We start from the raw sequence: 59,546 nt of genomic DNA on the forward strand, positions 1-59,546 counted from the left end.
ACGCGGAAAAAACCAGGGGGGGGGCAGCCCTAACTAAGCTTCGCCAGTGCTTGTGAGTACCTATTCAAGCTCGAGCTCGGCTTGTTTACAATTTATTAAATAATTTTTATATATTTATAATTTGATATGTAACATAATATATATTATTTAGTTATGTTTCTCATAACTTTTACATGTTTATATTAAATAAAAATTATATTAATAATAAGGATCGTTAAGCTTGTGAGCCTGCTCGAGCTCCATAACTTGATAAGTGAAGCTCGGGCTCGTATATTAAACGGGCTTATATTTAGGCCAGGGCTTGTATACAAACCCTAGTTTCATAAACCTAAGGATTTTAGTAAAAATATTGTGACTTTCAACTAGTTAGAATGAAAGATTAAAGTAACAATAATATTAATATTAACATTAATAATATTCTAACCTTGAAAGAAAGCCGGCGGAATGGAATTGAGTTCCCGGTGGTATCTCTTCCGGCTGACAAAAAGATTGTTGGGATTGATGCATTATTTCTCAATATCAATTTCATCCACATCTACTGAAACTTGTATTTATCTATCTTTATTATATGGTCTTTTTGCGGTCAATTATTCATATTTATTTTTGGTGTAAAATATGTCGTTTCGTTAAGTTGATTGGGTATAACAAAACGTCTATTTATTAAAAGTCTAGAGATGGCGATATAAATGGGCTGGGTTGGATTTGGATGATGTGTTAGAATGGGTTTGGGTCAGAATAGATTTTTAAAATATAAGGTTAGGATGGATATTGGTCAACATGGATAAAGTTAATCCATCTTGACCCAAGTAAGGTTAAAATACGAAGGGATTCAAATACCCATCAAAAAATATTAAAAAAATTAATAACTCAAAATATAAATAAAAAACACAAAAGTAAAATAACTAATACGTTTCCCCCGTCGTCCTCGTTCATAAAAAAACCTCGGTTTTGTCTCGGTTTAGATTCAGTTTTCTTTTTTTTTCGTTTCGGTATCTATTCGGTTTTTGTTCGTTTACGATTTCTCGGTTTTGGATGAGTATGAGTCAAGATGGGTAAAGTTAACACATTTTGAACAAGTAAAGGTTAAAATACAAATGGTTTCAAAAATCCCTCAAAAAAAATATTTAAAACATTAATAACTCAATATATAAATCAAAAACACAAAAAGTAAAATAGCAAAAATGTTTCTCTCGCCGTCCTCGTTCATTAAAAAACAAAAAAAAAAATCGGTTTTGCCTCGGTTCAGGTTTGATTTTTTTCGGTTCAGTTTTGTTTTTTTCGTTTCGGTTTCGATGTTTTCGGTTTCGATTTCTCGGTTTCAATTTGGTTTCCTAGGTTTTGTTTGAAATAAAATTGGACGGAGGTTGTTTAATTTAGTCCATTATAACCCATAAATAAACCCATAACCAAAAGTCACTAGCATTTTCCCAGCCCATCTTGACCTTTTTGAAAAATTCTTTTAATCTATCATAGCCCATTTCAATTTTAAAAGTTATCCAAATTGATCCAAAACAACTCATTTGCGTTTGTTTTGCCCCTCCTAATTAAAACCAATGTTTATTTTTCTTCTCCAAACTAGGGGTGCAAACCCAGGTTTTTCAAGCTCGAGCTAACCCCGTTTACTATTTATTATTATAACTTTATATAATATGTACTTTTTCATAACTATATATATTAATCGGAGAAAGTTATCATACAAAGTAAAAAAGTGTACTAAACGTGTGAACTAAACAAAAATTGAAATTTGAGCGGTGGCATAGTCATAAATAATAAGAAATTGATTCTTCACCCTTCACAGATAAAATCGCTCGGCATCTTCATCAAATTTAATAATAACTTCCATCAAATTGTTTCCCAAATTCCATCAAAATCGCTCGGCATCTTCATCAAATTAATTTGATTTTAGAACCGGAATCATCAAATTAATTTGATTTTAGAACCTGAATCATGAGCCGTACACTTCAGTTTGAGTTTTGCGATCGTTCAATTGAACCCACGTAATGCACTAACCAGTCGATTAAAGATGGGTGTTGCAAGGGATCTCCAAGTTTTCAAATTATAATATAAGTAGTATATAACACTATATATAAATTATGAAGTACACATCTTATAAAATTGGAGTGTGCCCTCTAACAAACTAGAAAATGATGGAGTGACTAAGACATTGGATTTTAACGTGGGTGCCTCGTTTTCGATCCTTGTTCTTATAGGTATTGATTATAAACGATTTTTTAGAATAATTTTAGAGAGTAAATATTAAATTAACAACTTTTAAAGCATATGTTATAGGAATGGTAAAAAGGGTGAGGTTTAATGTTCGAGTGACAGGTGAATAAAGTAAAACTAGGGTATGCATTGTTCGATTCGGTTCGGTTACTAGCCTCAAACGAATTAACCAGTCGGATACCGTTTCGGTTCACATAATAATCAAAATCAAACTTGGGCTAAATTGTTGCTTGGAAATAATTATGAATGCATAAATAAATGAAATGAAGATATAAATACATGAAATTGAGGTATAAATACATGAAATTAAAATATAATGAAATCGTGGTAACACAACCTGCTAGGGTGATGAGAAGTTTAAACATTTATAGCACACACATTTTAATAAGGCAACGGTTATTCACACATTTGTTGACTTATTCTAGGGATGGTAATGAGTCGGGTTTAGCCATTCCCAAACCCATACCCGTTTATGAAAACTTGTCCCAAACCCGTCTCAAACCCCGTTGGGTTTTAATCAGGTAATTACCCGTCGGGTTTCCTGTTTTCCCACCGGGTTTTGGGTTTCCAATCGGGTTTTGTCAAAATACCCATTTGGTATATCCGGCCCAAAACCCATCGGGTTTCTATCGAATTTTGACAAAATATAACTAATTGATTACAAATAGGGATGGCAAAATAACCCGAACCCGACGGGTATACCCGAAACCCGAAGCATTCGGGACGGGTATACCCGAAGCCCGTCGGGTATTGGGCCGGGTATGGGATTAGTTTTGAAATTTTTTTGCGGGTACGGGCCGGGCATGGGATTTGGGGATACCCGGCCTGATTACCCGAAAAAGCATACCCGTTTACCCGAACTATATACCCGAAATAAAAACCCGAAACTTTTTTATTATTAATTCCATTTTTTCTTAACATTTTGTATTTAAGATATGCAATTAAAAATATTATTTATATTTTATATGTTATCAAGTTTATATATAAAGTTATACGAAAGTTATAGTATTATTATTTATTTATGATAACGTTTATATAGATGTAATGTGTCATATTTTAGCTTGTAACAGTTCATATATATAAATAAATAAATATACGACAACTATAATGGTAAAAAATCTACTTCAAAATCCTAACGAATTTTTTTTAACAATCTAATGGGTATACTCGATACTCGCGGGTATACCCGATACCCGGCGGGTAATTACCCGACAAATACCCGACGGGTAATGGGCCGGGTATGGGACTGAATTTTATAACTGGGTACGGGTATGGGATTAACAGTACCCGGCCCGTTGCCATCCCTAATTACAAATAATGATTACCATGAAATAAAATGTCTCAAATAGTTGCTGTAACAAGTTTCAACAAATAGTATATTTAAAAACTTTAGAGTATACTATATATAAATATAGAAAAAGTTGTGTCGGGTACATCGGGTATATAATCGGGTAAATGGGTTAATGTTATCGGGTAATCGGGTCGAGTAATCGGGTAGATTTTAAATCCCAAACCCGTCCCAAACCCACGAAAATTTTCAAAACTAATCCCAAACCCTAATGGGTCAGGTATTACCCGTCCCATTTATGTCGGGTTTCGGGTTTTCCCATCGGGTTCGGGTTTCATTGCAATCCCTAACTTATTCACACACCCAAACCCACTTAAACGAGTCATATGACATGTATATAAGTTGTATAGGTATCTGTACGTCTAGAAAGTACATGCCAGATGTCCTTAACCAAACCTATACGACTCGTATAACACCTATATGAGCCGTAAACATGTATAGGAACAGTATGGGTTTAATATGGCTGGAATTTTATTATATAAGTAGAATATGGTTTGTCAGATTGGATTTTTATTTTTAGCCTTTTCCTTTTTTAACAAAAAGTTTGGTCACTTATACGAGTAGAATATGTTTAATACGATTAAGCTAGTGATATTTTAGTTTTAAAAAAGTGGTCGGTCATACTCGCGGTGTCTCAATGTCGGCTATCTGCGTTATGATGCCGGTTATGCACGTGTCGATACTGGTTACGCATGTACCAATACTGGTTACGCATGTACCGCTCCGTTAAGAAATTTTAAAATACTAAAAAGGATATGGTAAAACTCATTTAAAAATACGGACACCAACCAACCAACCAACAACTTATTCTTTACTCTCGTCTGCTTTTGTTGTCCGCTGGAGTTCAAATTTCGACTTTGAAGGTTAGAATTTATATTTATATCATCGTTTGCTTCTGTTCATTAACGTTTGATACTGTTTGCTAGTAGTAGGTGAGGGTTGGTATATAAAACTAGGGTTTGTTTTTATGTTGAATTATTAGGGGAAATTATATTATGCTAATCAACTCTTCTACGGCGGTTCGGCTCGGCTCGGTTTGATTTGGCTCAGTTTAAAATAATATTAATAAGTTTTAAGCAAATACAAAATAAGTTCATAACGAGTTCGACTGATATAAAATAGTTTAACTGAATACCAAATAAGTGAAAAAATAATGTATAATTGGCTGAAAACCTATAACAAGTTCAAACAGGATCTGATAGTGTAACGTTCTGACCCTTCATACCTTTACAAAGTACTGTTAAGGACTGAAACCATTAAGGTATGGGATTTGTCCCACATCGGTTGTATGGGCAATTGATGTGGGGTTTATAAGCCAAATGGGTTCCCTCACTCATTAAACTAGTTTTTTGGGTTGAGTTCTTCTGTTTGGCTTGTGAGTTGTGACATTGGCATAAAAGTCAACCTTGGAGTGGTGGCCCACGGAGTGGTGGCCTGGAGGAAGCCAGCCGTGACCAACGAGGACTCAGAGTGGTGGCCTGGAGTGAGCCAGCTGTGACCAACGTGGCCGTGACCAACGAGGACTCAGAGTGGTGGCCTGGAGTGAGCCAGCTGTGACCAACGTGGCCGTGACCAACAAGGACGTTGATCCTTAAGAAGGGGGGGGGGGGGTCTATTGTTATGGATTGAAACCATTGCAAGGTATGGGACTTGTCCCATATCGGATGTGGGCTTTATAAGCCAGAAGGGTTCCCTCACTCATCAGACTAGTCTCTTGGGTTGAGTTCTTCTGTTTGGCTTGTAACAAGTACAAACAAGATCTGCGAGGCAATAAACCCGTTGCATTTTAACTAACAAGACGTAACTGCTCACTCGATTTGGCCCTAATATTTTATCGTACATATGTAAAAATAAAATAGTTTAAAAGCAAAATAAATGGAACCATTACGAACCGAGCCAAGCTTAGCTTGCTTTCTAACCAAGTCAAGCCGGCTCGACTCAGTTTCAATCCGAGCCATATCAAGCGAGCATTTTGAACAACCCTGACTAGAGTTTGTAATTAGATCATCTCAACTTGTATGCTTATGACTTTGTAAATTGAAGTTTAAATCTCTTTGTTTTGTGTTTTATGATCCAACAATATGTGTAATTTTTTCTTGTCAGAATAATAATGGAAATGATTCACGGGACACGCAAAGCACCACGAGATTTCATTAGCCGTATGCCCGATAATGTGGTAACTAATATTCTTGATCGGTTGCCATTACAAGATGCAGTCAGGACTTGCACCTTGAAAAGGAAATGGAGGTTTAAGTGGACTTTGCTTAGCCAACTCGTGTTTGATGAGAGGTTCTATTTTTGTTTAATGGAAAGAAATGGCGACAGTAGTAAGTTTGGGAGAGTTATAAACAAGCTTCTTCTTCATATTAAAGGCGCAATAACAAAGTTTTCCCTATGCATATTCCACCAACTGGATGATGCAGATATTGCACATTGGATTCTGTTCTTGTCGGAAAAAGGAGTTAAAGATCTCACCATTTGTAACGAGGGTCCTCACCAACTTAAGATGCCTAGCCATCTTTTCTCTTGTTTAGAGTTGAAGCATTTGAAACTTTATAATTGTTGCCTCAATCATCCACCTACTTTTCAAGGTTTTCCAAACCTATTGAGCTTAGAGCTGCGTCTGGTTCGATTTAAAAGTGACATTGGGGAGTTTATTACTTGCTGTCCCTCACTTGAGATATTGATTTCAACAAGCATATTAAAAGCAGTTTGGATAGCAAAACTTGAAAATATCAGAATATTATCTATATCTTTACCGTTGTGTGATCGTGACACTATGATGAGTTTTCAAAGTTGCAGTACGGTCTTTGAGCTTCTAGATTCTCTTCCAAAACTTCAAGAGCTAGAGTTGGATTTTCAAAACTGCAAGGTAATTCTAAGTTGTGTCTTTCAAGTAGGGTGTAAACGAGACGAGCCTTGTTTTGACTTATGAGGGCTTGAGCTTGAGCTCGAGCTCGGCTGTTTCGAGCTCTTTTTCTAAAACTCGAGCTCAGCTCATGAGTTGTTTGTTCAAGCTCGGGCTCAGCTTGCTTATTATATACATTTTTTAATTATTTTTATACATTTTGAGAAAAAAAACTTAACTAGCCTAAGTTCAGCTCGAGCTCGTTTAGTACCTTAAACAAGCCAAAGCTTGGCTCGAACTCGGCTGTGAAGTGTTAACTTAACACACAAGTGCCCTAAAAGGGTAAACTTAAAAATAAACCAGGTTCATTAAGGCTCGACGAGCCTAAACGAGCTTCCCATACAAGGCTCGAGCTTGGTAATTAAACGAGCTTAGGCCGAGCTCGAAAAAGCTCGGCTCGTTTCGAGATTTTTATCGATCACGAGCAGTTCGGCTTGTTTGCATCCCTACTTCAAGTTTAATTATGTTTCTCATATTTTTTTTATCATAATATGATAAATAATAATACTTTCATAATCTAAATTGCTTTTCTTGTAGTTGATAGAAGATGACGTTAACAAGAGGTTTTCTCCCGCCTTTCCCAGCCTCAAGGCTCTTAAATTATCAAGAGTATGTTTAGAAGATGGTATGAAGTTATCATGTGCCTTTGAATTGATTAGGAGTTTCCCGAATCTGCAGACTCTTGAAATCACAACATCTACACGGGTATGCATAATAATGCTTGCTTTATAATATAATATAATATTATATATAGTTTTGCATTTGAATACTAGTTGGTTATTCTTGCAGCATAACGGTGGGCCTCCACGGGCTGACTACAATAAAACGGGGCTGCTGCAGCTTCGAAGTGTGATATTTGAATATTCGAAAGGCTCAGAGAATGAATTATGTTTCTTAAAGTATTTACTTGTGCGTTCCCCTTTCCTAAAAAAGATTGTTATACGTCCCCACTGTTTCAGTACAATTACTTTGGATGGAAAGTTGGAGTTTGCTAGTAAGTTGCTGAAGGTGCATCGAGCTTCCCCTGTAGTTGATATCGATCTATCCTAAGTCTTGCTGTTTTAAACTTGCCCTTTTAAGATATTTGTATGAATTTATGGCCCCGTTGTGCTTAAATTAAGGGGACATTTTGTTGAACATGAGATTAGTTATGGTTTTAACATTCCACCTAGAAATTGTTTGCCCTCCGCCAACGGTCACAAAACTTGATGAAGTCTGGCCTTTATAGATGCATTTAGGTTATGGTATTGATTTAGGCGAACTTTGTCATGTGCATATTTATGATATATGCTACAGTTGTATCTTTATTTTACTATGACTACTCGTGTTTGAAGTATGTTAAATTTTAGCCTACATGTTTTTAATCATTCTCACTTTAATAAGAAAGTCAGACACGCCGGACTAGCTAGCATTGCCTTAGGCGGCTCTCTGTGACTAAAAATAATGAATGGTCACACGCATTTGGACCAACCGGGAGTTGATATGTGTCATAAGTGGGCTAAATTTAGCCTACAAAACACTTAGTTAGCGGGTCTTCTTATAGGCTAAAAGAAGAGAAGTTGGCTTAGCCGACGTATATACGACCTGGTAATGACTGGAAACTTGCTAGTACTATAACTTTGATAAAAACCACTTTGCTTCACCTGTTCTTGCTTTAGGACTTCAAAACATTCGCTTAGACTCAATTAAAAGTGTTTGGTATGGTAATAGGATGATTTGTGATGAAAATGGTCGAGCTAGAGCTAGAGCTTCTATTTATAGCCTCATATGTGATCATGAGTCATAATAATCGAGCTGACACATTAAGGTCGGCTTTGACACATTTTTGCTAACTCAGACGTTGAGGCTGATGAGACGCTGTCTCATAGGGATGAGCAAAAATCGGTATGGTACCGATTGGTACCGGTACCGAAATCAGTACCAATTTGGTACCGTCGGTACCGAATCAGTACCATGGTTTTGTGTTTACTGTTTTCAGCGTTGATAGATTTTTTTTATTTTGTGTTGGTATTAACGAACATAACCCATACCAACTGAATCCACATAAGTGCACTACCGCAAATGTGACAGGTATATAAATTGATTCGAACTTACCGACGCAACGCGATGGGTAATAAATTAGTTTGTTATAAAGTAAAATTATGTCTCTTCTAATCATCCAAGCCATTTAAATTTTATTTTAATATATTTGTATTTTCAATAGAAAGAGCCAAGAGGGATAACAATATAACATTAATATAGCCTAGATTTCCTTAACTACTACTACTTACTCCTATACATATATACACATATACAATCTAATAATTCAACCAAGTAACACTCAACTCCACTCTCAACTTGATTAGTGAAGAAACCCATAGAAATCTTGGTTCTTAGTAGACATCTTCTTGAGTGACTCATAAGTAGTGATCATTGTAGTTGCCGAAATAGACATTGAAGCCCATCTTGCCCCAAAACCTCGGTAGCAAGCTCTTAATCCACCTTCTTTCACCAAATTCCTAACGGTATGCGCAACGCTTACCGTCACATTACTAGCTTCAGCTTCTAAAACTTGGACTCTTGTCTTGATTGTATCCAATGGCATTGTAACCAGCGCGGAAACCCCGCTGGCTGTCGTGGCACTTAGCCCTTGAACCACCACAACCGCCATCGAATCCTCTTTCTTCAAACCATAAGGACAAACACCACCCCAAATTGATCGATAAGCCATGGAATAAGAAGCCCACCAAACAGCATTGCAAGGAGCATATGTCAAGACTGAAATACCAAACCCTTTGTATAATCCCCTAACACCATCTCTTTGAACAATTCTTTTGAAAGCATCAATCCCTCCATTATAAAAAATATGGCCGTCATGATGGGCACCTGTTTAGACACGATAAGACCTGTTTAGCAAAAAAAGTGCATTATGCAATTTTATACATTTTAAAAAATAATTGAAATTAAGACGCTCGAGTACATTATTTCTCTTTCTTGATACATAAAACCATAACTGTCATGTTGTTAAAAGAGTCATTTTCATGTTTGATACTTGTGTTAATCGCGTCGTCTCTAACATGTTAAACACGTTAAGACACGAACTGACAGCAAAAACCGAACTACCTTTTCCACCTTGGACCATTAATCTCTGACTAACCACATCAACCGGCGTCCACACCAACTGCGAAGCTACGGCTGCACTTAATCCAGCCGCAGCATTCGCGATGGCAGCGGTGGTACAACCAAGATTGCTCTTGGTCATTTCTAGAGCTCCCATGTAAAGAGCTCTAGCCGGAATGGTGCCCATCAAAGAAGTCCCATATCCTCTATATAAACCTTTGAAGCCTTCATGTCTAAGAACCGAAACCGCCATCTTAAAGCACGGTGTATGTGTTACACAGACTTGTTGTCTTGTTTTCAACACGGCCATTGGATATAACATGCTTGAAACACCAGAAAACATAGCAGCACCAAGGAAGAAAAACTTGGATTTATCAAGCATTTCCCAGTGAATGTCATCTGGAAGATGCATGTATTTGGATCTTTGAGTCATCCTCCGCCAGCCCCACACTCATCTGCGGTAGTGATGATTTGGAGTACTGAGAGGTATGCAACTTATAAGTGAGGGGGGGGGGGTGCAGAATAGAAATAGATTTCGCGGCTAAGCGTTAAGTTTTGGCCGTTTGGTTTGGAAGGGGTCAAGTTAACATTTGGAGGGCGTAGGGGTCAATTTGATTCTACTAATTTTCTTTTGATTATTTATGCTTTTTTATGATGGTAATCACATCATATTTATTATTATTTGTGGAGTTTTCTATGAAGATTTTTATAAATGCTTATTTTGTACTCACTTAGGTCTTAAATCTTGTGTGTTTGGTATTAGGTAATGGAATGAACGGATGAGTGAAATTGACAAAGAAATAGAATGGACAAAGGAATGAAATGAATTATTATCATTTCATTGTCTTGTTTGGTTATCACACAGGAATGAAATGAATCATAACTGCAAGTCCAGATTCGGGACTTGCAGTTGTTTTCTACTTGAAGTTGTGTATATACATGTTAGAAAAAAAAAATGTATTCTAGAGTTCATAATGTTAATGATTCTCAATCAAGACGCAAGAAGGTGAACGGGAAGCAGAGTCTAAGATCGAAGAGTAATTACTACTTAATCAGACACTACGGGTCGAGGTCAATTCGGGGTGACTTGGGGAAAGCCAAATACGCTTTGAGAATAGATAGGAGACATCATAATCTCTGAGTTGTTGCCCACTTAAGTTTTGAGCTTCATTGAACCTAACTCGTATCACAGAAACGATGAAAACCATTTTAAGTATATTACCTGCTTACAACCTGTCTCTTTATGTCATAATACAGCTGAACACGGATCTGTGTGACAGTCACGTAATTAGTATGATTCCTGTTCGGATCTTTTCTAAAACATGGTAGTCCCTGTCGAGACTGAAATTTGATCCCGTGTACTTTTATTTTAAAAGTTTTTCTACTTATGTAGTTGTATTAATTTATACGTGGTTACTTGGTCTTGATCGTATCATTTAACGCTTTAAAGGATGTTTTAAAACTTAATTGCAAATTGTTCAAATTATGGGGTTTGTTTTGAAAATTTTCATATATAGGCGAACTTATCCATAACTTCGCCTGCAATAGGCGAAGTTATCCACAACTTCGCCTGTATAATCTGTGACCCTATATAAAGAAGTTGTAAAGGTCAGACTTCATTATTTCTCAAACACAGCGAACTTACTCCCTGTCAACCTAAGCGAACTTATCGTATAACCGATCAATCATCTGTGTTCTTATTTCGATTCAATCCGATTTCAAGGTGTGTAGGGTTCTTTTATCGTATAATCTCTGTCTATTGAGGTTAATCATCGGTCGTTTCGACTCGATTAACGACCTCGATCTTTCGAACCTTAAACACCCGATTTCAAACTTGTTATTACGTGATAGTAATTTACTTGAACGTCTAAAACTTCATAAAATCATGTGTTACGGAGTCCTCGATCTCCAATTTCATCATCTACACGGCGTTCGATAAACCTAACTGTTGCCGATTCGAATTCGGCGAAGTTACAGTTTAGGCGAAGTTATCCGTAACTTCGCCTGAGGTCTAACTTCGCCTGATAATTAATTTTGAAACAGTTTAGGAGGCGATGTTGTGGTTAGGCGAAGTTCTCTTTAACTTCGCCTGGACCATTTTACTTAACGGTTATCAGACGAAGTTCAAGTTGAAGCGAAGTTGTTTCCCAACTTCGCTCCACCATTAACTTCGCCTATTCAGAATAGATCACAACTTCGCTCATGGTAACAGGCGAACTTGTGATTTGTGTTGACGTGTATCTAACTTAGTCTGTTTGATGCAGATATGGCTGCTGTAGGTGGTGCAGGCGGAGATGACGGTGGTGATAACCAGAGACAATTCTTCCCGGGTCACAACATGTATATTACATTAGACCCGGAGGCGAGCGGAGTTGATGATTTCCGCGAAATCATCACATTCTTACTACGCTCGCGTATATTCCACGCGATCACTACAACACTGCCGATATCCTTGCCCAACATTGAGGATTTTTGGCAGACCGTGGAATATGACTGTAGAGTCGAGCCCCCGGTGATGCGCGCAACAGTCAACAATCAGGTTGTTCAGTTCTCTTCTGAACAGATCTGGGCGGCTTTACGGTTTGGAAATGAGACAAGGGATGACCCGACAGAGTTTGTGGCTCCTTTCCGTGATGGAGCGTTTCTGAGGATGGGATACTCTGGTCCCTTGGGGGATACGCAGAGAAGGAAAGGGTTTTTACTTGACCAGTGGCGCTTTCTCATGCATGTCATGATTGTATGCATGTCAGGGAGAAAGGCGGGCACTGATGGTATGGGCGCGACCATGCAGTCAGCAATGACTGCTCTGACTTACAACAAGCGATACAGCTTTAGTCAGATGGTCTTCTATGAGATTGATAGTCAGAGAAGGGCGATGGCGCGTGAGAGATTCATCATGTATCCAAGATTCCTACAGATGATCTTGAATCATGTTGCTCCTACGCTACCTCAGCGCCGTCCAATCAGATATGTAGAGAGTGTGAACAAAAGAATCTTCGCCCAATGCAGATCTTCGAGTGCGAGGAGCAAACCTGAGCTCCGTCCTCGGCATACTCCACTTTTTGGGTACTTGATCAACCTGGAGTATGTGCCTGCTCGTGGGGACGAGTTTAGGGACCCGGCACCACAACAGGCAGGGGCACCTCAAGCTATACCTGCTGCTCCTGTTGTGTCACCGGAGGAGACCGTTGACCTTGACGCAGCGTTTGGCGGTCAAGGATTTTTTGACATGGAAAGGGTTGATCCAGAGGAGAATGTACAGGTCCCGGTTGAACGTGCTTCGGGTGTGAATGTTACTAGGGCAGCTACAACGATGGCTGGCTCAGATTCTGATGATGAAGTGGCCGAAGCGAGACAGATTTTGGTAACACATGAACGGACTCATGGGAAGAGAAAGAGAACTGATGATGACAGCGAGTCAGACTATGAGGAAGAGGTACAACAGTTGATCCGGAGGTCAAGAAGGGAACGGATAGGTGCAGGATCGGGAGCCGGTGAGAGCTCTAGGGTGGTACGTTTCACTCCACCAGCACTATCCGGTATGACAATGGTTCCCTCATCATTACAGGTTACAAGGCCAAGCGCTACGGTTGTTCCCGTGGTGGCTACCTCATCTACATTTGGCCTCCCACCGACTACTTTCCAACTTTCGGCTCCTGAGATCGTTTCGTTGCCGCCTCCGACTGTTACTCCAACGGAGGTTGTGGCACAATTTATCGAGTCGACTGTTGTGGCCACTGCAGGGTTATCGGTGACGATACCACCTGCGGTTACGTCTATTTCTACTTCTGAGGTCCCGGTGACATCGGAAATCCCTCCTCAGTACACTCAAGATATATCACATCTGAGGTTTGTTTTCGATGCAACCTTATCAGACTCAGAACGAATAGCAGTACTTGAACGGGTCGTGGCAGAGCAGTCAAGGATTAATCTTATCCAGACCCAGGCTATTCAACACCTTGTTGCAGAGAATCAGATGCAGTCGTCCCTGCTGGTAGAACATGGTAAAATCATAGATGCTCTGAAGGAGTTCTTGGCATCTCAGGGGGAGACGAGCTGTAAAGGCGATGAGTTGAGGACGAAGAAGCGCAATGATAGAGACGATGATCCCAATGCATCGAAAGATGCAGGTGGTGAGTTGCCAAGAACTGATCAAGCTCTTGGAACTTCCACAACTCAGGGGGAGTCGACAACTGCAGCTGGTGGTGATGATGTGGTGGTAGTGGAGGTTGAGGAGATGGATGATGACTATATTGGTGATGATGATGTATTACCGGTGGATGAGATAGAGAAGATTGGTGAACAGATAGTTATTGATAATGATATTGAAGAGGGAGAGATAGTAGAGGAGAATGTGGAGCATGAGATACCGCAAGTCGAGAACGTAGATATGAGTCAAGAGATTGGGAATGATGAGACTGAATGGGAAGAGCAGCCTAGATGGAAAGAAGGCTATGCTCAGTGGTTCGTCAAAACGAAGAAACCAGCGGTCCCTACAATGTTCAAGAAGAGTTATAACATTAGAGGCTATGCTGAAGCGAAAAAGGGGATTATTTGCTGGATATACGATGAGCAGTTGAGGCTCTTTGTTATTAAGAGGTATGATGGTGTTCAGTACTTCAAAAGACTTTTAAGATCGTTGAATACACTGCCAGAATGTGAAGTGAAAGACTTAGCCAGATTGGGATTGATATACCGAAGTGATGATAATATGGCTAGAGTTATTGGGAAGATTGTTTGGAAGGAAAGTATAAAAGAGAAGAAGTTTGAGTTGTTGAAACCACAAAAGGGAAAACTTATCGAAGACAAAGATCGTGGATTGAGAGCTGATGGTAAACCTTGGATGATTATGAAGTATAAGCCGATCCGGTGCCTTAAAGAAGTGCCGATGAAACAGATGCCCAAGGATGTGCTCAAAGATCTAAAGTGGTGGTATGTTGATTGTGAAACAGCTGAAGCAGTGATGGAAGACGAAGATGAACAAGAGCTGCTAAGAGTTTATGATCCGATGCATCTAGTGAACTTGTCGCAAGCTGATCTGCAGGTGCTGAATGAGAAGAAGATCTTTTATATTCCTGCTTGGAAAGACGAAGCGAAGAAATATCAAAGGATTGTATCGGTTTGTGTACGCGAAGGAGTTCATGCTTGAAGATGAAGATGCAAGGTCGTTGAAGATTACAAGACACGTGCTTGAAGATAAAGAGATGAAGCTACTGCCAAGGGGGAGTCTGTTGGTACATGATATCAGTAGTTCAGTGTCTAGTGTCTGTAATCGAGTCGTTTGGATTTGAGTTTGTATGTAAGCGAAGTTGCTAACAAGTTCGCTGATATAGGCAAACTTGTTAGACAAGCGAAGTTAGTGACAACTTCGCCTAAACATGCCAGGCGAAGTTGTCGTGATTATATAAACTAGGTTACGGCTTAGTTAAAAGAAAATAGTGAATAGAACGAGTTCATTAGTCAGAGAACGAGTCAGAGAGAGTCTGTATTTGGTGATCTTTGTATCACGTGTTTATGGTTGCAATATAACGGGTTTGTGTTTATTGTAACGTGTTTAATCGTTTTGTCTTCTACGCTCGTAACGTCTTACGTAGGGATTCCGCACCTACGTAGAACGCGATATCTCGTGTAGATCCGGCTGGGAACCTACATAAATGCCAGTTTTCCTAAGTAAGCCACTGTAACTGATTGAAGATGCCCATAACGAAAGCAACCAATAATTTAAAAGTTTGTTTCCCACTATCAATTTTCCCAAATAAGTCTTGCTACTAAACGCCCTTTATCGAATTTCTAATAGTAATATGTTATTGATAATTGAATATTACTAATATTAATAATAATCATAAATAACATTAATAATAACAAAAGAAAAGAAAAGAAATAAAAAAAGGAAAAAAAACCAAATAAGACAACAATGGTGGGCTTTTCTAGAAAACTCGCTAACATAAATATAACATAATATAATATAATAATATTATTATATTATATTATACTATACAATACGCTATACAAACGTACCTCCGAAAGTCTTGCGTCGCCGCCTAACCCCGACATCTGACTCTCGGGCGTACATCAGGTACCTAATAATAATAATATTTTAGTACTAATAATAATTCGAAACTAAATGCTTTAATACTAATAATTATATGTTTAGAATAAAAATAATAATAATATAATAATTAATAGCATTTTACTATAATATTTTAATAATAATAAAAATATAATAATTTATATTTAAATAGTATTTAAATATTATTATTTTAATAATAATAATACTATTTTAATAAATACAATAATAGTATTTTATTTTACTAACAATAATATTTTCATAACAACAATATCTTAATAATAATATTAATATTTTAATAGTAATAATATAATAAAAATTTTAGCGCTAACGGTAACAATACGGGAAATCTATTTTAAGTTTAGGAGGCCCGGCGAACTAGGGTTACCGTCAAACGGTCGGTGCCTAGACAAATTTCAAAAGTAAACCATTCACCAAATCTCTGTCTTAACATCTACAACTATGTCCTAACATGTAAAAAATAAAGATAAAACGAAACCTGGTTTAACTCCGACTGACCGTTAGCGCCGTCCGGCATCTCCTCGTCCGACTCCGGAAACATACATGGTTCAACTCCGACTGACCGTTACCTGTCCGGCATCTCCTCGTCCGACTCCGAAAACATATATGGTTGCTGGTGTTGGTTAAATGAAGAGGGTGAGGGTTAAGAAAAAAAAATAAAGGAAAAAAGAAGAAATGGTAGAGAAGGAGGGGAGGGAGCCGGGCTTCAAAAATATACAACACCCTAGGCGCCGCTATAGGGCTATACGCGGCGTATAGCCCGTACGATCCGACAACCCTATGACAGGCTAGGCTAGGACGTCAAATCGTACCCTAAAACGCCGCGTATAGGCCTATACGCGGCGCCTAGGGTGGTGTCCCTAGCAGGACCCATATATATAGGGTAATGTTAAAATGAAAACCCACTTGAGTTGTGAAAACCCGTGAAAACTCTATGTAACATCGTTTTTTTTTTGTTACATGTAATATATGTTGTAACATTTAATACAAAACATCGAAAAATTAAAAAAAAGATGTTTTGCCATTTTTTAATATTTTTTTACTAATTTTTATATATGTTTTCAGGAGAGAGAAAAAGTTATATTTATATTTACATTTTTCATTCACTTTAGTTGTGGACCATAAGATTTAAACATTAATTAAAAACATGCGATTGAGAATGGGTTTCTACAGTTTTCACAACTCAAATGGGTTTTCATTTTATATATATATATATATATATATTACAACAACAGATGAATAAATTATATTATATAGATGATAAGCAACTTATTATTAAACATAATAATAATAATAATAATAATAATAATAAAACAAACCCACACATTCTAACCTTGAAAGAAACCCTCCGATCTCCGGTTGGTGATGATGATGACGATGATGATGAAGAGGATGACGATGATGATGCATTCTCCGATGATGATGATGATCCATTCTCAAAGTGAATATCAAATTAGTTTCACGGACCTACTTCCATCACTTTATCAGTAAAGTTTATAATAATAATAATAATAATAATAATAATAAGAATTCGGTTCCAATTACGCAATTTTAGTATTGTTTTTTAATTTATTGTAAGTGGTAGTACATTTTTCTAACCCCGTTTATTTTTTCCGTCGAGTCAAGGGCAAATTGGTAATTTTGATTATTTTATTTATTTATTTTTTTGAGCTAAGTGTCATTTCCATACCTGTGGTTTGTTCAATTATGCAGCTTTAGTACCTTTTTTTGAATTTATTGTAACTGGATACTTTGATTACTTTTGAATAGATAGATAAACCAAAAGAGACATTACCTATTACATATTATAATTAAAAGGTAACTAAAATACATGATAGAAGATGAAAAACAATCATGAAATATGTAACATATTTTTTAGCTTTTTGTTCTTGATTGCCAGTTTACTTTTAGCACCTCAATATATGAGTTCATCTTAGCCATTTTTATTGCATTTCCTTTATGTACATTGATTTTTTTTTTCAAAAGTTCGAGCATGATAATAGTAGCTCTTTAACACATCGAAGGATCAAGCCAAATAATAAGCACACGCCTTCGCACCTCTTAGTATAACATCAATTAAACTTGTAGATGAACGGCGGTTGACGAATCACATGGGCAAAACACCATATCATAATTTATTGAACAATGGTTAGGGTTTGAAGGATCAATGAGAGAGACCTGGGGGTTGGGGTGGGGTGGGGTGTTGATATGTTCATTAGGGTTAGAGATGATCTTTTAATTGTATATGTAATGTCTTTATTGGTTTGCCTATATATCCAAAACTAATCAAAGTATTCAGCTACAATAAATTTAAAAAAATGTACTAAAGTTGTGTAAATGAACAAACCACATGTATGAAAATGACACGTAGCTCAAAATAGAAAATAAATAAAATAATCAAAATTACCAATTTGCCCCTGACTTAACGGACAAAATAGACGGAGTTAGAAAAAAGTATTAAAATTGCAAGTTTTAGAAAAGTTAGGTAGCCATTTGCAATAAATTCAAAAGTGGTACTAAAGTTGCGTAATTAGACAAACCACGTGTACTAAAATGACACTTAACTCTAATAATAATAATGTATTTGCTGTCATATAAAGAACCTCTTAAAAAAATTAAAAAAAATCATAATTTAATATATAAATAAAAAATGAAAAAATTTTAAAAACCCAAATGTTTCCCCACACAATTTCGAAAATACAACACAATGATAAACAAAAAAAAAACAAAATAGATCGCAAAATATAACATAATGCCAAACAAAGTATGACACAATGTTAAGTAATATAACACAATATCAAGAAAAAAAGATACAAATGTCAAGAAAAAAGACACAATCAGTGACGAAAATAAACAAAAAACACGATGTTAAATAAAAAGACACAAAAAAAATTTTCATTCAACATTGTTTTTTTTTGTTTTTTTTAACGAGAAATACGATAAAAACATTTTTGTGTTTTTATATTTTTTGTTTTTGTATTAAAATTTGAGTTATGATTTTTTTACTAATTTTTATTATTTTAAGGGTTTTTTTGTGGTTACAAATCATTCCCACCCTTCTCGTTTTTATCCCCTTTTAGAATAACTGATCCTTACTTGTTTTTTTATGGGATTTTTTTGTGGTTACAAATCATTTTCAGTTTTTATCCCCTTTTAGAATAACTGAGCCTTACTTATTTTACTTCCTTAGAGCATTGCCAACACCTCCCTTAAAATTATGTGAAAGGGTTTTGCAAATTATAGGGTGGAGTTATGAGTGGTTGTAAGTGCAAATTATATGGTGCAGAGAGAAAAAACAGTCATTGTTTGTATATTTGGGTAAATTTTGATTGCCCCTATTTATTTTTTTTAAATATTTGTTGAATTTATTATGAGTAGAAGAGAGAGAAAACTATAATGAAAAAGATATAAAAAGTATTATTTAATTAAACAGTATGAAGAATTGTAGTGATTTTTAGTGTAATTATAGAGATAGGGATTGAGGACTTGCTGGGAATGCTTTTAGAGTATTTCAGACAGCTTATTTATCTCTATCTTTATAATTACATTAAAAATCACTATATTTTTCTCTCTCATATACAATCAAGTAATACTTTTTTACATCTTTATCATTATTTTTTCTCTCTTCTCAATTCACAATCACTTTCAAATATATTAAAATGTAAATAAATGATAAACGATGTTCCTCCAAATTTACTCAAAATTACTCAGCTTTTTAAAATTTGATTTCTCATTCACTCACAAATATTTACAACCCTCTAAAAAAATTTAGAGATTCCTCTCACATAATTTTAAAGGAGTTGTTGAGAATGATGTTCAGTTCCCCATCCCCAATTCTATAAGTACTTTAAAAAACACTATGTTTCTCTCTCATATTCAATTAAATAATATTTTTTATACATTTATCATTACAGTTTCTATTTCCTCTACTCACAACTAATTTCAACAAATAATAAAAAAATAAGTAGGGGCAGACAAGTTTTTTCCCAAATTCACAACAAACTTTTATCTTTTCTTCATTCGCGACCACCCTTAACCTTATCCTATAATTTACAAAAACCACCCACAAAAATTTAGAGGATCGGTTGAGAATGCTCTTATAACTTTTTCCATAAGTTAATAAGTTACAACTTTGTAACTTATTAACTTATCTCTCACAATAACACACAATACCAAACACCTTTTTAACTTTTTTTAAAAATTAATAAGTCATAAGTTGCTTAAAATAAGCAATCCAAAACACCCCTGAATTGTTTAGTTTCCTATATTTATTTTTGTTGTTTTACTTCTTATATATTAATTTTTGAGTCTAATAATTCAGTAAACTTGTTCGTAAACAGTGAACTTCAATAACCTTTTTCTTTGTTTAAAGGCGTTTGAAACTACCTCAATAACCAAATTAGCTTGTATGAGACGGGATTTTTGACGCTTCAAGCCTAACTCAGTGCATCGTCAAGGAAAAAACTGTGAGAAAACCTCCTTAAGTCAGGTTTCGACTTGAGATAACATCTTGATATTTCAATAACTCACTTAAAATGAAAAAAAAAACAACAAAGTTCAGAAGTTATACAAGCTCAACGAATGGGAAGTAGCGGCACATGGGCTAAGCTTCCGCATTTTGGTTTTTTTTTTAGAACTCAAGAACAACGACTTTCTTATATTTAGGCATATGCGTGTCACACACTCATGCATGACTAACACTTGCCACACATGCATTTATAGCTATGACACAAGTTATTGACACTTGTCATGCATCCATACAACTTGGTGAAGCAAGTTGGTGACACTTGTCGCACATGCATATCACCTCTTAAAGCATGTTGGTGACACTTGTCATACACTTTGATGTCACAAGTCATCGAAACTTGGCATGCATGCAATCTTTGACAACACTTGGCATGCAACACATGCATGCCTCACACATGGCAAAAGACAAAACTATTGAGGCGCCCCTGTTCCCGAGAGTCCGAGACCAAGTTCATGCCCGAGCACGCCGGGTGCTCTACACCCTTGCTAATGCTATTGAATATGTTTTGTCACGCAAGAATATAATCTTATGAGTTCTCTCCCACAAGAATATAATCAATGCCACCCTGTTACCACCTTGGTGTCCTGCCGCCACCTTAGGTGTAAAAAAATGGCTCACTAAATCATGACCTTGTTCAGCTAGTCTACAAACCGAGCCAACTCGGTTCAGTGTGGCTAGAATTCTTTTATTAGAGGGAGACCTTCAAATGTGATCTTGAAATAAGACTTGAAGCCACACTAATAATGTGAACTTGAGACATTTGAATTAACTTGGGATGGTTTTTCCAACCGCACCAAAAGAACTTTCCAAACGTGCAAAGATAATGTTGATGGCCTTATTTTACTTGGTCCTGTCTTACTGAGCTAAACTTGGTTGTATGAAGCTGAGAGGGAAACCTACCACTTGTAATTGTGTTATATAAATAAAAAACTTCTGTTGTTTCCTCTTTAAAAAAACAAAACAAAAACAAAAAATACAAAACCGATTCCAATTTATTTGTCAAACGAACGCATCAAGAATGGAATTGGATCAAATTCCAATTCCTATTGGAATGCTCAGATTCCAAATCCAAAATCCTTCCAATTCCAAATCCTATGCAAATTCCAATTTCAATTCCATTCTATTTTGTGAAACGAACGCGGCCTAAGGGCGAGGCGCGTTCATTTCACATAATGGAATGAAATTGGAATTGTAATTTGCATAGGATTTGAAATTGAAAGGATTTTGGATTTGGAATCCGAGCATTACAATAGGAATTGGAATTTGAAGGAATTGAAATCAAATTCCATTCTTGATGCGTTCGTTTGACAAATGAATTGGAATCGAGTTTTTTTTAACGAGGATAACAACGGAAACATTTTAGTTATTTTAGATTTTTTGTATTTTATTTATATTTTACCTTATAATTTTGGGGGTTGGGGGGGGGGGGGGGGTTCTATTAATATAAAAAACCCCTCAAAAAAACATTCAGAAATAATAATAAAGAATTTATAACTCAAAATATAAATCGAAAACAAAAAAACTAAAACATTTTATTCATTGTTCTCGTTAAAGAAAGAAAAAAAATTCCAACAAATTCACTTGAAATCCTCCACATTTTGGGAGAATTTAGAATCCCTTTATTTAAAGGATTTTAAAGAAATTGAATTCTAATTCCTTGACAACCGAACACACCAAAATGAAATTAAAATTCTAATTCCAACGAAACGAACACATCATGTCATGGGATTTTAATTCCAATTCCTTCGAATTCCCATGAATTCTATGAAACGAACGCACCCTTAAAGTATTGTTATGCAAATAGAAGGAAAAAAATTGAAAATGACATAAAAGAAGGAAAAATTCCCAAAATGTCCCACAAACTACTTATTTTAAGTGCATATGATATAATATACTTGAAACCCGGGGATATACCACTACATACCCAACAGGGTTTAGGCCAGGTATGGAACAAGCTTTCATAATCAGTTATGTGATTGGGATTACCTAATCCATCTCAAACCTGACTTATTGTCATCCCTACACGTAGCTAAGCCCGTAAGCACAGAAATAGGGGTCAATCCAATACAGTAACAGACTAAAAATTGACAAAATAAGGAACAGAAATAAGTCCAACAAAATAAGAAACCAAACATCAGCTTAGTTCATACAAGACTAACAAACACATGTTAATTTCTCCTTACGCAACGAGGTCATAAATTGACACGGGAAATAAAAAAACCTAAAACTAGCACAGATCGATGTCAACATCGGGGGAGGCTGGATGCAGCTTCAACAACTTTGTAGCTAACGCAAACTTCTCATCAGACGCTAGTGATGGGAAGGGGTGAGTAACTAGCTTTTTCAGAAAAGGAGAACACGAAAGTAAATACTTTATCAAGCATACTTCATTATTTGAACCTACCAATTTATTAAACACCACAGTTTGAAGCTGCAATGGGCCCATTTTGTTGCAGTCAGAGCAGCTTGCAGGAGCTGGGTCATCATCCTGCAAGAATAGCTAGTATTCAAACGCAAAATTGCATGTATGAAATTATAAGACGAGCGGTGATACATACCTGATTACGTGCTGTGATTTTAAGGGCCTGCAGATTTGGGAAGCATCTAGTTAATTCAAAAACACATGATAGCATAATACCGTTGCCTAAATCAATTCCGGTTAACTTAAGATCCTTGAGGCGCGAAAAGGTGGTGCGTGACCTCTTACCAGCAACGTCTACTGTGAAAGACTGTCAGAAAGCAATAAGCTTTTAGTACAACTGTTTTAGATTATATTGAGCATTATGGGCTGTCATTATTTTATATATAATAATTTACAAGTTTGGTGCCGCAAAGCCCTTATTGGGCCACTTTGCGGCACCCTATTGGTAGTTTTTTTTTGGTTTGTTTTTTAGTTTTGAGTGTAATGAAAACCTATCGAATGTTAATTTTATTTTTGTGCTTTTTTTATTATTTTGTCTTAGTTACGGTATCGTGCCGAATGCGACGGAAACCGACCGAATTCGCGTAGACTCACCGCGTTTTGTTTTAGTTCCAGTACCGTAACGAAAACTGACCGATGGTTGATTTTTGTTTTTTTCGTTCCGGTACCGTAACGAACATGGAAAAAAAATGACTTAATTTGCATAGACTCAGCCGCTTCAACGCCTGGGATCGATAACAGCCGGGTTTTACCGATGATCGAGTTTTACCGACCGATGCCACGCCATTGGTCCGGTCCTCCCCAATTTTTTATAATTTTTTTGTTTTATTTTTAACTTAGTCCCGATACAATAAAGCGCATAACCGAAACCGACTTAATTCGCGTCGACTTACCGTGTCAACGCTTGGGGTTTACCACCGCCAGGGGTTTACCAACCTGCTCGACACAACGTGCCAGGAAAAATACTAGTTATATTATTAAAAAAAAAAAAAAAAGACCAAGGTTAGCCTTACCTTGCAATATGAAAAATCCAAATGAAGCCCTTGAAGTTTTGGAAGAGAGCCCACAAGCTCAAAGATACCACTCGAACTTGTCATCGCAGTACGCTCAAGATTAAACAAGTTCAATGATAATGATTTGAGATTTTTAAGTTTTGCAATCTCACCTAGTTTCACGCTGCCCACGTGTGACCTTAAATATAAGTCCAAAAACATAAGTGCGGGACACCCAGTAAAAAATTTCCCAATTTTCCCTGTTTTAAACCTTACGCGTAACAACTCTAGCCTCAATAGATTTGGAAAACCATGAAAACCAGAGGAAGGATCGAAACAACAATGTACAAGCTTCAAATGTTTCAACTCCAAACATGAAAAGAGATGGGCAGACAGCTTAAATGTCCGCGTTTTCTTGTTCCAAAGAGTGATATCCTTAACTCCTTTGTTAGACAAGAACAAAATCCAGTCATTAATATCTTCATCGTCCAACTTCCACCTCTCGTCTATGTAAAGCACAAACTTTGTTATGACGCCCTTAATATGCATAAGAACCCTAGTAATAATTATCCCATAATTATTTTCATGGCCTTCTGTTTTTGATAAATATTTAAAGAAGTTCACATCAAATACGAGTTGGCTCAGCATAGTCCAATTAAACCTCCAATTTCTCGCCAAGACACTAGTCCTAACCGCATTTTGTAATGGCAACCGATCCAGAATATTAGTTAGCACGTTATTAGGCATGTTGCTAATGAAATCTTCTGATGCAAGCTTGGGTGCTTTATGCGTCCCGTGCATGTTGGGTATCTTATGTGTCCCATGAATCAGGCTCATTATTCTAACACGAAGAAATATGTTATCATAAACACAAAACCGATGATGTTACGAAACACTTAAACTTCAATTTAAGTACAAAGGAACTACTTCAAGGCTCTAGAATCACTGTCACACAATATATAATTATTGAGCATATAAGTTGAGATCATTGTTAAAGGTTAGAACTGGACTCAATGAATTAAAGTCAATCATAAGTTCAGTTCAGAATTGGGCTCGTTTAACTTACACAGAGCTCAAGCTTGGCTCGTTTCAAGCTATATTTCGAAAGCTCGAGTTCAGCTTGTGAGCAGTGGCGAAGCTTGGACTAAGACACCGGGAGGGGGGGGTCAAAATGTATACAAAAGTTCACAAATGATGGGGGCCGGACTCAAATTTTCGGCTGAAAAAGCCTAAATTTACACTACGCATAAAAAATTTCAGGCGAAAACTGGCAAATTTACACTACCACACGGAAAAAACCAGGGGGGGGCAGCCCTAACTAAGCTTCGCCAGTGCTTGTGAGTACCTATTCAAGCTCGAGCTCGGCTTGTTTACAATTTATTAAATAATTTTTATATATTTATAATTTGATATGTAACATAATATATATTATTTAGTTATGTTTCTCATAACTTTTACATGTTTATATTAAATAAAAATTATATTAATAATAAGGATCGTTAAAGCTTGTGAGCCTGCTCGAGCTCGATAACTTGATAAGTGAAGCTCGGGCTCGTATATTAAACGGGCTTATATTTAGGCCAGGGCTTGTATACAAACCCTAGTTTCATAAACCTAAGGATTTTAGTAAAAATATTGTGACTTTCAACTAGTTAGAATGAAAGATTAAAGTAACAATAATATTAATATTAACATTAATAATATTCTAACCTTGAAAGAAAGCCGGCGGAATGGAATTGAGTTCCCGGTGGTATCTCTTCCGGCTGACAAAAAGATTGTTGGGATTGATGCATTATTTCTCAATATCAATTTCATCCACATCTACTGAAACTTGTATTTATCTATCTTTATTATATGGTCTTTTTGCGGTCAATTATTCATATTTATTTTTGGTGTAAAATATGTCGTTTCGTTAAGTTGATTGGGTATAACAAAACGTCTATTTATTAAAAGTCTAGAGATGGTGATATAAATGGGCTGGGTTGGATTTGAATGATGGGTTAGAATGGGTTTGGGTCAGAATAGATTTTTAAAATATAAGGTTAGGATGGATATTGGTCAACATGGATAAAGTTAATCCATCTTGACCCAAGTAAAGGTTAAAATACGAAGGGATTCAAATACCCATCAAAAAATATTAAAAAAATTAATAACTCAAAATATAAATCAAAAACACAAAAGTAAAATAAATAATATGTTTCCCCCGTTGTCCTCGTTCATAAAAAAACCTCGGTTTTGTCTCGGTTTAGATTCAGTTTTCTTTTTTTTTCGTTTCGGTATCTATTCGGTTTTTGTTCGTTTACGATTTCTCGGTTTTGGATGAGTATGAGTCAAGATGGGTAAAGTTAACACATTTTGAACCAAGTAAAGGTTAAAATACAAATGGTTTCAAAAATCCCTCAAAAAAAATATTTAAAACATTAATAACTCAATATATAAATCAAAAACACAAAAAGTAAAATAGCAAAAATGTTTCTCCCGCCGTTCTCGTTCATTAAAAAACAAAAAAAAATCGGTTTTGCCTCGGTTCAGGTTTGATTTTTTTCGGTTCAGTTTTGTTTTTTTCGTTTTGGTTTCGATGTTTTCGGTTTCGATTTCTCGGTTTCAATTTGGTTTCCTAGGTTTTGTTTGAAATAAAATTGGACGGAGGTTGTTTAATTTAGTCCATTATAACCCATAAATAAACCCATAACCAAAAGTCACTAGCATTTTCCCAGCCCATCTTGACCTTTTTGAAAAATTCTTTTAATCTATCATAGCCCATTTCAATTTTAAAAGTTATCCAAATTGACCCAAAACAACTCATTTGCGTTTGTTTTGCCCCTCCTAATTAAAACCAATGTTTATTTTTCTTCTCCAAACTAGGGGTGCAAACCCAGGTTTTTCAAGCTCGAGCTAACCCCGTTTACTATTTATTATTATAACTTTATATAATATGTATTTTTTCATAACTATATATATTAATCGGAGAAAGTTATCATACAAAGTAAAAAAGTGTACTAAACGTGTGAACTAAACAAAAATTGAAATTTGAGCGGTGGCATAGTCATAAATAATAAGAAATTGATTCTTCACCCTTCACAGATAAAATCGCTCGGCATCTTCATCAAATTTAATAATAACTTCCATCAAATTGTTTCCCAAATTCCATCAAAATCGCTCGGCATCTTCATCAAATTAATTTGATTTTAGAACATGAATCATGAGCCGTACACTTCAGTTTGAGTTTTGCGATCGTTCAATTGAACCCACGTAATGCACTAACAAGTCGATTAAAGATGGGTGTTGCAAGGGATCTCCAAGTTTTCAAATTATAATATAAGTAGTATATAACACTATATATAAATTATGAAGTACACATCTTATAAAATTGGAGTGTGCCCTCTAACAAACTAGAAAATGATGGAGTGACTAAGACATTGGATTTTAACGTGGGTGCCTCGTTTTCGATCCTTGTTCTTATAGGTATTAATTATAAACGATTTTTTAGAATAATTTTAGAGAGTAAATATTAAATTAACAACTTTTAAAGCATATGTTATAGGAATGGTAAAAAGGGTGAGGTTTAATGTTCGAGTGACAGGTGAATAAAGTAAAACTAGGGTATGCATTGTTCGATTCGGTTCGGTTACTAGCCTCAAACGAATTAACCAGTCGGATACCGTTTCGATTCACATAATAATCAAAATCAAACTTGGGCTAAATTGTTGCTTGGAAATAATTATGAATGCATAAATAAATGAAATGAAGATATAAATACATGAAATTGAGGTATAAATACATGAAATTAAAATATAATGAAATCGTGGTAACACAACCTGCTAGGGTGATGAGAAGTTTAAACATTTATAGCACACACATTTTAATAAGGCAACGGTTATTCACACATTTGTTGACTTATTCTAGGGATGGTAATGAGTCGGGTTTAGCCATTCCCAAACCCATACCCGTTTATGAAAACTTGTCCCAAACCCGTCTCAAACCCCGTTGGGTTTTAATCAGTAATTACCCGTCGGGTTTCCTGTTTTCCCACCGGGTTTTGGGTTTCCAATCGGGTTTTGTCAAAATACCCATTTGGTATATCCGGCCCAAAACCCATCGGGTTTCTATCGAATTTTGACAAAATATAACTAATTGATTACAAATAGGGATGGCAAAATAACCCGAACCCGACGGGTATACCCGAAACCCGAAGCATTCGGGACTGGTATACCCGAAGCCCGTCGGGTATTGGGCCGGGTATGGGATTAGTTTTGAAATTTTTTTGCGGGTACGGGCCGGGCATGGGATTTGGTGATACCCGGCCTGATTACCCGAAAAAGCATACCCGTTTACCCGAACTATATACCCGAAATAAAAACCCGAAACTTTTTTATTATTAATTCCATTTTTTCTTAACATTTTGTATTTAAGATATGCAATTAAAAATATTATTTATATTTTATATGTTATCAAGTTTATATATAAAGTTATACGAAAGTTATAGTATTATTATTTATTTATGATAACGTTTATATAGATGTAATGTGTCATATTTTAGCTTGTAACAGTTCATATATATAAATAAATAAATATACGATAACTATAATGGTAAAAAATCTACTTCAAAATCCTAACGATTTTTTTTTAACAATCTAATGGGTATACTCGATACTCGCGGGTATACCCGATACCCGGCGGGTAATTACCCGACAAATACCCGACGGGTAATGGGCCGGGTATGGGACTGAATTTTATAACTGGGTACGGGTATGGGATTAACAGTACCCGGCCCGTTGCCATCCCTAATTACAAATAATGATTACCATGAAATAAAATGTCTCAAATAGTTGCTGTAACAAGTTTCAACAAATAGTATATTTAAAAACTTTAGAGTATACTATATATAAATATAGAAAAAGTTGTGTCGGGTACATCGGGTATATAATCGGGTAAATGGGTTAATGTTATCGGGTAATCGGGTAGATTTTAAATCCCAAACCCGTCCCAAACCCACGAAAATTTTCAAAACTAATCCCAAACCCTAATGGGTCAGGTATTACCCGTCCCATTTATGTCGGGTTTCGGGTTTTCCCATCGGGTTCGGGTTTCATTGCAATCCCTAACTTATTCACACACCCAAACCCACTTAAACGAGTCATATGACATGTATATAAGTTGTATAGGTATCTGTACGTCTAGAAAGTACATGCCAGATGTCCTTAACCAAACCTATACGACTCGTATAACACCTATATGAGCCGTAAACATGTATAGGAACAGTATGGGTTTAATATGGCTGGAATTTTATTATATAAGTAGAATATGGTTTGTCAGATTGGATTTTTTATTTTTAGCCTTTTCCTTTTTTAACAAAAAGTTTGGTCACTTATACGAGTAGAATATGTTTAATACGATTAAGCTAGTGATATTTTAGTTTTAAAAAAGTGGTCGGTCATACTCGCGGTGTCTCAATGTCGGCTATCTGCGTTATGATGCCGGTTACGCACGTGTCGATACTGGTTACGCATGTACCGATACTGGTTACGCATGTACCGCTCCGTTAAGAAATTTTAAAATACTAAAAAGGATATGGTAAAACTCATTTAAAAATACGGACACCAACCAACCAACAACTTATTCTTTACTCTCGTCTGCTTTTGTTGTCCGCTGGAGTTCAAATTTCGACTTTGAAGGTTAGAATTTATATTTATATCATCGTTTGCTTCTGTTCATTAACGTTTGATACTGTTTGCTAGTAGTAGGTGAGGGTTGGTATATAAAACTAGGGTTTGTTTTTATGTTGAATTATTAGGGGAAATTATATTATGCTAATCAACTCTTCTACGGCGGTTCGGCTCGGCTCGGCTCGGTTTGATTTGGCTCAGTTTAAAATAATATTAATAAGTTTTAAGCAAATACAAAATAAGTTCATAACGAGTTCGACTGATATAAAATAGTTTTAACTGAATACCAAATAAATGAAAAAATAATGTATAATTGGCTGAAAACCTATAACAAGTTCAAACAGGATCTGATAGTGTAACGTTCTGACCCTTCATACCTTTACAAAGTATTGTTAAGGACTGAAACCATTAAGGTATGGGATTTGTCCCACATCGGTTGTATGGGCAATTGATGTGGGGTTTATAAGCCAAATGGGTTCCCTCATTCATTAAACTAGTCTTTTGGGTTGAGTTCTTCTGTTTGGCTTGTGAGTTGTGACGTTGGCATAAAAGTCAACCTTGGAGTGGTGGCCCACGGAGTGGTGGCCCACGGAGTGGTGGCCTGGAGGAAGCCAGCCGTGACCAACAAGGACTCAGAGTGGTGGCCTGGAGTGAGCCAGCTGTGACCAACGTGGCCGTGACCAACGAGGACGTTGATCCTTAAGAAGGGGGGGGGTCTATTGTTATGGATTGAAACCATTGCAAGGTATGGGACGTGTCCCATATCGGATGTGGGCTTTATAAGCCAAATGGGTTCCCTCACTCATCAGACTAGTCTCTTGGGTTGAGTTCTTCTGTTTGGCTTGTAACAAGTACAAACAAGATCTGCGAGGCAATAAACCCGTTGCATTTTAACTAACAAGACGTCACTGCTCACTCGATTTGGCCCTAATATTTTATCGTACATATGTAAAAATAAAGTGCCCTGCTTGCGGTGCGCGCATATAATGTATATATGTGTGAACCCTCGGGTGGGCAAACGTAAAATTGCACTAATTTTGACGTTATTTTACTAATTTTGTGAAAATAACGTTAAAAGTGATGGAAGGTTAATCAGGCATCATGTGGTGGCGTTGATAGCCGAAAGACAAGGGTACATGCACCAATCAGCCGGCGTCCCGATGATTGAGTGCTATGTGCCTTATGTAATATGTCCAAGGCTTGATGCAAAACTACTATCGAGCCGGGGGTCTCACCGGAAGCAGCCTCTCTATCCCCATGGGGTAGAGGTAAGGCTGTCTACATCTTACCCTCCTCAGACCCTACCATAGCTTTGCTATTGGTGGGATATACTGAGTACGATGATGATGATGATGATGATGATATGTAAAAATAAAATAGTTTAAAAGCAAAATAAATGGAACCATTACGAACCGAGCCAAGCTTAGCTTGCTTTCTAACCAAGTCAAGCCGGCTCGACTCAGTTTCAATCCGAGCCATATCAAGCGAGCATTTTGAACAACCCTGACTAGAGTTTGTAATTAGATCATCTCAACTTGTATGCTTATGACTTTGTAAATTGAAGTTTAAATCTCTTTGTTTTGTGTTTTATGATCCAACAATATCTGTAATTTTTTCTTGTCAGAATAATAATGGAAGTGATTCACGGGACACGCAAAGCACCACAAGATTTCATTAGCCGTATGCCCGATAATGTGGTAACTAATATTCTTGATCGGTTGCCATTACAAGATGCGGTCAGGACTTGCACCTTGAAAAGGAAATGGAGGTTTAAGTGGACTTTGCTTAGCCAACTCGTGTTTGATGAGAGGTTCTATTTTTGTTTAATGGAAAGAAATGGCGACAGTAGTAAGTTTGGGAGAGTTATAAACAAGCTTCTTCTTCATATTAAAGGCGCAATAACAAAGTTTTCCCTATGCATATTCCACCAACTGGATGATGCAGATATTGCACATTGGATTCTGTTCTTGTCGGAAAAAGGAGTTAAAGATCTCACCATTTGTAACGAGGGTCCTCACCAACTTAAGATGCCTAGCCATCTTTTCTCTTGTTTAGAGTTGAAACATTTGAAACTTTATAATTGTTGCCTCAATCATCCACCTACTTTTCAAGGTTTTCCAAACCTATTGAGCTTAGAGCTGCGTCTGGTTCGATTTAAAAGTGACATTGGGGAGTTTATTACTTGCTGTCCCTCACTTGAGATATTGATTTCAACAAGCATATTAAAAGCAGTTTGGATAGCAAAACTTGAAAATATCAGAATATTATCTATATCTTTACCGTTGTGTGATCGTGACACTATGATGAGTTTTCAAAGTTGCAGTACGGTCTTTGAGCTTCTAGATTCTCTTCCAAAACTTCAAGAGCTAGAGTTGGATTTTCAAAACTGCAAGGTAATTCTAAGTTGTGTCTTTCAAGTAGGGTGTAAACGAGACGAGCCTTGTTTTGACTTATGAGAGCTTGAGCTAGAGCTCGAGCTCGGCTGTTTCGAGCTCTTTTTCTAAAACTCGAGCTCAGCTCATGAGTTGTTTGTTCAAGCTCGGGCTCAGCTTGCTTATTATATACATTTTTTAATTATTTTTATACATTTTGAGAAAAAAAACTTAAACTAGCCTAAGTTCAGCTCGAGCTCGTTTAGTACCTTAAACAAGCCAAAGCTTGGCTCGAACTCGGCTGTGAAGTGCCCTAAAAGGGTAAACTTAAAAATAAACCAGGTTCATTAAGGCTCGACGAGCCTAAACGAGCTTCCCATACAAGGCTCGAGCTTGGTAATTAAACGAGCTTAGGCCGAGCTCGAAAAAGCTCGGCTCGTTTCGAGATTTTTATCGATCACGAGCAGTTCGGCTTGTTTGCATCCCTACTTCAAGTTTAATTATGTTTCTCATATTTTTTTTATCATAATATGATAAATAATAATACTTTCATAATCTAAATTGCTTTTCTTGTAGTTGATAGAAGATGACGTTAACAAGAGGTTTTCTCCCGCCTTTCCCAGCCTCAAGGCTCTTAAATTATCAAGAGTATGTTTAGAAGATGGTATGAAGTTATCATGTGCCTTTGAATTGATTAGGAGTTTCCCGAATCTGCAGACTCTTGAAATCACAACATCTACACGGGTATGCATAATAATGCTTGCTTTATAATATAATATAATATTATATATAGTTTTGCATTTGAATACTAGTTGGTTATTCTTGCAGCATAACGGTGGGCCTCCACGGGCTGACTACAATAAAACGGGGCTGCTGCAGCTTCGAAGTGTGATATTTGAATATTCGAAAGGCTCAGAGAATGAATTATGTTTCTTAAAGTATTTACTTGTGCGTTCCCCTTTCCTAAAAAAGATTGTTATACGTCCCCACTGTTTCAGTACAATTACTTTGGATGGAAAGTTGGAGTTTGCTAGTAAGTTGCTGAAGGTGCATCGAGCTTCCCCTGTAGTTGATATCGATCTATCCTAAGTCTAGCTGTTTTAAACTTGCCCTTTTAAGATATTTGTATGAATTTATGGCCCCGTTGTGCTTAAATTAAGGGGACATTTTGTTGAACATGAGATTAGTTATGGTTTTAACATTCCACCTAGAAATTGTTTGCCCTCCGCCAACGGTCACAAAACTTGATGAAGTCTGGCCTTTATAGATGCATTTAGGTTATGGTATTGATTTAGGCGAACTTTGTCATGTGCATATTTATGATATATGCTACAGTTGTATCTTTATTTTACTATGACTACTCGTGTTTGAAGTATGTTAAATTTTAGCCTACATGTTTTTAATCATTCTCACTTTAATAAGAAAGTCAGACACGCCGGACTAGCTAGCATTGCCTTAGGCGGCTCTCTGTGACTAAAAATAATGAATGGTCACACGCATTTGGACCAACCGGGAGTTGATATGTGTCATAAGTGGGCTAAATTTAGCCTACAAAACACTTAGTTAGCGGGTCTTCTTATAGGCTAAAAGAAGAGAAGTTGGCTTAGCCGACGTATATACGACCTGGTAATGACTGGAAACTTGCTAGTACTATAACTTTGATAAAAACCACTTTGCTTCACCTGTTCTTGATTTAGGACTTCAAAACATTCGCTTAGACTCAATTAAAAGTGTTTGGTATGGTAATAGGATGATTTGTGATGAAAATGGTCGAGTTAGAGCTTCTATTTATAGCCTCATATGTGATCATGAGTCATAATAATCGAGCTGACACATTAAGGTCGGCTTTGACACATTTTTGCTAACTCAGACGCTGAGACTGATGAGACGCTGTCTCATAGGGATGAGCAAAAATCGGTATGGTACCGATTGGTACCGGTACCGAAATCAGTACCAATTTGGTACCGTCGGTACCGAATTGGTACCATGGTTTTGTGTTTACTGTTTTCAGCGTTGATAAATTTTTTTTTTATTTTGTGTTGGTATTAACGAACATAACCCATACCAACTGAATCCACATCAGTGCACTACCGCAAATGTGACAGGTATATAAATTGATTCGAACTTACCAACGCAACGCGCTGGGTAATAAATTAGTTTGTTATAAAGTAAAATTATGTCCTGAAGAGGTAGGTCTCAGCAGAGCCCAGTTGGACCCGCAAGACTCACCTTAAACAGGGACGTCTGCGCAGAGACCAACTGGATCCGCAGGACCAACCATGCTCAGAGAAGTGACGTCCTTACGCGTAGTATGCAAGCTGGTCCCGCAGGAAATGCCTCCCATGGTGAAGGACTCCGCCTGTTCCCGCAGCCTCGGATACAAGCCATGAGGGAAGGCCACCCGCGCAGCATGGCTACACGCACAAGGCATAACTCTCCCCAGTGTCACCTGAAGGAATGAGCAAAGGCGGGAGGGGGAAAACTCCCGCCTAAATGAGCCAGTCCGTATGATGGAGGATCTTTTGTGTGATACCTGACGAGGTACAGACAAAAGATCTGACCAAGAATGCGACAGCTCACTGACAGCAGCATGGCAGACAGCACGCCACAGCACTGTGACCAATAGCCGCCGCCTACCCACCAACTCCTGCCATACCACGTGCCTAGCCTGTAGTTGGCAGAAGAGGAAGAGTGCACGACACGCCTGCTCTGTGTCAGCCACTACCTATCCACCACTCACAGGCAGGGCACGTGCATAGGTTACAGTTGGTAGCGTGTTGGGCCGGCTAAACCCCTTGGAAACCTACCTTCGGCTATAAATACCCCAATGGTATGATCATCTTACAACATCTTATCTTATCATATTATACCTGATATCTGCTCTAGCAATCTCTTAATATACTTTTATATTTAAAGAGCAATCTAGTCTGATTCTCACGCCGGAGGGTGGTCACAAGGAGGAACCCCCCCCTTCTCAGTGACGAGCTCACGGTGTCTGTTTTGCAGGTTATCAGAAGAACCATCTTCCAAGGGTCTAACCCCTCGTGGGAAACAGCTATCCAACCCCCAGGTTACCAGTAATCTGCCCGGGGTCTGGTTAGTGTTTCTTCATTGGCGCCATCCGTGCATAAAGCTAGAACTACAATTTTCTCCAGTTTTTTCAAAACTTTATACAAAAGATGGTTAGAGAAATTCCGGTAACCACAACCCCAGCTATTGGGGGGAATACCGGCAACACAGTTTTTACAAACACTACTCCGGCTACCGAAGCCGGAGCAAGTGAAGTAAATTTTACGAACACTACCCCACTTACTAAAGCAGGGGCAAGTGCAGTAAATGACCGCCTACTGGGATCCACCGATACCCAGTTTGAAAAACGAAGACTCCCCCGCCAGACTCTCGACGAAGTCAAGGCATGGGCGGAGGCACGACAAAAGGAATTCCAGGCTGAGTTAAACGAACGCTTGCGTTCCGTGCAACAGGCCGACGAATTCGAATACTGGGAGGATGACTCGGAGGAATCCGACTCCGACGCGAACCCTCGTCATAAGGCAAAATGGAAGCGTAAAGAAACGGAAACCCAACCGAGAAGGCATTTTGGACAAGCCTTCAAACCAAAAAGCATAGATGGAAGTCCACGAGACTTCTCTAAAACGTTCAGACCAAACGTTACAAATGCAGGAACGTCCAAATTTGCAAGGGACATTGCTGAAGCAATTGCCCCGAAGAGTGCTAAACAAATGCCTAACATAGGCACATATGACGGCCTATCTGATCCAGACGATCATTTGAACAGGTTCATAGCGGGGGCAACCGTTAGCAATTGGACGGAACCCACGTGGTGTTACATGTTCCAAATGACGCTGGTGGGGGCTGCTAGGGCTTGGTTTGATCGTTTACCGGTTAACCACATTTACGACTGGGCAGACTTCCAGCAGAAGTTTAGCCAACACTTCAGCCAGCAGCGAAAGTATACCGAGGAGCAATGGACAATCCTCAAATGCACACGGGAAGAAGATGAATCTCTGCCAAACTTCATCACTCGCTTCAACTCAAAGAAGTTAAGTTTGGGCAATATCAGCGAGGATCTTGTTCGCGCAGCCTTCATCCAGGGCGCACAGGACCCAGAGCTTATCCGCACCCTAACGGGTAAAGATGGAATGCCATCCACATGGGATGGCATCATGACAGCAGCCAAACGCTATGCGGAAACGGAGAAGCAACTGGGTAGAGACCTTCCGCAGAGCACAAACCTTTACACCCAGAGGACGAGAGAGGACAACGTCCTCACCGCCCGATTGAACAAAAAACGGAAGCAAGGCATTTGGCAGTCAAGGGTAAACTTTGACACCTCATCCGGCTTACAGCACCGATTGGGTGAAAGGGATAATGTAAAGCCGCACCGGAACTCCAGATGGACGCCACTTACCAAAAGCGTCACTGACATATTTGCTACTGAAGAGCTCCCATGGCCAAAGCCTCCAGTAATCCGACATCGTCACGATGCTGATCGGAGCAAGTACTGTGACTATCACAGAACAAAAGGCCACAACACTGAAGAATGCATAGACGTAAAAGACATGGTCGAAACATTCGTCAGAGATGGGACGCTCGCGCACCTCGTGGCGAAATAAAAGCTAAGCAGGCAGGCAGGTGCGTGTGGAACCACGGCTGGGGTAAACACGAATAAAAAATCAGCTTCAATATAGAGACTACATGCTGCGTAAAGAACGAGATCCCGAAACAGGTGCGTGTCGGCTCGATGGCACTCCTGTCCCAACATGGAAGGGAGTTCAATTACACAGTTTGCATGTAATCAATTCCAATTTGTAAAGAGAAGGCCAAGAGCCACTTCTAATGGAAATGATTCTCTTTAAGAATATCGAAGCTGATGATTTTACATTTATACTTTTCTGGACACTAATATGCCGGTTTTCACCGCATAATTACGTGAAGTCAGTGAATGGGAAGGCGGTCCTACCCGCACGAACACAATAACGCGACAAACCTTCACGCAGGTCAGTTGAAGGGGAAAAAGTTCAGCACCCAAAAATGAAAGTGCCGGTCTATCCGCATGAATCATTAAGGAAACTGAATAATAACCTGTCAACAACCGCGCGTCGAACGGTTAAAACTATCCAAACTGAATAATAACCTGTCAACATTCACATTACGTGAAGTCGTTGCGTGGGAAGGCGGTCTTACCCGCACGAACCCAATAACGTAGCAAACCTTCACGCAGGTCAGTTGAAGGAGTTCATCCCATTAAATGAAAGTGCCGGTCTATCCACATGAATCATGAAAGGAAAATGAACACTAACCTATCGACAACCGCGCGTCGAACGGTTCAAAACAAAATTCTTAAAAAGGTAAGAAAACCTACACGCAGGTCAGGTATGGGTAAAGTTTTGCCATCCTACTAAGTGCAAATGACGGGTCTACCCGCACAATCACGAAAAGAGGAAGCAAAACTTCACACCTATTATCAACCACGTTCAAAGGTTAACTTATCCTCATAAGAAAAACCTACACGCAGGTCAGGTATGGGTAAAGTTTTGCCATCCTACTAAGTGCAAATGACGGGTCTACCCGCACAATCACGAAAAGAGGAAGCAAAACTTCACACCTATTATCAACCACGTTCAAAGGTTAACTTATCCTCATAAGAAAAACCTACACGCAGGTCAGGTATGGGTAAAGTTTTGCCATCCTACTAAGTGCAAGTGACGGGTCTACCCGCACAATCACGAAAAGAGGAAGCAAAACTTCACACCTATTATCAGCCACGTTCAAAGGTTAACTTATCCTCATAAGAAAAACCTACACGCAGGTCAGGTATGGGTAAAGTTTTGCCATCCTACTAAGTGCAAATGACGGGTCTACCCGCACAATCACGAAAAGAGGAAGCAAAACTTCACACCTATTATCAGCCACGTTCAAAGGTTAACTTATCCTCATAAGAAAAACCTACACGCAGGTCAGGTATGGGTAAAGTTTTGCCATCCTACTAAGTGCAAGTGACGGGTCTACCCGCACAATCACGAAAGAGGAAGCAAAACTTTAACCCATCAACCACGTTCACAGGTTAACTTATTCTAAACACTTGGAAAATTGCTATTTTAAACTAAGTATGCAAGTCATAAGTTTATAAAGCAAAGAATCCAATGAAAGGAATAACAATCGTATATTTCAAAAATATATTACAACAGTGGCCGGGTAACTACCCGCCTAAGAGAAATCTATACAAAGCTAAGTCTATCCTAGCAGTGGGAAGGGACCTTCAGGATCAGGCTTCAGGGCCACCTCCGCCTGGACCAGCACCGTCAGAGCGCGGCTGACCAAGGAAAGCCTTAAGGATGTTTAGCCCATCATCAGCAGCAGCAGCTTCGTTCACCTTCTCCACCACTGGATGCGGGAAGGCAGCGTACTGGTTCACAGCTTGGTCATAAGCAGCTTCAGTATTAACATTGAATAAAGGGAAGTTGGAGGGCGGAAAGCCTCTCTCAGCAAACCCTAGACCAAGCAGGAAGCCAGTCTTCTCCCCATCCTCATGAGAAGCGTTGAGAGCTGCGCTCATCGCATCGTCATAAGAGGTCTCTGAAAGGACCCGACGCACAACCTACAAAAGAATAAAAGTTAGAACATTTTCTAATTACGAGCGGAAAGCGTAAAGAAAAAGATAAAGATACCTGAGGCAACGCTTCTCGAAGCAACCATTGGAGGGTAGCTTGACTTTCTTTGTAAGCACGTTCGGCTCCGCTTTTATCAAGGTTGGCAAGTTGAACTTCCTTGGCGGCAGCCTCTTCGACGCTTTTGAGTTTCCTTTCAGTGCGGTCAAGCACCCCCCTCTGGTCAAGGATCTCCTGCAGCTTCTTGGCATCTTCCATTGCCAAGGCGTCATGAGCATGCTGAAGAGCCTTTAATTTGCATTTAAGCTGCTCATTCTCTTCGCGAAGCGGCTCAGCAACAGCTTCAGCCTTGGCAGCCCTCTCAGTTGAGTTTCGCGCAGTCTCCTTGGCCAACCGAAGCTGTTCATTCACAGCTTGGGCAGCCTTGGAGCGGGCCTCGAGTCGCGCCTGGACTTCAACCTCGAGGGCCTTGAATGCCTTCTCCTTCTCGGCTGCGGCAGCGGCCAACTGCCGGTTCTCCTCCCGAAGAGCCCGCGCTTCAGATACATCTTTGGCGCGAGCTGCTTTTAACTTGTCGTTTTCACGACAAAGCAGCTCGACGCGGGGCTGCGTCCGGGCCTGGAGAACCCGAAGCTCATTGGTTAGCCTACCCTCTTGGTAGCTAGCCATGGCTTCCCCCAACGCACCATGAGGAGCAGCGTGGCGAGCCCAGTCCACGCACTCCACAGGGGTACGAAGGGTTGTTCCTCGGCGTATGTTCCATCTTGGAACATACACTTCATTGGAATCCGACACTGCAAAAGAAACAAAGGCAGTTAGGAAAAGATGATAAAAATATACAAAGGAAAAAGAACCCTACGTACCTGTAGGGTCAATAACAGGCCGATAGCCGCCAAACCCATCACCTGAACCTAAAGGAAATCCATCCAACAGGTCAGGTAGACGGGAAGGTGGCATAGATCGGCGGGAAGCCCGGCGCGTACCTGATGGTCCGGCCATCGGTGCCGGTGGCGCAGGTATAGTGGCAGCCGCTGTGGTAGCCATTGTTGGCGCCACCTCCTCAGCAACAGTAACCGCCGGCTCCGTGAAAGATGCTGTAAAAATTGCACTCACGGCCGGCGGAGACAACTTCTCAGCTGGAACAACCTCAGGAAGGCTGGAACCAGCGGAAGCAGGCACAGACGCCTGGGTCGACGCCTCGGGAAGGCTGACCGAGCCTTCCCTCATTGGCGGGGGAATACTTGCTTCAACTCCACCCTGGAATGCGTCAACATCCACACCTGCACAAGCAAAAGTGTTTGAAAAATTTATTTGAAACAACAAATCTAGACAAGAATTATGGAGGCACTTACGGGGTTTCTTGAGCTTGAACGTACGGACGAGCGGGGGCGAACCCGATGGAGCCGGCCTCTTGACACCGGTAACCGTCGTCGTCGCTGCCTCCCCGGAGGTAACAGCTACAGCCTCCGGAGCGGTGGTCTCCTCACCACCGGGCTCCCCCGCCACATCTGCACTATCTGACTCCGAGTCAGATAGGACTACCGGGTCGGCCGTAGAGGCCACCTTCTCCTTGCCTTTCCCGACGGCAGCCTTTTTCTTCCGCACCAGTGGAGGACCTTCTGCGGATTCCTCAGAAGAAGAAATGTCAACTCCAGCAGCAGGCACAGCATTGAGAGGTTCAGGGTAGAAGATAGGCTTACCTGGCCGTCGGTGGCTCAGGATCTCTTGGCCTGGCGGGTAAACCTCCACGAACCGACCCGCGGTCTGCTCTAAGATGGGCAACTCGTTCTCGTCCAGAGCACGAGTACCCATCCGCGCGGGACCATCTCCCTCCCGCGGGTTCAGGAGCGACTGAAGATCGTTCCCCTCTGAAATCAACAAGAAAGTTAGAAAAAATCGAAGTCAGCAAAATGAAACAAGACGTACCATAAGGGACAGAGTTCGAACCATATTCAAGAACGATCGGAACCTTATCCGCATTCGCCGCCTTCCACACCCGGCTCATCCCCAGCATCACCATCGCCGACTCCGGAAAACGGAAAACCGGGGACTGGACCCGGGATATCTTCGAGAACCATTCCGCCTCCTCGTAGTTGAGGGCGGGAAGGTTCGGAAGCGCCTGGCCATTCTTGAACTTCATGGCGATGGGGATGGCGCGAGCGGATATGAAGAAGAACTCTCTTCTCCATGAGCGAAGACTCCGCTCGGTGGTACAAATCTTTAAACCCTTGATACGGGTTGTAAGAGTGTACCACCCCTGGATGCACCTCCAAGTGTAGAAGGTCATCAGACGGTCAACGAGGGGCTCAAGGCCCAGTATCCGGCACACCCACTCAAAGTGCCGGACCTTGGCAATGGCCATGGGGTGCACCTCTGTCAGGTGCACACCGTGCCTCTCCAGGACACGGTACACAAACTTTGTCAACGGAAACCTAAGGTTTCCGTAGACAAAGAATGCAGCATAAACCCCGATCTTGCCACTAGGGGCATCGTACACAGTATGGTGGGGTTCAGGAAACTCAGGCTCGAGAGACTCGAGCATGAACTTCCTGACGATATACTGGTACAGATCGACAGGAAGAGAGCACTGGCATTCGCCAGCAGTCTTCTGGTCATCAGCATCATGAGAAGGCACGGTGGAAGAAAGATGAAAAGAGATTTCAGGGTAATGCTTTACTGAACAGAAAAATTCGCCGGAAATTACTTGAGAAGAAGAGATGAAAGTGAAAAGTGTGAATTGCAAATAACCCTCTCCCCCTTTATATACTAATCGCAATTAATGCGGTGAATTTAATACGGAAGAGAGAGAAATCAAAGGTGCAATGAAACTATGACACGTGGCAAAAAGCAAGCTGGCAACAGCTGTTGAAAGGACGTGTGCCAGTAATTTCGCGGCCACGCGCCCGAAAAATCGAGCCCACGCGCTTGAAAAAGCGACTGGAATGACCAGGTTCTGTCACGTCACCATAACTTCCTGCACGTCCTGACACAGCCAGAAGAAACCGTCGCACGACGTTTCAGAGTAACCGTAAGACGGATGCGGGTACAGTGTTAAGGCAAAACCCTTCACATACCTAGCACCCGCAGGGAATTGAAGCCAAGAAAACCTTGGCGAACAAGTAACCATAAGACGGGTGCGGGTACAGTGTAAAGGCAAAACCCTTCACATACCTAGCACCCGCAGGGAATTGAAGCCAAGTACCTCGGCAACCAAGTAACTATAAGACAGGTGCGGGTACAGTGTAAAGGCAAAACCCTTCACATACCTAGCACCCGCAGGGAATTGACGCCAGGAATACCTTGGAAGTAAAGTAACCATAAGACGAGCGCAGGTACAGTGTTAAGGCAAAACCCTTCACATACCTAGCGCTCCGCTGGGAATTGAAACCAAGAAGGATCTTCTGGGCAATGCTTGCGGAAAAGGAAATAACATCCCCGCATAGCGGGAACGTCGAGAACTACGTTGTTTGAAGCTCCAGGATGGAATTGGTGGTTTTAACATAATTGATCACTATGTTCAAAACTACCAAAACCTCATGGAGAATCCACACAACTGGGACTCAATGCTCCTGACTTGCGAGGAGGTTACAGACCTACCCGCATCATACCCAAAGACCAAGCAGGAAACTCGGGCATTTCTGCAAGTGACAAGGACTTCCCATGGAAAACCTTACAAAACCCTTTTCAAAACCCTTTTAAGTCCAAAAGTTCACCTCACTTTATTAAACACGCATGAGAAGAACATTGGACTGGGGGGACTTGAAGAGGTAGGTCCCAGCAGAGCCCAGTTGGACCCGCAAGACTCACCTTAAACAGGGACGTCTGCGCAGAGACCAACTGGATCCGCAGGACCAACCATGCTCAGAGAAGTGACGTCCTTACGCGCAGTATGCAAGCTGGTCCCGCAGGAAATGCCTCCCATGGTGAAGGACTCCGCCTGTTCCCGCAGCCTCGGATACAAGCCATGAGGGAAGGCCACCCGCGCAGCATGGCTACACGCACAAGGCATAACTCTCCCCAGTGTCACCTGAAGGAATGAGCAAAGGCGGGAGGGGGAAAACTCCCGCCTAAATGAGCCAGTCCGTATGATGGAGGATCTTTTGTGTGATACCTGACGAGGTACAGACAAAAGATCTGACCAAGAATGCGACAGCTCACTGACAGCAGCATGGCAGACAGCACGCCACAGCACTGTGACCAATAGCCGCCGCCTACCCACCAACTCCTGCCATACCACGTGCCTAGCCTGTAGTTGGCAGAAGAGGAAGAGTGCACGACACGCCTGCTCTGTGTCAGCCGCTACCTATCCACCACTCACAGGCAGGGCACGTGCATAGGTTACAGTTGGTAGCGTGTTGGGCCGGCTAAACCCCTTGGAAACCTACCTTCGGCTATAAATACCCCAATGGTATGATCATCTTACAACATCTTATCTTATCATATTATACCTGATATCTGCTCTAGCAATCTCTTAATATACTTTTATATTTAAAGAGCAATCTAGTCTGATTCTCACGCCGGAGGGTGGTCACAAGGAGGAACCCCCCCCTTCTCAGTGACGAGCTCACGGTGTCTGTTTTGCAGGTTATCAGAAGAACCATCTTCCAAGGGTCTAACCCCTCGTGGGAAACAGCTATCCAACCCCCAGGTTACCAGTAATCTGCCCGGGGTCTGGTTAGTGTTTCTTCATGTCCCTTCTAATCATCCAAGCCATTTAAATTTTATTTTAATATATTTGTATCTTCAATAGAAAGAGCCAAGAGGGATAACAATATAACATTAATATAGCCTAGATATCCTTAACTACTACTACTTACTCCTATACATATATACACATATACAATCTAATAATTCAACCAAGTAACACTCAACTCCACTCTCAACTTGATTAGTGAAGAAACCCATAGAAATCTTGTTTCTTAGTAGACATCTTCTTGAGTGACTCATAAGTAGTGATCATTGTAGTTGCCGAAATAGACATTGAAGCCCATCTTGCCCCAAAACCTCGGTAGCAAGCTCTTAATCCACCTTCTTTCACCAAATTCCTAACGGTATGCGCAACGCTTACCGTCACATTACTAGCTTCAGCTTCTAAAACTTGGACTCTTGTCTTGATTGTATCCAATGGCATTGTAACCAGCGCGGAAACCCCGCTGGCTGTCGTGGCACTTAGCCCTTGAACCACCACAACCGCCATCGAATCCTCTTTCTTCAAACCATAAGGACAAACACCACCCCAAATTGATCGATAAGCCATGGAATAAGAAGCCCACCAAACAGCATTGCAAGGAGCATATGTCAAGACTGAAATACCAAACCCTTTGTATAATCCCCTAACACCATCTCTTTGAACAATTCTTTTGAAAGCATCAATCCCTCCATTATAAAAAATATGGCCGTCATGATGGGCACCTGTTTAGACACGATAAGACCTGTTTAGCAAAAAAAGTGCATTATGCAATTTTATACATTTTAAAAAATAATTGAAATTAAGAAGCTCGAGTACATTATTTCTTTTTCTTGATACATAAAACCATAACTGTCATGTTGTTAAAAGAGTCATTTTCATGTTTGATACTTGTGTTAATCGCGTCGTCTCTAACATGTTAAACACGTTAAGACACGAACTGACAGCAAAAACCGAACTACCTTTTCCACCTTGGACCATTAATCTCTGACTAACCACATCAACCGGCGTCCACACCAACTGCGAAGCTACGGCTGCACTTAATCCAGCCGCAGCATTCGTGATGGCAGCGGTGGTACAACCAAGATTGCTCTTGGTCATTTCTAGAGCTCCCATGTAAAGAGCTCTAGCCGGAATGGTGCCCATCAAAGAAGTCCCATATCCTCTATATAAACCTTTGAAGCCTTCATGTCTAAGAACCGAAACCGCCATCTTAAAGCACGGTGTATGTGTTACACAGACTTGTTGTCTTGTTTTCAACACGGCCATTGGATTAACATGCTTGAAACACCAGAAAACATAGCAGCACCAAGGAAGAAAAACTTGGATTTATCAAACATTTCCCAGTGAATGTCATCTGGAAGATGCATGTATTTGGATCTTTGAGTCATCCTCCGCCAGCCCCACACTCATCTGCGGTAGTGATGATTTGGAGTACTGAGAATTATGCAACTTATAAGTGAGGGAGGGGGGGGGGGTGCAGAATAGAAATAGATTTCGCGGCTAAGCGTTAAGTTTTGGCCGTTTGGTTTGGAAGGGGTCAAGTTAACATTTGGAGGGCGTAGGGGTCAATTTGATTCTACTAATTTTCTTTTGATTATTTATGCTTTTTTATGATGGTAATCACATCATATTTATTATTATTTGTGGAGTTTTCTATGAAGATTTTTATAAATGCTTATTTTGTACTCACATAGGTCTTAAATCTTGTGTGTTTGGTATTAGGTAATGGAATGAACGAAGGAATGAAATTGACAAAGAAATAGAATGGACAAAGGAATGAAATGAATTATTATCATTTCATTGTCTTGTTTGGTTATCACACAGGAATGAAATGAATCATAACTGCAAGTCCAGATTCGGGACTCGGGACTTGCAGTTGTTTTATACTTGAAGTTGTGTATATACATGTTAAAAAAAATAATGTATTCTAGAGTTCATAATGTTAATGATTCTCAATCAAGACGCAAGAAGGTGAACGGGAAGCAGAGTCTAAGATCGAAGAGTAATTACTACTTAATCCGACACTACGGGTCGAGGTCAATTCGGGGTGACTTGGGGAAAGCCAAATACGCTTTGAGAATAGATAGGAGACATCATAATCTCTGAGTTGTTGCCCACTTAAGTTTTGAGCTTCATTGAACCTAACTCGTATCACAGAAACGATGAAAACCATTTTAAGTATATTACCTGCTTACAACCTGTCTCTTTATGTCATAATACAGCTGAACACGGATCTGTGTGACAGTCACGTAATTAGTATGATTCCTGTTCGGATCTTTTCTAAAACATGGTAGTCCCTGTCGAGACTGAAATTTGATCCCGTGTACTTTTATTTTAAAAGTTTTTCTACTTATGTAGTTGTATTATTTTATACGTGGTTACTTGGTCTTGATCGTATCATTTAACGCTTTAAAGGATGTTTTAAAACTTAATTGCAAATTGTTCAAATTATTGGGTTTGTTTTGAAAATTTTCATATATAGGCGAACTTATCCATAACTTCGCCTGCAATAGGCGAAGTTATCCACAACTTCGCCTGTATAATCTGTGACCCTATATAAAGAAGTTGTAAAGGTCAGACTTCATTATTTCTCAAACACAGCGAACTTACTCCCTGTCAACCTAAGCGAACTTATCGTATAACCGATCAATCATCTGTGTTCTTATTTCGATTCAATCCGATTTCAAGGTGTGTAGGGTTCTTTTATCGTATAATCTCTGTCTATTGAGGTTAATCATCGGTCGTTTCGACTCGATTAACGACCTCGATCTTTCGAACCTTAAACACCAGATTTCAAACTTGTTATTACGTGATAGTAATTTACTTGAACGTCTAAAACTTCATAAAATCATGTGTTACGGAGTCCTCGATCTCCAATTTCATCATCTACACGGCGTTCGATAAACCTAACTGTTGCCGATTCGAATTCGGCGAAGTTACAATTTAGGCGAAGTTATCCATAACTTCGCCTGAGGTCTAACTTCGCCTGATAATTAACTTTGAAACAGTTTAGGAGGCGATGTTGTGGTTAGGCGAAGTTCTCTTTAACTTCGCCTGGACCATTTTACTTAACGGTTATCAGACGAAGTTCAAGTTGAAGCGAAGTTGTTTCCCAACTTCGCTCCACCTTTAACTTCGCCTATTCAGAATAGATCACAACTTCGCTCATGGTAACAGGCGAACTTGTGATTTGTGTTGACGTGTATCTAACTTAGTCTGTTTGATGCAGATATGGCTGCTGTATGTGGTGCAGGCGGAGATGACGGTGGTGATAACCAGAGACAATTCTTCCCGTGTCACAACATGTATATTACATTAGACCCGGAGGCGAGCGGAGTTGATGATTTCCGCGAAATCATCACATTCTTACTACGCTCGCGTATATTCCACGCGATCACTACAACACTGCCGATATCCTTGCCCAACATTGAGGATTTTTGGCAGACCGTGGAATATGACTGTAGAGTCGAGCCCCCGGTGATGCGCGCAACAGTCAACAATCAGGTTGTTCAGTTCTCTTCTGAACAGATCCGGGCGGCTTTACGGTTTGGAAATGAGACAAGGGATGACCCGACAGAGTTTGTGGCTCCTTTCCGTGATGGAGCGTTTCTGAGGATGGGATACTCTGGTCCCTTGGGGGATACGCAGAGAAGGAAAGGGTTTTTACTTGACCAGTGGCGCTTTCTCATGCATGTCATGATTGTATGCATGTCAGGGAGAAAGGCGGGCACTGATGGTATGGGCGCGACCACGCAGTCAACAATGACTGCTCTGACTTACAACAAGCGATACAGCTTTAGTCAGATGGTCTTCTATGAGATTGATTGTCAGAGAAGGGCGATGGCGCGTGAGAGATTCATCATGTATCCAAGATTCCTACAGATGATCTTGAATCATGTTGCTCCTACGCTACCTCAGCGCCGTCCAATCAGATATGTAGAGAGTGTGAACAAAAGAATCTTCGCCCAATGCAGATCTTCGAGTGCGAGGAGCAAACCTGAGCTCCGTCCTCGGCATACTCCACTTTTTGGGTACTTGATCAACCCGGGGTATGTGCCTGCTCGTGGGGACGAGTTTAGGGACCCGGCATCACAACAGGCAGGGGCACCTCAAGCTATACCTGCTGCTCCTGTTGTGTCACCGGAGGAGACCGTTGACCTTGACGCAGCGTTTGGCGGTCAAGGATTTTTTGACATGGAAAGGGTTGATCCAGAGGAGAATGTACAGGTCCCGGTTGAACGTGCTTCGGGTGTGAATGTTACTAGGGCAGCTACAACGGTGGCTGGCTCAGATTCTGATGATGAAGTGGCCGAAGCGAGACAGATTTTGGTAACACATGAACGGACTCATGGGAAGAGAAAGAGAACTGATGATGACAGCGAGTCAGACTATGAGGAAGATGTACAACAGTTGATCCGGAGGTCAAGAAGGGAACGGATAGGTGCAGGATCGGGAGCCGGTGAGAGCTCTAGGGTGGTACGTTTCACTCCACCAGCACTATCCGGTATGACAATGGTTCCCTCATCATTACAGGTTACAAGGCCAAGCGCTACGGTTGTTCCCGTGGTGGCTACCTCATCTACATTTGGCCTCCCACCGACTACTTTCCAACTTTCGGCTCCTGAGATCGTTTCGTTGCCGCCTCCGACTGTTACTCCAACGGAGGTTGTGGCACAATTTATCGAGTCGACTGTTGTGGCCACTGCAGGGTTATCGGTGACGATACCACCTGCGGTTACGTCTATTTCTACTTCTGAGGTCCCGGTGACATCGGAAATCCCTCCTCAGTACACTCAAGATATATCACATCTGAGGTTTGATTTCGATGCAACCTTATCAGACTCAGAACGAATAGCAGCACTTGAACGGGTCGTGGCAGAGCAGTCAAGGATTAATCTTATCCAGACCCAGGCTATTCAACGCCTTGTTGCAGAGAATCAGATGCAGTCGTCCCTGCTGGTAGAACATGGTAAAATCATAGATGCTCTGAAGGAGTTCTTGGCATCTCAGGGGGAGACGAGCTGTAAAGGCGATGAGTTGAGGACGAAGAAGCGCAATGATAGAGACGATGATCCCAATGCATCGAAAGATGCAGGTGGTGAGTTGCCAAGAACTGATCAAGCTCTTGGAACTTCCACAACTCAGGAGGAGTCGACAACTGCAGCTGGTGGTGTTGATGTGGTGGTAGTGGAGGTTGAGGAGATGGATGATGACTATATTGGTGATGATGATGTATTACCGGTGGATGAGATAGAGAAGATTGGTGAACAGATAGTTATTGATAATGATATTGAAGAGGGAGAGATAGTAGAGGAGAATGTGGAGCATGAGATACCGCAAGTCGAGAACGTAGATATGAGTCAAGAGATTGGGAATGATGAGACTGAATGGGAAGAGCAGCCTAGATGGAAAGAAGGCTATGCTCAGTGGTTCGTCAAAACGAAGAAACCAGCGGTCCCTACAATGTTCAAGAAGAGTTACAACATTAGAGGCTATGCTGAAGCGAGAAAGGGGATTATTTGCTGGATATACGATGAGCAGTTGAGGCTCTTTGTTATTAAGAGGTATGATGGTGTTCAGTACTTCAAAAGACTTTTAAGATCGTTGAATACACTGGCAGAATGTGAAGTGAAAGACTTAGCCAGATTGGGATTGATAAACCGAAGTGATGATAATATGGCTAGAGTTATTGGGAAGATTGTTTGGAAGGAAAGTATAAAAGAGAAGAAGTTTGAGTTGTTGAAACCACAAAAGGGAAAACTTATCGAAGACAAAGATCGTGGATTGAGAGCTGATGGTAAACCTTGGATGATTATGAAGTATAAGCCGATCCGGTGCCTTAAAGAAGTGCCGATGAAACAGATGCCCAAGGATGTGCTCAAAGATCTAAAGTGGTGGTATGTTGATTGTGAAACAGCTGAAGCAGTGATGGAAGACGAAGATGAACAAGAGCTGCTAAGAGTTTATGATCCGATGCATCTAGTGAACTTGTCGCAAGCTGATCTGCAGGTGCTGAATGAGAAGAAGATCTTTTATATTCCTGCTTGGAAAGACGAAGCGAAGAAATATCAAAGGATTGTATCGGTTTGTGTACGCGAAGGAGTTCATGCTTGAAGATGAAGATGCAAGGTCGTTGAAGATTACAAGACACGTGCTTGAAGATAAAGAGATGAAGCTACTGCCAAGGGGGAGTCTGTTGGTACATGATGTCAGTAGTTCAGTGTCTAGTGTCTGTAATCGAGTCGTTTGGATTTGAGTTTGTATGTAAGCGAAGTTGCTAACAAGTTCGCTGATATAGGCAAACTTGTTAGACAAGCGAAGTTAGTGACAACTTCGCCTAAACATGCCAGGCGAAGTTGTCGTGATTATATAAACTAGGTTACGGCTTAGTTAAAAGAAAATAGTGAATAGAACGAGTTCATTAGTCAGAGAACGAGTCAGAGAGAGTCTGTATTTGGTGATCTTTGTATCACGTGTTTACGGTTGCAATATAACAGGTTTGTGTTTATTGTAACGTGTTTAATCGTTTTGTCTTCTACGCTCGTAACGTCTTACGTAGGGATTCCGCACCTACGTAGAACGCGATATCTCGTGTAGATCCGGCTGGGAACCTACAGAAATGCCAGTTTTCCTAAGTAAGCCACTGTAACTGATTGAAGATGCCCATAACGAAAGCAACCAATAATTTAAAAATTCGTTTCCCACTATCAATTTTCCCAAATAAGTCTTGCTACTAAACGCCCTTTATCGAATTTCTAATAGTAATATGTTATTGATAATTGAATATTACTAATATTAATAATAATCATAAATAACATTAATAATAACAAAAGAAAAGAAAAGAAATAAAAAAAAGGAAAAAAAACCATAATAAGACAACACTGGTGGGCTTTTCTAGAAAAACTCACTAACATAAATATAACATAATATAATATAATAATATAATAATATTATTATATTATATTATATTATATTATACAATACGCTATACAAACGTACCTCCGAAAGTCTTGCGTCGCCGCCTAACCCCGACATCTGACTCTCTGGCGTACATCAGGTACCTAATAATAATAATATTTTAATACTAATAATAATTCGAAACTAAATGCTTTAATACTAATAATTATATGTTTAGAATAAAAATAATAATAATATAATAATTAATAGTATTTTACTATAATTTTTTAATAAAAATATAATAATTTTTATTTAAATAGTATTTAAATATTATTATTTTAATAATAATAATACTATTTTAATAAATACAATAATAGTATTTTATTTTACTAACAATAATATTTTCATAACAACAATATCTTAATAATAATATTAATATTTTAATAGTAATAATATAATAAAAATTTTAGCGCTAACGGTAACAATACGGGAAATCTATTTTAAGTTTAGGAGGCCCGGCGAACTAGGGTTACCGTCAAACGGTCGGTGCCTAGACAAATTTCTAAAGTAAACCATTCACCAAATCTCTGTCCTAACATCTACAACTATGTCCTAACATGTAAAAAATAAAGATAAAACGAAACCTGGTTTAACTCCGACTGACCGTTAGCGCCGTCCGGCATCTCCTCGTCCGATTCCGGAAACATACATGGTTCAACTCCGACTGACCGTTACCTCTCCGGCATCTCCTCGTCCGACTCCGAAAACATATATGGTTGTTGGTGTTGGTTAAATGAAGAGGGTGAGGGTTAAGAAAAAAAAATAAAGGAAAAAAGAAGAAATGGTAGAGAAGGAGGGGAGGGAGCCGGGCTTCAAAAATATACAACACCCTAGGCGTCGCGTATAGGGCTATACGCGGCGTATAGCCCGTACGATCCGACAACCCTATGACAGGCTAGGCTAGGACGTCAAATCGTACCCTAAAACGCCGCGTATAGGCCTATACGCGGCGCCTAGGGTGGTGTCCCTAACAGGACCCATATATATAGGGTAATGTTAAAATGAAAACCCACTTGAGTTGTGAAAACCCGTGAAAACTCTATGTAACATCGTTTTTTTTTGTTACATGTAATATATGTTGTAACATTTAATACAAAACATCGAAAAATTAAAAAAAAAATTGTTTTGCCATTTTTTAATATTTTTTTACTAATTTTTATATATGTTTTCAGGAGAGAGAAAAAGTTATATTTATATTTACATTTTTTATTCACTTTAATTGTGGACCATAAGATTTAAACATTAATTAAAAACATGCGATTGAGAATGGGTTTCTACAGTTTTCACAACTCAAATGGGTTTTCATTATATATATATATATTACAACAACAGATGAATAAATTATATATATATAGATGATAAGCAACTTATTATTAAACATAATAATAATAATAATAATAATAAAACAAACCCACACATTCTAACCTTGAAAGAAACCCTCCGATCTCCGGTTGGCGATGATGATGGCGATGATGATGAAGAGGATGATGATGATGTATTCTCCGATGATGATGATGATCCATTCTCAAAGTGAATATCAAATTAGTTTCACGGACCTACTTCCATCACTTTATCAGTAAAGTTTATAATAATAATAATAATAATAATAATAATAATAATAAGAATTCGGTTCCAATTACGCAATTTTAGTATTGTTTTTTAATTTATTGTAAGTGGTAGTACATTTTTCTAACCCCGTTTATTTTTTCCGTCGAGTCAAGGGCAAATTGGTAATTTTGATTATTTTATTTATTTATTTTTTTTGAGCTAAGTGTCATTTCCATACCTGTGGTTTGTTCAATTATGCAGCTTTAGTACCTTTTTTTGAATTTATTGTAACTGGATACTTTGATTACTTTTGAATAGATAGATAAACCAAAAGAGACATTACCTATTACATATTATAATTAAAAGGTAACTAAAATACATGATAGAAGATGAAAAACAATCATGAAATATGTAACATATTTTTTAGCCTTTTGTTCTTGATTGCCAGTTTACTTTTAGCACCTCAATATATGAGTTCATCTTAGCCATTTTTATTGCATTTCCTTTATGTACATTGATTTTTTTTTCAAAAGTTCGAGCATGATAATAGTAGCTCTTTAACACATCGGAGGATCAAGCCAAATAATAAGCACACGCCTTCGCACCTCTTAGTATAACATCAATTAAACTTGTAGATGAACGGCGGTTGACGAATCACATGGGCAAAATACCATATCATAATTTATTGAACAATGTTAGGGTTTGAAGGATCAATGAGAGAGACCTGGGGGTTGGGGTGGGGTGGGGTATTGATATGTTCATTAGGGTTAGAGATGATCTTTTAATTGTATATGTAATGTCTTTATTGGTTTGCCTATTTATCCAAAACTAATCAAAGTATTCAGCTACAATAAATTTAAAAAAAGGTACTAAAGTTGTGTAAATGAACAAACCACATGTATGAAAATGACACGTAGCTCAAAATAGAAAATAAATAAAATAATCAAAATTACTAATTTGCCCCTGACTTAACGGACAAAATAGACGGAGTTAGAAAAAAGTATTAAAATCGCAAGTTTTAGAAAAGTTAGGTAGCCATTTGCAATAAATTCAAAAGTGGTACTAAAGTTGCGTAATTAGACAAACCACGTGTACTAAAATGACACTTAACTCTAATAATAATAATGTATTTGCTGTCATATAAAGAACCTCTTAAAAAAATTATAAAAAAATCATAATTTAATATATAAATAAAAAATGAAAAAATTTTAAAAACCCAAATGTTTCCCCACACAATTTCGAAAATACAACACAATGATAAACAAAAAAAAACAAAATAGATCGCAAAATATAACATAATGCCAAACAAAGTATGACACAATGTTAAGTAATATAACACAATATCAAGAAAAAAAGATACAAATGCCAAGAAAAAAGACACAATCAGTGACGAAAATAAACAAAAAACACGATGTTAAATAAAAAGACAAAAAAAAAATTTTCATTCAACATTGTTTTTTTTTTGTTTTTTTTAACGAGAAATACGATAAAAACATTTTTGTGTTTTTATATTTTTTGTTTTTGTATTAAAATTTGAGTTATGATTTTTTTACTAATTTTTATTATTTTAAGGGTTTTTTTGTGGTTACAAATCATTCCCACCCTTCTCGTTTTTATCCCCTTTTAGAATAACTGATCCTTACTTGTTTTTTTATGGGATTTTTTTGTGGTTACAAATCATTTTCACCCTTCTCGTTTTTATCCCCTTTTAGAATAACTGAGCCTTACTTATTTTACTTCCTTAGAGCATTGCCAACACCTCCCTTAAAATTATGTGAAAGGGTTTTGCAAATTATAGGGTGGAGTTATGAGTGGTTGTAAGTGCAAATTATATGGTGCAGAGAGAAAAAACAGTCATTGTTTGTATATTTGGGTAAATTTTGTTTGCCGCTATTTATTTTTTTTAAATATTTGTTGAATTTATTATGAGTAGAAGAGAGAGAAAACTGTAATGAAAAAGATATAAAAAGTATTATTTAATTAAACAGTATGGAGAACTGTAGTGATTTTTAGTGTAATTATAGAGATAGGGATTGAGGACTTGCTGAGAATGCTTTTAGAGTATTTCAGATAGCTTATCTATCTCTATCTTTATAATTACATTAAAAATCACTATATTTTTCTCTCTCATATACAATCAAGTAATACTTTTTTACATCTTTATCATTATTTTTTCTCTCTTCTCAATTCACAATCACTTTCAAATAAATTAAAATATAAATAAATGATAAACGATGTTCCTCCAAATTTACTCAAAATTACTCAGCTTTTTAAAATTTGATTTCTCATTCACTCACAAATACTTACAACCCTCTAAAAAAATTTAGAGATTCCTCTCACATAATTTTAAAGGAGTTGTTGAGAATGATGTTCAGTTCCCCATCCCCAATTCTATAAGTACTTTAAAAAACACTATGTTTCTCTCTCATATTCAATTAAATAATATTTTTTATACATTTATCATTACAGTTTCTATTTCCTCTACTCACAACTAATTTCAACAAATAATAAAAAAATAAGTAGGGGCAGACAAGTTTTTTCCCAAATTCACAACACTAACTTTTATCTCTTCTTCATTCGCGACCACCCTTAACCTTATCCTATAATTTACAAAAACCACCCACAAAAATTTAGAGGATCGGTTGAGAATGCTCTTATAACTTTTTCCATAAGTTAATAAGTTACAAAAAAGTTAATAAGTTACAACTTTGTAACTTGTTAACTTATCTCTCACAATAACACACAATACCAAACACCTTTTTAACTTTTTTTAAAAATTAATAAGTCATAAGTTGCTTAAAATAAGCAATCCAAAACACCCCTGAATTGTTTAGTTTCCTATATTTATTTTTGTTGTTTTACTTCTTATATTTTCATTATATTAATTTTTGAGTCTAATAATTCGGTAAACTTGTTCGTAAACAGTGAACTTCAATAACCTTTTTCTTTGTTTAAAGGCGTTTGAAACTACCTCAATAACCAAAATAGCTTGTATGAGACGGGATTTTTGACGCTTCAAGCCTAACTCAGTGCATCGTCAAGGAAAAAACTGTGAGAAAACCTCCTTAAGTCAGGTTTCGACTTGAGATAACATCTTGATATTTCAATAACTCACTTAAAATGAAAAAAAAAACAACAAAGTTCAGAAATTATACAAGCTCAACGAATGGGAAGTAGCGGCACATGGGCTAACCTTCTGCATTTTGGTTTTTTTTTTTTGGAACTCAAGAACAACGACTTTCTTATATTTAGGCATACGGCTGTCACACACTCATGCATGACTAACACTTGCCACACATGCATTTATAGCTATGACACAAGTTATTGACACTTGTCATGCATCCATACAACTTGGTGAAGCAAGTTGGTGACACTTGTCGCACATGCATATCACCTCTTAAAGCATGTTGGTGACACTTGTCATACACTTTGATGTCACAAGTCATCGAAACTTGGCATGCATGCAATCTTTGACAACACTTGGCATGCAACACATGCATGCCTCACACATGGCAAAAGACAAAACTATTGAGGCGCCCCTGTTCCCGAGAGTCCGAGACCAAGTTCATGCCCGAGCACGCCGGGTGCTCTACACCCTTGCTAATGCTATTGAATATGTTTTGTCACGCAAGAATATAATCTTATGAGTTCTCTCCCACAAGAATATAATCAATGCCACCCTGTTACCACCTTGGTGTCCTGCCGCCACCTTAGGTGTAAAAAAATGGCTCACTAAATCATGACCTTGTTCAGCTAGTCTACAAACCGAGCCAACTCGGTTCAGTGTGGCTAGAATTCTTTTATTAGAGGGAGACCTTCAAATGTGATCTTGAAATAAGACTTGAAGCCACACTAATAATGTGAACTTGAGACATTTGAATTAACTTGGGATGGTTTTTCCAACCGCACCAAAAGAATTTTCCAAACGTGCAAAGATAATGTTGATGGCCTTATTTTACTTGGTCCTATCTTACTGAGCTAAACTTGGTTGTATGAAGCTGAGAGGGAAACCTACCACTTGTAATTGTGTTATATAAATAAAAAACTTCTGTTGTTTCCTCTTTAAAAAAACAAAACAAAAACAAAAAATACAAAACCGATTCCAATTTATTTGTCAAACGAACGCATCAAGAATGGAATTGGATCAAATTCCAATTCCTATTGGAATGCTCAGATTCCAAATCCAAAATCCTTCCAATTCCAAATCCTATGCAAATTCCAATTTCAATTCCATTCTATTTTGTGAAACGAACGCGGCCTAAGGGCGCGGCGCGTTCATTTCACATAATGGAATGAAATTGGAATTGTAATTTGCATATGATTTGAAATTGAAAGGATTTTGGATTTAGAATCTGAGCATTACAATAGGAATTGGAATTTGAAGGAATTGAAATCAAATTCCATTCTTGATGCGTTCGTTTGACAAATGAATTGGAATCGAGTTTTTTTTTTTAACGAGGATAACAACGGAAACATTTTAATTATTTTAGATTTTTTGTATTTTATTTATATTTTACCTTATAATTTTGGGGGTTGGGGGGGGGGGGGTTCTATTAAGATAAAAAACCCCTCAAAAAAACATTCAGAAATAATAATAAAGAATTCATAACTCAAAATATAAATCGAAAACAAAAAAACTAAAACATTTTATTCATTGTTCTCGTTAAAGAAAGAAAAAAAAATTCCAACAAATTCACTTGAAATCCTCCACATTTTGGGAGAATTTAGAATCCCTTTATTTAAAGGATTTTAAAGAAATTGAATTCTAATTCCTTGACAACCGAACACACCAAAATGAAATTAAAATTCTAATTCCAACGAAACGAACACATCATGTCATGGGATTTTAATTCCAATTCCTTCGAATTCCCATGAATTCTATGAAACGAACGCACCCTTAAAGTATTGTTATGCAAATAGAAGGAAAAAAATTGAAAATGACATAAAAGAAGGAAAAATTCCCAAAATGTCCCACAAATTACTTATTTTAAGTGCATATGATATAATATACTTGAAACCCGGGGATATACCACTACATACCCAACAGGGTTTAGGCCAGGTATGGAACAAGCTTTCATAATCAGTTATGTGATTGGGATTACCTAATCCATCTCAAACCTGACTTATTGTCATCCCTACACGTAGCTAAGCCCGTAAGCACAGAAATAGGGGTCAATCCAATACAGTAACAGACTAAAAATTGACAAAATAAGGAACAGAAATAAGTCCAACAAAATAAGAAACCAAACATCAGCTTAGTTCATACAAGACTAACAAACACATGTTAATTTCTCCTTACGCAACGAGGTCATAAATTGACACGGGAAATAAAAAAACCTAAAACTAGCACAGATCGATGTCAACATCGGGGGAGGCTGGATGCAGCTTCAACAACTTTGTAGCTAACGCAAACTTCTCATCAGACGCTAGTGATGGGAAGGGGTGAGTAACTAGCTTTTTCAGAAAAGGAGAACACGAAAGTAAATACTTTATCAAGCATACTTCATTATTTGAACCTACCAATTTATTAAACACCACAGTTTGAAGCTGCAATGGGCCCATTTTGTTGCAGTCAGAGCAGCTTGCAGGAGCTGGGTCATCATCCTGCAAGAATAGCTAGTATTCAAACGCAAAATTGCATGTATGAAATTATAAGACGAGCGGTGATACATACCTGATTACGTGCTGTGATTTTAAGGGCCTGCAGATTTGGGAAGCATCTAGTTAATTCAAAAACACATGATAGCATAATACCGTTGCCTAAATCAATTCCGGTTAACTTAAGATCCTTGAGGCGCGAAAAGGTGGTGCGTGACCTCTTACCAGCAACGTCTACTGTGAAAGACTGTCAGAAAGCAATAAGCTTTTAGTACAACTGTTTTAGATTATATTGAGCATTATGGGCTGTCATTATTTTATATATAATAATTTACAAGTTTGGTGCCGCAAAGCCCTTATTGGGCCACTTTGCGGCACCCTATTGGTAGTTTTTTTTTGGTTTGTTTTTTAGTTTTGAGTGTAATGAAAACCTATCGAATGTTAATTTTATTTTTGTGCTTTTTTTTATTATTTTGTTTTAGTTACGGTATCGTGCCGAATGCGACGGAAACCGACCGAATTCGCGTAGACTCACCGCGTTTTGTTTTAGTTCCAGTACCGTAACCGTAACGAAAACTGACCGATGGTTGATTTTTGTTTTTTTCGTTCCGGTACCGTAACGAACATGGAAAAAAAATGACTTAATTTGCATAGACTCAGCCGCTTCAACGCCTGGGATCGATAACAGCCGGGTTTTACCAATGATCGAGTTTTACCGACCGATGCCACGCCATTGGTCCGGTCCTCCCCAATTTTTTATAATTTTTTTGTTTTATTTTTAACTTAGTCCCGATACAATAATGCGCATAACCGAAACCGACTTAATTCGCGTCGACTTACCGTGTCAACGCTTGGGTTTTACTACCGCCAGGGGTTTACCAACCTGCTCGACACAACGTGCCAGGAAAAATACTAGTTATATTATTAAAAAAAAAAAAAAAAGACCAAGGTTAGCCTTACCTTGCAATATGAAAAATCCAAATGAAGCCCTTGAAGTTTTGGAAGAGAGCCCACAAGCTCAAAGATACCACTCGAACTTGTCATCGCAGTACGCTCAAGATTAAACAAGTTCAAGGATAATGATTTGAGATTTTTAAGTTTTGCAATCTCACCTAGTTTCACGCTGCCCACGTGTGACCTTAAATATAAGTCCAAAAACATAAGTGCGGGACACCCAGTAAAAAATTTCCCAATTTTCCCTGTTTTAAACCTTACGCGTAACAACTCTAGCCTCAATAGATTTGGAAAACCATGAAAACCAGAGGAAGGATCGAAACAGCAATGTACAAGCTTCAAATGTTTCAACTCCAAACATGAAAAGAGATGGGCAGACAGCTTAAATGTCCGCGTTTTCTTGTTCCAAAGAGTGATATCCTTAACTCCTTTGTTAGACAAGAACAAAATCCAGTCATTAATATCTTCATCGTCCAACTTCCACCTCTCGTCTATGTAAAGCACAAACTTTGTTATGACGCCCTTAATATGCATAAGAACCCTAGTAATAATTATCCCATAATTATTTTCATGGCCTTCTGTTTTTGATAAATATTTAAAGAAGTTCACATCAAATACGAGTTGGCTCAGCATAGTCCAATTAAACCTCCAATTTCTCGCCAAGACACTAGTCCTAACCGCATCTTGTAATGGCAACCGATCCAGAATATTAGTTAGCACGTTATTAGGCATGTTGCTAATGAAATCTTCTGATGCAAGCTTGGGTGCTTTATGCGTCCCGTGCATGTTGGGTATCTTATGTGTCCCATGAATCAGGCTCATTATTCTAACACGAAGAAATATGTTATCATAAACACAAAACCGATGATGTTACGAAACACTTAAACTTCAATTTAAGTACAAAGGAACTACTTCAAGGCTCTAGAATCACTGTCACACAATATATAATTATTGAGCATATAAGTTGAGATCATTGTTAAAGGTTAGAACTGGACTCAATGAATTAAAGTCAATCATAAGTTCAGTTCAGAATTGGGCTCGTTTAACTTACACAGAGCTCAAGCTTGGCTCGTTTCAAGCTATATTTCGAAAGCTCGAGTTCAGCTTGTGAGCAGTGGCGAAGCTTGGACTAAGACACCGGGAGGGGGGGGGGGGTCAAAATGTATACAAAAGTTCACAAATGATGGGGGCCGGACTCAAATTTTCGGCTGAAAACGCCTAAATTTACACTACGCATAAAAAATTTCAGGCGAAAACAGGCAAATTTACACTACCACGCGGAAAAAACCAGGGGGGGGGCAGCCCTAACTAAGCTTCGCCAGTGCTTGTGAGTACCTATTCAAGCTCGAGCTCGGCTTGTTTACAATTTATTAAATAATTTTTATATATTTATAATTTGATATGTAACATAATATATATTATTTAGTTATGTTTCTCATAACTTTTACATGTTTATATTAAATAAAAATTATATTAATAATAAGGATCGTTAAGCTTGTGAGCCTGCTCGAGCTCCATAAC

General features: G+C 38.7%; 4 protein-coding genes and 2 pseudogenes across 4 annotated transcripts; 2 read left to right on the forward strand and 4 right to left on the reverse strand.

Moving 5' to 3' along the window:
- The first annotated feature begins 5,684 nt into the window (after nucleotides 1-5,684).
- LOC143533251 (F-box/FBD/LRR-repeat protein At1g13570-like) lies at nucleotides 5,685-7,532 on the forward strand. Its single transcript, XM_077028091.1, has 3 exons — nucleotides 5,685-6,446; nucleotides 7,020-7,192; nucleotides 7,271-7,532. Exons 1-3 carry the CDS (start codon nucleotides 5,685-5,687, stop codon nucleotides 7,530-7,532), a joined length of 1,197 nt encoding a protein of 398 aa, XP_076884206.1.
- Nucleotides 7,533-8,823: 1,291 nt separating this feature from the next.
- LOC143533278 (uncharacterized) lies at nucleotides 8,824-10,036 on the reverse strand (annotated as a pseudogene).
- A 12,388-nt stretch (nucleotides 10,037-22,424) lies between these two features.
- LOC143533279 (F-box/FBD/LRR-repeat protein At1g13570-like) lies at nucleotides 22,425-24,415 on the reverse strand. Its single transcript, XM_077028115.1, has 3 exons — nucleotides 23,633-24,415; nucleotides 22,756-22,926; nucleotides 22,425-22,685 (listed from the first exon to the last, which is right to left on the reverse strand). The coding sequence occupies exons 1-3, from the start codon at nucleotides 24,410-24,412 to the stop codon at nucleotides 22,425-22,427; spliced, it is 1,212 nt and encodes a 403-aa protein (XP_076884230.1). The 5' UTR covers nucleotides 24,413-24,415.
- Nucleotides 24,416-30,908: 6,493 nt separating this feature from the next.
- On the forward strand, nucleotides 30,909-32,738 carry LOC143533252 (F-box/FBD/LRR-repeat protein At1g13570-like). Its single transcript, XM_077028092.1, has 3 exons — nucleotides 30,909-31,670; nucleotides 32,226-32,398; nucleotides 32,477-32,738. Exons 1-3 carry the CDS (start codon nucleotides 30,909-30,911, stop codon nucleotides 32,736-32,738), a joined length of 1,197 nt encoding a protein of 398 aa, XP_076884207.1.
- A 10,428-nt stretch (nucleotides 32,739-43,166) lies between these two features.
- LOC143533280 (uncharacterized) lies at nucleotides 43,167-44,378 on the reverse strand (annotated as a pseudogene).
- A 12,438-nt stretch (nucleotides 44,379-56,816) lies between these two features.
- LOC143533253 (F-box/FBD/LRR-repeat protein At1g13570-like) lies at nucleotides 56,817-58,847 on the reverse strand. Its single transcript, XM_077028093.1, has 3 exons — nucleotides 58,032-58,847; nucleotides 57,148-57,318; nucleotides 56,817-57,077 (listed from the first exon to the last, which is right to left on the reverse strand). The coding sequence occupies exons 1-3, from the start codon at nucleotides 58,845-58,847 to the stop codon at nucleotides 56,817-56,819; spliced, it is 1,248 nt and encodes a 415-aa protein (XP_076884208.1).
- Nucleotides 58,848-59,546: the final 699 nt, after the last annotated feature.

The sequence above is a fragment of the Bidens hawaiensis genome, unplaced genomic scaffold, assembly GCF_021521415.1.
Source record: "Bidens hawaiensis isolate Kalapana, Puna unplaced genomic scaffold, B.hawaiensis_p1.1 tig00009659_1, whole genome shotgun sequence".
Lineage (NCBI taxonomy): Eukaryota > Viridiplantae > Streptophyta > Magnoliopsida > Asterales > Asteraceae > Bidens > Bidens hawaiensis.

Bases quoted from the DNA above. Each gene is read 5' to 3' on its own strand.
- LOC143533279 (XM_077028115.1), bottom strand. From the start codon at position 24,412: ATGCACGGGACGCATAAAGCACCCAAGCTTGCATCAGAAGATTTCATT. The intron at 22,927-23,632 runs GTAAGGCTAACC...GCTTTCTGACAG, and splicing joins TGGATTTTTCATATTGCAAG to TCTTTCACAGTAGACGTTGC. The intron at 22,686-22,755 runs GTATGTATCACC...CTATTCTTGCAG, and splicing joins AAATCACAGCACGTAATCAG to GATGATGACCCAGCTCCTGC.
- LOC143533252 (XM_077028092.1), top strand. From the start codon at position 30,909: ATGGAAGTGATTCACGGGACACGCAAAGCACCACAAGATTTCATTAGC. The intron at 31,671-32,225 runs GTAATTCTAAGT...CTTTTCTTGTAG, and splicing joins TGGATTTTCAAAACTGCAAG to TTGATAGAAGATGACGTTAA. The intron at 32,399-32,476 runs CATAATAATGCT...GTTATTCTTGCA, and splicing joins ACAACATCTACACGGGTATG to GCATAACGGTGGGCCTCCAC.
- LOC143533253 (XM_077028093.1), bottom strand. From the start codon at position 58,847: ATGAGCCTGATTCATGGGACACATAAGATACCCAACATGCACGGGACG. The intron at 57,319-58,031 runs GTAAGGCTAACC...GCTTTCTGACAG, and splicing joins TGGATTTTTCATATTGCAAG to TCTTTCACAGTAGACGTTGC. The intron at 57,078-57,147 runs GTATGTATCACC...CTATTCTTGCAG, and splicing joins AAATCACAGCACGTAATCAG to GATGATGACCCAGCTCCTGC.
- LOC143533251 (XM_077028091.1), top strand. From the start codon at position 5,685: ATGGAAATGATTCACGGGACACGCAAAGCACCACGAGATTTCATTAGC. The intron at 6,447-7,019 runs GTAATTCTAAGT...CTTTTCTTGTAG, and splicing joins TGGATTTTCAAAACTGCAAG to TTGATAGAAGATGACGTTAA. The intron at 7,193-7,270 runs CATAATAATGCT...GTTATTCTTGCA, and splicing joins ACAACATCTACACGGGTATG to GCATAACGGTGGGCCTCCAC.